At 34.8% G+C, this 67,638-nt stretch overlaps 1 protein-coding gene and 1 long non-coding RNA gene across 8 annotated transcripts; one reads left to right on the top strand and one right to left on the bottom strand.

Moving 5' to 3' along the window:
- Positions 1 to 14,521: 14,521 nt before the first annotated feature.
- On the bottom strand, positions 14,522 to 16,771 carry LOC109183134. Of its 7 annotated transcripts, none has more exons than XR_002054493.1 (6): positions 16,743 to 16,771; positions 16,523 to 16,667; positions 16,007 to 16,127; positions 15,466 to 15,912; positions 15,283 to 15,379; positions 14,522 to 14,934 (listed from the first exon to the last, which is right to left on the bottom strand). XR_002054493.1 is itself a non-coding variant. In XM_019333321.1 (4 exons), the coding sequence occupies exons 1-4, from the start codon at positions 16,766 to 16,768 to the stop codon at positions 15,881 to 15,883; spliced, it is 324 nt and encodes a 107-aa protein (XP_019188866.1). In that variant the 5' UTR covers positions 16,769 to 16,771; the 3' UTR covers positions 15,386 to 15,880. The 7 variants fall into 7 exon arrangements, 1 of the variants encoding a protein (XP_019188866.1); XR_002054498.1 differs by lacking the exon at positions 16,743 to 16,771 and adding an exon at positions 15,018 to 15,121 and having other exon boundaries at positions 16,523 to 16,711; XR_002054497.1 differs by lacking the exon at positions 16,743 to 16,771 and having other exon boundaries at positions 14,522 to 15,121; positions 15,466 to 15,572; positions 15,690 to 15,912; positions 16,523 to 16,710.
- Positions 16,772 to 50,340: 33,569 nt separating this feature from the next.
- LOC109183163 lies at positions 50,341 to 65,082 on the top strand. Its single transcript, XR_002054502.1, has 4 exons — positions 50,341 to 50,543; positions 56,035 to 56,039; positions 64,950 to 64,954; positions 65,071 to 65,082. It is a non-coding gene; the product is annotated as an uncharacterized LOC109183163 (long non-coding RNA).
- The last annotated feature ends 2,556 nt before the right edge of the window (positions 65,083 to 67,638 follow it).

Raw genomic sequence — 67,638 nt, 5'->3', positions numbered from 1 at the left:
GAAGAAGGAAGGCAATGGTAGTGAACGAAACTTCTGACACAGTCGCAACCGAAAGTAGCTCCTCAAGCTCTAGTTCAGAAGACGAAAGCACTGATGAGGAGAAAGGACTGCTGTGCCTATTCAGTCAAGAGTCAGACGAACTATGTCTCATGGCAGATGAAGACGAGGTAAATAGTCATTCATCCTCTTGTTATTCAGCTGAGTCGAGTTCTGTGAGAAGTCTTACCTCCAATGAATCTGTCACCGAAATGATAAGGAGGTTCAATGTGATAAATAGCACTTACTCCAAACTCAAGGAGGAGAACTCTCGGCTCATGCTTAGCTATAATGAACTAAAGCAAGTTCGTATTGAGAACAATGTGCTAGTCATTGCTAAGGAGCAGCTTGAGAAAGATGTTCTCGCTCTAAAGGAGCTGTGCACAGCAAAAGAGAAGAGAGAGCAAGAACTGCTTGAAGTTTTGGATAAATTCAATAATTCATCCAACCTAATGGATAGAATGATGAATGAATCCAGACTGCCCGGGGAAAAACTGGAATTGTTTTAACCCAGCTCCTCTTCACAAGTCGAATTGAACAAATCCACGAATGCATATTCACACGAAAGCTTCGAGGCCGCATTTGTTCAAGGACCCACCCAGGTGTCTGAGCCTATGATGGTAGTTAACAATGTCGAAACACCACAATCAACAAGCCAACCGAAAGGTATGGCTGTACAACGAATTGTGGAATCTGGAAAGAAGAAATCTAGTAATGGCAATCCTAGACAAATCTATGTCAAAAGGAATGGACCAAATGGCAATAAACAGAATCTACGCCATAAAAAGGGTCAGCCTAACTGGAACACTCAATCCAACAAAAAGACGAATGGTAACCAGAGGCAATATCGTCCGAAATTCACACGAAAGAATCCTGCACAAGGAATCTCAAGAAGCGGACAAATCAGACAACCCGAAAGATCCTTCAAAAGATCTGGGTATGGCAATGGATGGACTGGGCCATCAGAAGAAGATTGGTTTGATTACCCAGAACCTCTCCCAAGAGCAGTATTTGAAATGATTCATCTGCGTAAACAAACCAATCATCTCAAGCATTATGAAAATCTTCCTCAGGAAGATCAACGTAAGAAATATAATGCTAAAGTCTTTGCCAGCATCCATTATGATTATCGCACATCAATGGATATAGAGGACCGAGGATGAGTCGTGGATACTCTAGGTTAATATGGGTTCCAAAGTTGACTGCTAACCCCAAGGACCCGAAACTAAATGGGTACCTAAAAACACATAATCTTTGATGCAGGAAAAACAGGTCATATGGTATATTGATAGTGGATGCTCAAGACATATGACTGGTGACAAAACAATGTTGAGCAACTTTAAGGAATTTGATGGACCCAAAGTTATCTTTGGAGGTGAAAATAGCGGCAAAACTCGTGGAAAAGGGGACATCATCAACAAGGGAATAACAATTCAAGATGTCTCTTATGTTGAAGGACTGAAGTTCAATCTTCTAAGCACAAGTCAATTTTGTGACAAAGGATACAAAGTAGAATTTCTCAAAGACGAATGCAAAATCGTGAACACGAAAGATAACAAGACAGCTTTAACGGGACAACGAAAGAAGAATATGTATGTATTATCTTTAAATTCTTCTAATGCTAACGTTTGCCTTGTAGCCAAAAGTAATGCAGATCTCAATCAAGAATGGCACAACAAACTAAGTCATCTGAACTTGAAGACGATAAACCAGCTCGCCAAGAGAAATTAGTAAGAGGGCTACCCGAAGCATCTTACACGAAAGACAAAATATGTGAGGCATGTCAAAAGGAAAACAATTCAAGTCATCCTTCAAGTCAAAAATTGTAGATGCAAAGTCTCGATCTCTAAGCCTTTCTACATATTGGACCTCTTTTGGACCAGTTGATCCAGCAAGTCTGAGTGGAAGAAAGTATACTCTTGTTATTAGTAGATGACTAACACAAGATATACATGGGTGCTTTTTCTTGAAAAAGAAGAATGAAACAGAAACAGCTCTTCCAAATCTTTTGAGACAACTTCAAACAGAAAAGGAGCTCAAAATAATACGAATAAGATCAGATCAAGGAACGGAATTTGTCAACAAAGTCATAAGGAATTTTTGTGCGCAAAAATGGAATTTTCCACCAACTTTCGGCAGCACGAACTCCTCAGCAAAACGGAGTAGCCGAAAGAAGAAACAGAACCTTGAAAGAAGCTGCACGAACGATGATCTCTTCACTTAGGATTACCTAAGAGATTTTGGGCTGAAGCCATAAACACGGCATGCTATATCACAAAATAGATCTTGATCAACAAATCTCACAACAAGACACCATATGAGTTATGGAAAGGTAAAACACCTAGTGTCGGTTATTTTCATGTCTTTGGTTGCAGGTGCTTCATACATAACAACGGAAAGAATCATCTAAGAGCGTTTGACGAAAGAGCTGATGAAGGATATTCATGGATACTCCTCTGTAAGCAAAGCATTCAGAGTTCTAAAACAAACGAACAATGGTAAATGAGGAATCCATTCATGTCAAGATTGATGAACAATCCGAGATGAACCCATCAGGATGTAAACTTCATCAAGTCAAATCAAAATCCTCAGCAACCTGTTGACGAAATACCTCAGACGATGAAGACATACTCTCGTCCTACACGAAATATCAACTAAAGGTTCATGAACCCGAACCTGTGTCTCAAGAAAAGGTTGGAATTCAACAGAATGATCCTTCACCTATCACAACATCTGAACCAATGATTTACATTGATCTACCTTATATTCCTGAAATGGACGCTCAAATTCAACAAGATGTTTTTGAACCAGACCTTCGATGGTTAAAAGATCATCCATCAGGTCAAGTTATTGGAAATATTAAAGAAGGTCTAAAAGAAGCTCTAAAAGACCCAGACTGGTAATAGCCATGCAAGAAGAGGTCCATCAATTTGAACGAAATAAGGTGTGGGAACTTGTCCCGAGACCATCTCATCAGAATGTCATTGGAACTAAATGGGTGTTTAGAAACAAAATGAGTGAAGATGGGCTCATTGTTAGGAACAAAGCTCGTCTTGTTGCTAAGGGTATTGCCAGGAAGAAGGTATTGATTTTGATGAAACCTTCGCCCCTTGTAGCTAGATTGGAAGCTATTCGCATATTTCTAGCTTTTGCAGCCTATAAGAACTTCAAAGTCTATCAAATGGATGTCAAGAGCGCTTTCCTAAATGGACTTCTTGAAGAAGAGGTGTATGTTGAACAACCACCTGGCTTTGCAATCAATAATGAGCTTGAAAAGGTGTATCATCTCAAAAAGGCTCTTTATGGCTTAAAGCAAGCTCCACTAGCCTGGTATGATACTCTCTCATACTTTCTTATCAATTGCGGCTTCACGAAAGGAGTGGTTGATAAAACACTCTTTCGTATAAAAGATAATGACCATATTCTTTTGGTACAAATCTACGTTGATGACATTATCTTCGGAAGTACGAATCCAATCTTGTGTGAAAAGTTCTCCAATCTTATGAAAGGCAAATTTGAGATGAGTATGATGGGTGAACTGAACTATTTTTTGGGTTTGCAAGTCAAACAATTCCCAGATGGAATATTCATAAATCAAGCCAAATATACCAAGGATTTAATCCGAAAATTTGGCATTGATGGAAAAAGTTCGGTTAAAATTCCAATGAGCACATCCCTCAGAATGGACATTGATAATGAAGGAAAGGATGTTGACCAAACAAACTTTCGAGTTTTTATTGGTTCTCTCCTATACCAAACAGCAAGCAGACCTGACATTTCGTTTGCTGTTGGAGTATGTGCACGATTTCAAGCTAAGCCGAAAGAGAGTCACCTAAGTGCAACTAAAAAGATATTAAGATATCTTAAGGGAACGCAGAGTGTCGGTCTCTGGTATCCAAAAGATGGATCATTTGATCTAGTTGGATACTCAGATGCTGATTTCACTGGATGCCGGATTGATCGAAAAAGTACCTCAGGAACCTGTCAGTTCCTAGGAGGACGAATTGTGTCGTGGTTCAGTAAAAAGCAAAACTCCATTGCCACAAGTACGGCTGAAGCCGAATACATAGCAGCTGGAAGCTGCTGTGCTCAAATCTTATGGATGAGACACCAATTGAGAGATTATGGCATAAATGCACGAGAAGTGAGCATAAAATGCGATAACACGAGTGCTATCGCCATTACAAATAATCCTGTGCTGCACTCTCGGACCAAGCATATTGACATCAAGTATCACTTCATTCGTGATCATGTCGAGAAAAAGGACATATCTCTTGAGTATGTTAATACTGATGATCAACTTGCAGATATACTCACGAAATCCTTAAGTGAAGCAAGATTCTCTTCTTTAAGGCATGAACTCGGAATGATTGAAATGACATAAAGCTAAGAGAATCAGATCTGCAAAGATTCTTGCTCTCGAAAATCAAAAGATTTGATTCATCCTCACACGCAAGGATCTTTATAAATTAAGTACTCTATGAGAATAAATTTCTCATCTAACGAAAATTCTAGTGTTTGTTTTTGCATGTGCAGGAATGAGTACGGGAGGCGAAAGAGCCATTACGGAGGCACGAGAAGGAAAGAGTGAAATTCACAGTGAGCCACTAGTGACTGAGCAACAGCTTAATCAGTTCCTTGAACACGCTCAACACATACGAAACCTTCTCCGTGACACGTCCGATAATGAGTCACGAGAATCCTTCCACTCTGTTGGCAACCCCATTGGATATATCAAAGAAAACAGTGTGCTGGAACTAAGCGATAGTTTTGACTACTCACCCTCAGGCACCCCCACCAAGATAGCATCTCCTCTCAAGTCCACCGCAAGTAGCAAGAAAAAGAAGGCTTGAATAACCTTGTTAGGCCACGGTGACAAATTGTGATGTTATCTTGTTCATGATCTTTTTAGTTTATGACTCCATCATGCTAATTTGTTCTCAGTATCTAAAAGATTTTGTTAAGATTCACACGTTATCTTTTGCCTATATATTATTCTTCTTTTTCATGAACTTTACTCATTCACAAATATCTTAGAGAAGGATAAAGATTGCAGGAATGGATAAGGGGAAGGAAAAGAGCGACGAAGTTGAAAAAAGGGCCAAACGTCTAAAACATCACATGCAAGAAGCCAACAAGCTTCCGAATGCTACCATCTTAAGACTTGAAGAAGATGGGGAGAGGGTCATCGTAACCTACTCCATGCCCAACACAGCACTAAAGGACAAGGAAACTCATGACAAATTGGTCAACAAGTCCAGGGTTAAGAAGGCATACTGCATAGAACAAGCCACTCGGCTTGCTAAAGAGAGAATTCTGATAATGAAAAGTTCTAATGAGCAAACATCTTATGAAGTTCCTCAACCTAGTGTACAATCTTCTGAAGATGTCACTATGGTTCACTCTCGGTCCTCAACTCAGTCACCCGAACCCACTCTCTCACTTGAGGAGTTGGATGAATATGCGAAAATGGCAAATCTGACTGAGGTGATCGAAGAGATGACACGTCTGGAACTTCACGTGCCTTATCGTTTTCTCTAAGCTTTTGTATTCTGTACTCCCGTGACCTGGAATCCTCGTGATCTAATGAAAATGCTATCCTTTCGTACTTAAAATGACTGCTTATCTTGTCTATACCTAACTTTATACGTTACTTGTTCAAATCACAGGAAAGCTCTTCACTCATACGGTTTCTGGTCAAAATGGCCATAATTTTATACGTTATTTTTTTTTAAAAGTTCATTGAAGTTGGAGTTTCATAAAGAAACAAGTTAACAGTCAAAGTCCTGCTTGGAACTGATAACTTCTTGACTACAGTTATGAGCATTAATTGTAACGTTGAAATTAATGTGAAACAGACACATGAGCTATGTGGATTTCTTGCTATAAAAGGAGGTGAATTCTTCTCATTATACTCATCCTTCTTCTCTTTACCATGGCTCCAAAGAAACCTTTCACAAGAGGTGATTCCCACAAGCTGAAAGAAGGTGCCAGACGTCTCAGGGAGGAACAGGGTGACCTCTACCCTGGTAACAGTCCACAAGCACCGGTGGAAATTCCTTCTAATTCCGACTCGTCTCTTAAGTATGATGATATGGCGGGTTTTATTGTTGAAAGTGAAGAGAAGACTTCGAAAGATCCTACCAAGATTCCAGACCCAGACTATATGGCTTTTCTGGCACAAGAGGACTTAATGGAGAAATATGATCAGGAAGAAGAACCTGAATCCTCTTCTGGCTCAAACTACCCACGAACCGGGAAATGGTTCAAGCAAATGCTGGGAGATTTGAAAAAGGGCAAAGGTGAACCATCTGAAGTCAAGAAAAACGAGAGGAAGAAAATTTGATCTTTTGTCTGTTGTATCTTATCCTATGTATTTTCTTCTCTCGGGTCTATGATGAATAAAACTTAACTGGCTCTGGTTTCCTTTGATCGAGACTTTATATGTCTTATCTATCACCTGTCTAATAATCTCGAACCAAGGACAAAATTCTTGAAAAAGAATATATTCCCTAAACAGTGTCTTGGTTAAGACAGTTGGACACACCTTTTGAGAGGTTCGATCTATCTATTTAATGGACTCTCTCAATCTTCTATGAACTCACTCATCTCTTTCTTCAACTCATGGATAAATGGAAAGAAAAGACACTTTCATCCAAGAGCTTATATGAGACTGAAAAAATGTCTCACCGTGATTTCGGGAATTCGGTCGAGAAAGGCTCATCATCTGAGAAAGAACCTGAAATTTCAGAGTTCTACTCTCTTGTTGAACTTACCCCTCTTCTAAAGCACGAAGAGAAATATCGTGCACTGTACTCTTTTGCTAAGGCCAAGGTAATGGCTGAACTAAATCACATAGAGAGACGAGGTCTCTCTAGAGAAACCTTGGTAGCAGATCATAAAACCCTCATTTCTGAAGTCTTTGCTCATGAGATCCGAAAGAAAGAATACCTTGAGTACGAACGAAAGAAGAAGGGTTGCAATGTGTAGAAGGGAAGTCTGCCTTCAAATGCACGAGAGATTGTAATTGTTTATGTTACGTACTGTTCTGTGTAATAATTCTCTCTCAAGAGGCATTTCTGTTGATGTAAAAACGACTTGTTCGACTTTTATCTGTCTTACAAGTCTGATGTTATGAAATCTCTTTCTTCTTTCGGGTTTGGAATCATAACTAAATATGCTTAATGCTTTAAGCTTTTATTTCCAACCGTTCAGATGAATCCTAGTGGGATCATGTGGCCGAGAAAAGTGGTCCACTCTCCCACTCTGTCTGATACATGATGTGACGTGCATTTAATGCACCCATAAGCACTCGAGTGTTTTTCTCTCACCTCATTAAATGAGGGAATGATCGTTTTTGATCTGCACACGATCTTATCACTCTCCCATGATGATCAGTTACCTTTTGGAGAAGAAAAACCGGGTGTGATTTGAATTTTAAACCTTTCATCTCTAAATGGATCACCCATACCCGGATACCCGGAGTTCTATAAAACCCCTCTTAAACCTTCTTAATCTTCTTGCCCTACCTTTCTCACACTTTTCTTCATAACCCTCTGTTTCTCTCTCGAATCCTCAACTATGGCAGAACATCCACCAGCATCACCATCTAATCCTGAACCAGAAACTCCTTCCAACTTGGAAGTCCCAAGCTTTCCAACTGAGAAACTGAGATTCATTGAATCCAGAGTACCCTTCATCATAGGGGGAAATATGTGGGACGCGCATGGATTCCTTGAGTATATCCTGGATAGAAAATTTGGTGAAAACATCATACATCTTCTCACAGAAACAGGATTATATAGCTTCATCACACACCTGTATACTGTTTGGCACCCGGTTGATGTAACCCAGTTTTATATGAATGCTTCAATATCTTCTGATTATCTGACTATCACTTCCAGAGTCAATAATCATCATGTGGTTCTCACCTCGGAGGACGTTCGATCAACATACGGGTTTCCACAAAGAGATGAGTCTTACAAGACAGATATTATCTATTATCATCTCGACCCAGAGGAGTTCTACGAATCCATCAAGAACAAACACGCACCATCCAAGGCAGAAATCACATGGCCGTTGAAGAAGAAATGGTTCCGGCTAGATTATGAGTTCACTGTTGATATCTTCAATAAACTCGTCGATCACAAGACCTCGGGCACTGATGATGTGACGAAGGAGAAGTTGAAAATGCTGCATGCCTTCTTGAATGGATTTAAAGTCGATTGGTCGAAGATCATATTCAACAATATTGTTCACACCATCACCTTTCATCGAAAAAGTCCAGGAGACATTGCGAAAAAGTTAGGATATGGTTTTGTGATAAGCCATCTTCTGGCAACGAAAGGAGTCGTTCTACGCCCAGGAATTCGGCCTGGACAGAAAGCATGTCACATGAAACAAAAACCGTCGGGGTATGACAAGCAGAAGGCGTTGGACTTGGGAATTCCTATTGAGCAAGTCAAAGCCAAGAGGAAATCAAGAACACCTAGGGTTTCAGAAGATGACCAACCCAAGCCGAAACGACAAAAACGAGAAAAGCACTCCTCTCGGAGCAAGGCGAAAAAGGCGGAAGAAACTTCAGATGTTCCAATCCCTTCAAAATCTCCACAAAAGAAGAACGATCTTATTCCATCCTCCCCTCTACCAGAAACAATCATTGTCAAAGACTCATCTGAAGACGAAGATAATTTGATTCTTTCCAGAATTATCAAAAAGAGTCACTTTCGGTCTCCCGTCAAGGCGAAATCTTTCCCGAAGGAATCTTCTACACCGAAAGAAGAAGACACGAAAGATGCATCCCCACAGGGGGAAATAATCACGAATGAAACACTTTCTGAGGGGGAAGCTCAACCGAAAGATGTTCTTCCTGAGAAAATTCCTGATGATCAAGAACCCAAGTCTGATCTCAGTTCTCCTCAAGACCACCATCCACAAGAACCTACTTTGGCAGATCAACTCCTTCGAGAGCTGACACAAGAACCTGCTAATGTAGACATGGAGGCCAGTCGCTTAAGTCTTCCACAAGAACCTGGGTCACCAGAAAAGACGAAAGAGGCGACTGATGCTCTGATATCTTTGCCTTGTTTGCCACAAGAACCTACCAATACAGAGCAGGTAATTGTGACACAAGAACCTGTGTTGGTAGACGAGGCTGCCATTGTGCAAGTAATTTCTCCAGATATACCAAAACCGTCAGTTCCAGCTCCTAAAGTAAAGGTGTCTCACCGTACACGAGATCAATTCCTTAGAGAATCCATTGAAAGGGATTACAAACGAGTTCTGCAGTGGCAAAAGTGGCGCACTGCTCCCCTACGGACTTTTCTTGAAACTTTTGAAGCAATGCAGGACGAAGAAGACTTTGCACTCGCATGGATTGGCACTGATGATGTTTCAAAAGCTCTTCGAATTGAAGAAATCAATCGCGTTTTCTCTTACAAGATGACAAATCGCACTCTCGGGAGAGATAAAGCTCCAATCTGCATCGAGCTCAACAAGCCACCCTTGGATCCAGTTTATGAAGAAGAAATGAAGCAACTTCGATATGCCATGTTGCTTTCAAAGATCAAGACCACTTTAGAGAAGGAACACCAAAATGATCCAAATTGTAATGTCAGTGGCACGAAAGATGAGCTTGGACGAGAGATTGAAGAAGGCGAGAGTGATGAAGATGAAGATGATAATAATGATGATGTTGACGATGCTGATGATGATGAGAATGATGATGATGATGACGATGATGATAATGATGATCAGTTGGGCAATGGAGGTGCTCAAGAAATCGACCCCGAAGACAGTCACACAATCTTGATCGGTCCTGACTATGACACCTACCCTCAAAGATCTCCCTTAAGAAGTCTACCATCTGACAGTGATGACTCGGAAGAAGTTTCAACTTCTCATCTCGAAGATCTATCTCGTGCCATTGTTCCACATATCCAACCCATAGACGAGACTCCAATCAAGCAAGGAAACGAAAGTATGCGTAAGGGCAAACTGGAAGCTTCACCAATTCTTCTTAGCTCAGCTAGTGGTGGAAAACGGGAAGCACCACCTCAAGAGGATCACATGGACACATCACCAACAAACATTGAGGAAGAATCCCCTGCAGAGTCCCCACGGACTATCATGAACATCATGAGAGGAACTGTTCATTCAGCCGAGACCATCCATAGGCAATATCTTGCTTTACGAGAAAAGGACACGAAAGTTGTGGATGATCTATGCAAGAAGGTCGATTTTCTGATAGCAGCACAATCTAAACCTCGATCTCCACCTCCAGCACAGCCTCAACCGCAGCAACAAAGCCAATCAGATCACAAGGTCCTGAGCGAATGACAAAGAAACTTTGTGATCTCGAAGCTTCTTTGAACAAAGTTGCGCGACAATAGCACGAAATCAAACACTCTCACTTTGGTCTCAAAGAGCGTGTGGATTTGGCCTGTACAAAGATTGACACATATCAAGACAATTCGTACCAACTGGGCGAATATGCACTTCAATTCTCGGGTATGCTCAGGATATCTTGCTTGCAATCAACAAGGTCTCCTCCATTCCTCCTACCACCTGTACTGATGATGCCAAAAAGGGGGAAAAGAGAAATGATGACAAAGATAAGGATGATGATCAGTCGAGAGATAGCACGAAAGATCAAGCTCGTGAAGCACGACACTCTCCCTCTCGGACACCAAGAGACCTTGACCAAAGGAACACGAATCATCCACCTTCCAAGTCTCGTGGTTACCACTCCTCGAAGCCAAGATATCATGGTCGATACCAATCCTCCAAACAAATTAAGCCTCGACAATCATTTGGTTCTGAAGCCAAATACATCTTCACTGGACTGCCAAAGAGAGAACAGACGAAATTAAGGCAGAAACTTATGAGAGACAACAAAGTAACTATGGATGGCATAGGAAACTTTGTGGACTTCGTCTCATATGAAGAGGGCAGTGGCAAATGATTCGAGGGTTGCAATAATCCCATTTGGTTGAAAACAAAAGACAATTATACAAGACAAAATCACATGAGCACTCAAAATGAGAGAATCAAAAGAGCAAACAAAGAACTGTGGAGGAAGCATGATGAAGAAAGAAAGAGAAGAGAAGATGAAGCAATGGAAAGAGAAAGGATCAGGAATCTCATTGAAGACCTTTCTAATGTAACCAAAGACTCCCCACAAAATGTCATGCACAATGCAGCTTTCAAAGTGCACAAGGAATCAGGAAAGAGCTACCAAGAAGGCATGAATTCGTTTGAACTGATCTCGTGGTGGAAGTATGGTATTGTTGAAGGAAGCAACATTCGGGAAGCCTACAACAATTACACTGGTCTGAACATCAAAGGAGAACATGAAGAGCTTGTGAGGACTAATCCTATTAAAGTCTTTAGAGCAAAAATCAATGAGAAAATTGACTTCAACAGGATGCTAAAGCAACAAAAGGAAAAGGATGACCAAGAACTCAAGGAAGCTGAACAACAGAAATCAAAGCTTTTAGAAATGTAAGTTAACTTTCGTTATGTTTCTCTTTATAAAGATTTTGTAATGATCACACCTTTATATATGAAACTCTCATTGTCACACATCTCGTGTCACTTATTTGAGTCACTTGTCCTTGTCTCGCTTTTTAACGCTTCAATCTAGAAAAAGACTTGTAAACCTTCAAATATGGCTGTTTTTATAATAAAAAAATCCTTATGGAACTTTTATCAGCCTTATAAGAAAAGTATAGGTTTTGGCATCATCAAAAAGGGGGAAATTGTTAGGAACATTGTATTAGGATTTTGATGATACCAATGTAATGTAGAAAAGTAGACCCCTAACCATTAGCTTTTTGTTTTGCTGCTTTCGTCCTAGACGAGAGTTGCCATAACTCCTCTGTAATTCGTGTTAAGCTAGACAAACACACGAAAATGAGTTATGACTAGATGTTAGGGTCTCCAAGGCGAAAGAAGACACGAGACATGAAGAACAACAACGAGAGTCAAGAAGGAGTTGTCAACAAGCACGAAAGGACAGTGTTTGTGAAAGACGATCGTTATCAAGCATTACTTCTCTTCAACAACGAGAAGAATATTTCACCTGTCTGATTTGACAACATCCTAGGACAATAAGGACTTCATCTTATGGGACACACTTTTCAAGAAGCATTAAATGAAGATGTACCGTCTCTTGGAGCTAAAGGGCAAAACCCTAATGCTTACCATACCTTCAACGGCTACATGGTACAACCTCATTAATGGAGCATTTAATGCATGAAGCTCCCCGGTCCTTGTCCAATGGTTAAAAGGTTCGAAAATTTCATCTCCCTCCAACGGATGGATTTTCATCACCTATATAAACTCACCTTCATCAACTAAGAAGGTGTTGGTTCATTATCACTCGACTTATCCACTTACAAAAGCTCTTGAAAAGTTTACTACTTACTAAAAGCTTTTGTGAACCAGTTTTGAGGTGCTAAGTTACTTGGAGAATCATTTGTCTTACACCTCAAGAAAGTCTTGACATCTGTTTGAAGCAATCATATCTTAGAGTCAAGACCTCATCGTTGGAGAATTCAAGAAATCATTTTCTACCAACCTCAACTCAGGAGAAGAAGTTGATAGAGGCGGAGTAAACTCGAGGAGTTGAAAAACCTACGAAGACTGTCCGGCTTAGTGATCAAGGAAGTCTTTGTGTATTTGTACTAAGAGTGTTAGTGCAATCCTTCCAACAGTTGTGGAAGAAGAGTGGAGTAGGCAACATTGGCTGAACCTGTTGGTCCCGAAAGGGTGGCGAGAAGTCTAGAGGGGGGGGGGGGTGGTGAATAGACTTCTCTAACTTTTTCAAACTTTCTTCGAAAACACACAAGGCAAATAACACTTTGGTAATTTCAACTCTAAGTAACAAGCATTAACAAGATAAGCAACTTAGAGTGTGCAGTGGAATAAGTAGCGGTAAAGTGTTATGCTTAATTAGTGCGGTGCTCAAAGAGATATTCTAAACATGCAACACGTTAGAAACACTTGATGTGGTTCAAAGATGATGTATGTAAAGTTTGGCTTGCATGCAAACGTGGGAACTATCAAACCTAGACAGATAAAGATATGCGATAAATCGTAATCGGGTTAGTTCGCAGTTAGAATAAGCATGCATGAAATGTATGAGCAGTAAGTAAACAGAGAGAGAGAGATTTATAGTGGTTCAGAGGTGGTGTAATCCTCCTAGTCCACTCTTCTCCTTTCACTTCAAGGAGGAAATTCACTATTCTTCGATCACCCAGATACAATAGTGAATAAGTGTCCACTGACACTTCTCCGAGTGCTTCGCACAAAGCTACACTCCTCCAAGGTTTTTCGCAAGCTCCTCTTGTTACTCCGCCTTCCCGAGTACTTCGCACCAAGCTGTACTCCTACACCACGAGAACTACGCACAAAGCTACGTCCTCTAAGGGTTTTCACAAGCTCCTCTTGTTACTCTGCCCTTCACCACGAGTGCTACGCACAAAGCTACACTCCACCAGGGTTTTTCACTCTCTCTAGTTACTCCGCCCTCTTTCTACACTCAGTAGAGAATATTACAAAGAAATAAAATTTCTCTCTCACTCAGACTTGAATTTTTTTCTATGAAGCTCTGTTTCCCCCTTTTTCGGCTAATAAAAAATATAGCTTGTATCTTTTGCTTGTATGTTTTAGCCGTTGTTCAAGTTGTTGAACTGTTCAATCTCTTGGGGTTTTTCTTGCTTAACTGCTCTCTTCTCATCTATGTCCGTCTGTCTTCAAGTCTGCTTGGACAATTTATAGCTAGTAAAAGCTATTTGCCCGTTGATCAACTTTCGATCTTGATCGTCCATTTTGAATTGTAGTTGATCAAAAGATATTGTCAACTTGATCTGAAATATTAGGTAGATGTCTTTTCTCCTTTTTTCAGATGATTTGAATAATTTGCCCGTTGCCGTTTCTTGAATTTTGTAGCCTCCAGAATTTGAATAAATTCGGCGCGGCAATCTTTGACATTTCTGGTCCTTCATAAATCACTACACCAAATTAGAGATTTAGCGGCGGTTTTTTTTTATGTTTAGCGGCAGTTGCAAACCGCCACTATTATGTTTCCCGGCGGTTACTGAACCGTGGCTAAATAGAGTGTCGCGATCGATTTAGCGGCGGTTTTCAACAACCGCGGGAATTAATGGTAAACTCATTTCGCGGCGGTTTTTAATGTATTTAGCGGCGGTTTCAAAACCGCCGCGAATAATTAGTTATTTTTATTTAATGTTTATCGACACTTACATAACCGCCGCCAAATATTTTTTTATTTTTACATTAAATTTTAGCGGCGGTTTTAAAACCGCCGCTAAATTATGCTTTATTTTTTAAATTATTTTTTATTTAATTGTAATGCCATTTTTGAACTGCAATTAAAACTTTTCATTAAATTTTACTTTTTATTTGTATAATCCTCATTAAATTGTGTTTTTTCTTGTAAATCTCTAAATTCAAATTTGCATTGCAACCACAAACAAACTCTATATACACATTCAATTGAAAAGAAAATCAATTGTAACAAATATTTGTCAAATAATATCAAAAAATATTCATGTACAATTGTCTACATATTAATTGAAATGTGCATACATAACTGAAAAGTATTTTGACATGAAAAATATAAAGCAACATAATAGTTTATTCAATATGACTGTTTCATGCAAAAGGAAATTGCCCATTTACATCATTACTAGACGATGAATATCATTTTTCACCCTAGATGAGAATTGATAGTCATGAATTTTCCTTGTAGTATTTTGAATCTTCGAAGACTCAACAACTCAGGAACTTGGAGAGCATGGCACGGGTGGTATAACATCCTGAATTGCTTTCCTCTGAATGGCTCATATAACATCCTGTTTTACAACCTATAGCCTGTATAACCAACAAACAATATCATCAACCCAGTTTTTTCAAATGATTACAGAAAACAAGCTTTCTTAAGACAGATAAAATACCTCAACATATGAATCTGATCACGGAAAGCTTTCTTAAGACAAATTAAATTAATTAATTTAAAAACCCCAAAAGCTCAATTCCAGCTTCCGAATACCTATATTTCCTGTTTAAGTAGAAGAAAATGTCAATAACACAATGGATTTTGAAGAATCAGTAAAAGCATTTTTTTCCCACAACATTGTTATAGCTCAAAGATATGCAAACTGCTAAGAAGTCAACCATAAGGAATATGGTACAACAATAAGATGTTCACAAAAGACGTACCAGCTTTATCAGAAGATGATAGACACATGATGATCATGCTGAATCTTGGGACCTTAGGCAGATTTCCAAGTACCTAACAGCCAAATCTTCATCTTTCCTGCTCATTAGAAGAAAATGTATCTTGGAACTAAGTTTGTGGTAATGGTAACCTGAAATGGTGAAATCACCCTTCTACATACTTACATGAAAAATGTGGCAATACACCGAGCAATGTCCATAAAGCATAAGCATAGGTGCAGATAATGTATTCTTAAATATCTGAGGTAATGCTGTGGGTGAAGTTACCTGAACTGATTATAATATAAAAGGTGAGCAGTAGAAAGGCATAAAACCAATGCAGTCTAAATGGTATAAACAGAGTGAAGCTGAAAACTGAAAGAAGCAAAGAAGAGTGCATTAGAGGAGACCTTCAGTATTGAACTTGTAGATTATAGTCACCGGAAAGTCCACGCCAAGAAACATCGAATTGATATGCTGAATTTGGTGGTGCAATATTTTTTGCAGCTACAGCTTTGGCATAACTAGCTGCTCGGGCAGCAAGCTCTTGCACAGACTCCTTCAGCTCTTGTTTATCACTTTTTCAATTTCTCTGTGGAAATTACAGGACGGTTGAGGCCACAAAACTCCTTTCTGTATTGAAAACACATAAGAGAATATTGAAATCTAAAAGAGCTTGTATAGTATTATTTCATTATCATTATTATACAAGGCTTGAAAACCAAACCTATGCAGTAGCCAAAGAAGAATTTGGATTTTGGATTAGCATCTGACTCTTTTGTGTCAAGTTCCATAGGGCTAGCTTCAATGTTTATGGAAGGCTTTGCAGGAAGAATTCTCTTACTTCCCTGCCAAAGAGTTGACATTTCAGCTAGCTTAAGAAAACTGAGAAAATGAATCCATTTATTATATGTTCACTGCTATTTCTAAAGGGAATTTTGAATTTTCTCTTGCTAATTATACATTGTAGAGACACTAGTCCAAACAAATGAATTAGATGTGCCTTGTGGCATATTATCCTTATTGTAGCACCTCAAGGTAGTAAAACATAGAACTAAATCCCCTAGACAAGAAATTTTCATACTAGAATAGTATACCAAAAGGTGCAAACAACTAAAAATAAATCCAAACATCTAGTGTTTTCCCATGAACCAAATCCAGGATTAAATTTAATGCAGCATTCATCCATTTAAAATCCAAAAGACCAATACTTATTCAGAATAACAACCTAAGTAAAAGTTACCAGAATTTTTGTTACCCGCTGAGAACTGCTCGAGACAGATTGAACAGTGGCCTCAGATTTCTTCATCTCCTCTTCTGGTTTTGCAGATTTTTGTGTCCTTTGAACAAATTTTTTTGGTTGATCCAGATACTTTCTTAAGAATTTCCTGTTCAGATTGATTGAACTGAGTCAAATAATTATAAATAAAAAATCAAATATGAATAATATTACATTTAATTACCTTGGACTTGCGAACAATGTCGACATATCGGAGCTAAGGGCACAACCGCGACCTTTGACAATGACGACGACGGAGGCCGTAGCGGTGACAACGGCGACGACTGTGAACTGCTGTACGAAGACCGGCGACGAATCCGACGAATCTGGCGATTGAGCTGAGTGCGAAGAAATTGCCGGCGAACTCTGCTACAATCGTTGTCACAGACGGCGAAGAGAAGGAGGGGGAGAGGGAATAAGGAGAGATTTTAGGGATTCGAATAGAGGGAAGAATGAGAGACTAACACTTATTTAACAATTTAGCAGGATATATACATCATACAATAAGTTAGCCACTTATTTTTAGTGGCGGTTTATATAACCGCCGCTAAACAATTATTTAGCGGCGGTTATAACAAACCGCCACTAATATTTTGTTGCTAAATGATTGGTTTTTTGTAGTGAATACTCTGACATGTCAAGTTGATCAAATAATTTATCTGTTGATTCTTGCTTGAGTATAAAATAATTTCTCCGCGAATCAGCCTCCTTTGAGCGTTTCCGGTTCCACCGTAAAAACTTGATGTTCAGATGAAAATATATCAGATATTTTCTCCTTCATGATCCTTGTAAAATAATATACTGGAACCTCTGTAAAAACTTCACTGTTGTTCATGGTGAGATGCTCTGTTTCGAATTTCTAGCTTGGTTCACCATACTTGGTGTGTTTCTCCATATGGTGGAGTCTCCAATTAGCTAATCTCCATTTTAGCTAGTCTCCAATACACTCAGGCTAGTCTCTCATACGGTTTGGTATACTTTGAGTTAGTCTCCCATACGGTATACGGTCCAATATACTTGACCTTGAGCTAGTCTCCCATACTGTCAAAGCTAGTCTCCCAAGCTTAAAAATGCTTCACTTGAGATTCAACGAACTTAGGATCATTTGGCATAGCTCACACGCATTTCTTCCAACTCCTCTAGCATGGTTCTTGGTGACTTATCCGCATCATAATTGTGTTAAGCTATAATCCCGCTTAACATCTAAAATCAACATGTGATTTTCCAGACTTGTACATGGGTTGCATGATATGGGTGCACCATACTCCGTAGACTCAAACTGACTCAAATAGAATAAAAATGGGGACTACTTGATTTTTCAAAAATACATTCGGCTCATCAAAATTTACAATATATTCCTAACAGAACCACTATAAAATCTCGTGTCCTCTCTATCTCCTTACTTACGCTTTTCCTTTTTGCTTTCATATCATTCCTTTATTATTGTTACCGTAAGTTTGTCTAAATACTGAAACTCGTGCAAAGTATCTAAAACAAATCTATCTTATCCGCTGCGCCAAGACACCGAAAGGTGACGTTTAGGGCTTCTAACGAAAAGAGTCTATTCACCCCCCCCCCCCCCTCTAGACTCTCATCTCATTCTATCGGGACCAACAATTACAATTAAGTTAATTATTTCTCCTTTTTTTCCATATTATTTTAGTAATATTAAAATTACATAAATCATATTACATATTGATTTTTTAAGATACTTGCAAAAAAATGTGTCATATATTATCCAATTAATTGAATATTACTTTGCACTAATCTTATAATCAAATAAAAATACATTTTTTTCAAAAAAATAAAAAATAAAAATAAAGGTACACTTTCAAATATTAGAATTGTTTATAATTTCATCTTTAATTTAATATCTATATATATATATATATATATATATATATATATATATATATAATATATATATATATATATATATTATATATATATATATATATATATATATATATATATATATATATATATATATATATATATTATATATATATATATATATATATATATATATATATATATATATATAAGTATCTGTGCATTCCACGGGTTATTGGACAATTATTTGCTCGAATTCAAGGAAAACATTAGTAAACATAAACGATCAAACATATTTCATCAATTGCACTATATAATATTCGTTGTTATAATTTATATAATTGTATATCGATCCAAATATTCTTAAAATATTATAACAAATACATTTCGTGCAATGCACATGTGAAAATATTAGTTAAGACTAATCTATATTTTAAAAACATAGTTATCAAGTATAAAAATAATGACTTTACACCAAAAGTGAATCAGACATCTAAACTCTAAAAAGGTGCAATTAAACCCTCAAACATGTCAAATTGAGGCAATGAGGCCCAAGAACGGGTTAATGACCTGTCATTACAAATCATTTCAGTTCAGGTGAAAATTCGGCGAAAATCGGTGACAGTTCTGCGAAGTGAGACCAACTGGTCGCCTTCTCCATGGAACGCGACCAGAGGCCGCCTTCTATGGAAATGGCGACCAGGTGTGACACCCCCGAATTTATTCCCGAAAAACCAAATTGATTTCCCCAAATAATTTCTAAGGATGGATTTAATCCTCATACTTATCCTTTTAACCTTTTATAACTTTTGCCTTAAATCTAGTTAATGGATTTATTTTGGCACAATCCTTTATCCTTTAAATGTGATCATTTGGTTGGACACTTATTTAATATGTTTTGGACCTTAGTACAAACTTAAAAATGTATATCTAATTTATGGCCCAAGTCTTATCCTACAACCTAATACACTCAGCCATGAACTCCTACCACTTAGCTAGAATCACTCTCAAACATCTTTGTGATGAAATCGGTGTTGAATAAATTATTTTGAGCCAATTTTAAGTAAATTCAACACCAGGATTTATTGTAAATCCAAAATCCTAAATTTTCGGGTACTTCGCGTACCAAGTTTTAAACTGAGAAACCAATCTGAGTGAGACCGGGAGAAAACCGAACCAAGTGTTTGTTTAGAAATCACCTTTGAAAAAATCTATTTTGAGCCCAAACTATTTACTAAAAACTTTTGATCTATAAAGTGTTGATTGCTGTAATTTGGGGCAAACAAATAATACCCGGAGTATTCGGGTTGTCGAACCACAGAGAGGTGGGGTACTAATCACTAGCTACTAGGTTACTCATATGAAACTAGTCCGAACAAAACTTGAAGGTTGATTGATTGCATAAAATAACAAGCAGAATAAAATAAGTAGCAAGGTTTTGTAGACAATAGAGCAAAATAAGATTCATGGAATTCAAGTATTTAATCACCTAGTGCCAATTATCGTTTGTAATATTTAGTTTGGAATTAAGATTTGTATGGGAATGCAAAGTGGAATCGAATTACTCCCGTAATCTCTATTCCTAGTGAATTTCCACTCCCATGGCTTAAACACCCAATAAGATCAAAGATCAGCATTCAATTATTCCTAATTACTACCATCTCCCGATGAGCAATAATCTAGAATAAACTTCCCCTAATAAGTTCCCCTTTCCCAAGGACCAACCATTAGGTGCAATCGTGTGTGCCCTAATTTATGCCCCAACTCCCATTGGTGACACAAACATGACTGTGAAGCTAGTAATTTAGGCCTTTAACTACCAACAACAACAGATTAAAACAAGATTGCAACACAAATCATAAAACCAAACATAAATATATTAAGAAATTAACGAACGAGGCACATAGGTTCATAAACAAATTCACCCAAAAATCCTTAAAGAATTTAGCCGAGCATGGCTAAATTATACATAGCAAATATGAATAAAGGATTACAAATCATCAAAAGAGTACAAGAATTAACCAAGCGATTCTCCCAAATCTCCTTGGCTTCCTCCTTGCTTCCAAAGACAACTTGAGCCTCTTGATTTCTCTCTTTCTTGTCTACAAAGAACTCTAAAAATCTCTCGGTCTCCTGGATTAGGGTTGAGGAAGGGGAGATTTTATAGTGGGTACAAAGTTGAGATGAAATAGGAATCTTGTACAAAATTGGACTCAAATTATAATTCCTATATTTAAATAAAGAAATTGCCGTATTTAATTTAAAATTGAAGTTGGAATTCGAATTTGGAATTGAAGTTGAGGATGCTGAAGCCAACGCCCTTTTGTATTAAGTTGGCGACTTCGTGCGTCGAGACCAGCAGGTCTCGATCACAAAACATTCTGGAAATTTTCGACACGTCGAGTCCTCTGGGCCCCGAACTTGTCCAAAATTGCTCCAAACTCATCCTTGAACTTCCCTTGCTCATAGAATTGACCTACAATGGTTCAAAAACACTCACAAACACCGTAAAACATTCAAAACAAGTGTGAACCATAATTAAATGATAATAGCAAGGAAAATATGTATTAAATAAGCAAAATTAAAGAACTTAAATACTGAGATGATTCAAAATAACTATAAAAACAAGCAAAGATGTGATAACATCAAGTGTATAACCCCTTGGACCGTGAGTTGCTTTTGTGCAGTGGCCGGGCCCTTGTGGCTCAGCTACGTGTTGTTTCGGGCCAGGTGTTACGAGCCCTTGTGGCTCGGTACCTCGGGGCCGTCTCGACACACGTGATGGTTTTGATTTCGTTGATTCTGGATTAGAAATGAGTATGATATGATAGAAATTGTATTGAAAGTGTCTATAGAAATGTGCAAGTGAGTTGTATTAAATTTATACTGCCTATTTGATCTTCCTGATGCTATTTGAGTGTTAAATGGAAAAGCATGATCACTTTGAAAATATGATTTATTATGAAAGCATGACTAGAATGTGATATTTGATCAATGAGATTTGAAGAATATTTTGTTGATAGAAATGTATAGAATTTGCTATGTTGCAAACCGAACATGATATTATATATTCTTGAGTATTTCATTGTTTTTATACATGGTTTAGAAGCATGTTATAGAGTATTTTGCATCTCACATATGTCATATTTCAAAAATGCATAAAGGGCCAACGTGAACCCAAGTATTACTTTCAAAAATTCATAAGCATGTGGTACATCATTATTTGATGCATTGAGAAGTTGAGAAGTTGTTGCATGCATGAGAGATATATCTATGTATTATCTATTGGTGAGGTTTTGGATGATACCGTTTGGACTATGTCCTCCCGGGAGATATTTATGGACATTGCGGTCCCAGTACATGTAACACGGCGAATTCCCATGTTACGAGGTTGGAAACTGCCCGCCAGGCTTGGAATCCTGGTCAGGGGGTATGCACACTGATAGTTCGATACCCGATTCCACAGCGCGCGAACCACGAGATTGGTTCCGTAGACGGTAGGAGATATTGGGTTGGATTTACGCCGCTCCCGATGGGGCAATTCACACTACGGTGAAACCATGAGATGAGAATATGAAAGCATGAGAATACCTGTTATATGGTTTATTAGCATGATCATATCTGTAAGCATGAATTGCTTGATAAGTTATTTGAGAAATTATATGTTGATGAAACTAAGTGATCAGTCTTATATATATATATGAGCATGCCAGATGATATTATAAGGTGCAAGCATCTAGAAAGTATGTGATAGATTTAAAGATGATTTGAGTTGAGTTATTGTTGATAAAGAAATCAAATTTTTTCAAAGTATATCTATAGTACTTTACAGGGTTGAGTGTGGTTATACTTAGCTTTGTGCTAACGGGTGTTTTCCTATTTGTCTATGTGTTGCTTGCAAAACCCCTTTCAGGTGGGCCCAACTGTGAGAAGTGGTCGAGTTAGATTAGTCTCGTAGTTTGAGATGTCTAAACTCTTATGATTATGTTGAAGACTTTGTTATTCATGTTTTAGACTTATGATGAATTTAGACGATGATGATGTAGACTTTTGGGGTGACCTTTTTCCCCCTTATGATTTTCAGTATTTATTATGGATGTTAGATATTTATTTTATTTCTAGTTCTACCCCTTAGTCTGTGCAATCACCACGGAGTGGTGGTTGTGACGGTGACATTCCCACTAGTTATCTTTTTAGTTATTAATTCCGCTGCTTAGTTTATGATAATTGTGGTTTATATTGGTGTTTAAGAGTTAGAAAAGTGGGGTGTTACACCCTACATACCTCTTCATACGCCATTTTCCACTTCTCCACTCTATCAAGAGTGTTTTTCATTTCTCAACCAAGAAGACTAGGAAAGATTCCATATTTCACTCTCACCGAGCATAGGAAGGGTAAGTAATAGGTGTTTATAGTCTTTATTCATGGTTTTCCATTTACATCATCTAAGTCTTTTCCTTTGTGTGTTGGGTTTGGGGTTTATGATGAAGATCACATTGAGGAGGACTTGCAAGAGTGATCTTGGAGGGTTTGGAAGGTTTGCTAAGCTAAGAAGGTAACCCTATGTCCAACAAAAGCTATTTTCCTTATACAAATGTGTATTCATGATGATCATGTGTTATATGAGCATATTCTTGTGTTTATGCTATTGTTAGAGCTTGTATCTAGGTTGTATGATGTTATTTGATTTGTCATTCCTTCTTATCTATTCAAGTCATATTTGTTGTTGATGTGAGTATTGATGAGTTTGGACTTGGATTTCACATTCTTGGCATTTTTCCCAAAATCCATATTTCCTCTACGTACAGTTCATGTGCCCAGCGGGTACTTCGGGCGGGTAGCAAAGCACCCGCCAGTGCTTCGTTTCAGCAGGGGGGTTCGGCGGGTGGTTTGGGTCCCACCGGAACCGCACACTGGTACAATCATTCTTGGCTTCCGTTTTGTTGTTTCCCCGTGTATTTGCGTGTATTTATTGATGTTTCATAAGTCTAGATCGGTGTATTATGAACCCTGTGGTTAGGTTAATTGTGAGCCTTGAATCGTGGTTGTAATCCAATTTTGATGCTCGTTGGATTTTGATGAAGTCTATGATGTTCGTATGAACCCTTATGATTACCTTGTTGGCTTGCATGCTAGTAACGTTGTTTCTTGGTCAGTGTTGCAAAAATCGCGCCTAGGCGCTAGGCTCCCGGCCGCCGCCGCGAGGAAGGCCAGAATCGGCCTCCTCCGTGGCCGGCCGCCTAGACTACCTAGCCGGCTGAACCTGCGTTGAATTTTAATTTTTTAATTTTTAATTTTATTATTATTTTTTAAAAAATTTTTTTTTTGCTTTGTAAAGTGGGAAAAGTTTGAGAAGGCATAACTTTTGACTCGGTTGTCCGTTTTGGACAATTTTTTTTTTCAAATCGCGTATTTTTTCGAGAACTCTATGTAACCTATCAACTCTATATATCTCTTCTAAATCAATTTGAATAACATAGTTTGATATGTTTTTTGTCCCCAAAGTAGTGGTCTCAGAGATAGAAGATCAATAGACCGCTCTAGAGAATTAAACTTAAAACTTTGTGGTTATCAAGCTAACAACCCAACAAACTTGATTGGGGTTGCTCCAAATAAAAATATACACGTTGCATAATTTTAAAACTTGACAATATATTTACAAAAATTTCAAGAGAAAACGGTTAAAAAATTTTGAGCAATAAAGATAATTATAATAGATTTCCCTACGTACCAGTATCAACCCCGCACTCTCAAATTAAAGTCCCTCTCTCTCACCCTTCATCTTCATGCAGGTGCTCTGATCCTCTATCTGTTATAAGGTCAAATTTTCTATTTCCCTCCCAAAACACTTCTCTTTAATTCAATCCCTATTTTTTTGTTTTTTTTTGTTTTTTTAAAACTCTGCGTCTCTCTCCCTCGTATTGTATACGTTTCTATATATAAACACCCACACAGATCAGAAAAGGAAAGCAGCGGTAGGGGCAATGGAGCCTTTCAACCCAAAAAGCCTGTTTCAGCGTCACAGGAATCCGAGTCACCTGTGCAGGTGACTCGGAAAGTATTTTACAGGTGACTCGGATGCAATTTTTTGTACTAGTGTCATCCTCCCACACCGAAGAGTATGCCTATAATGAGGCTGACTGAGCTAACGAATGAGCTAAAACATTTAAAGAATGAGGAATGTAAATAACAGAACAATAAACTAATAGATTCATCAAGTCCGACATGCTGAAACAGCTAAACCATCATAAGTGCAAAACTCCGTCGCTGAATTAGCAAGAGCGTGACACAAGTTCGAACAATCTGACCGAAGCACCACTTCCATGACCCCACGATCTCTAAGCCAAGAATGGGCCTCCTTACATGCGTAAGCCTCCGCCATAAAGGGTCCTTGACATAACGGTAAAGGGCCGTTTTTAGCTGCAATAAAACTCCCATCCGCGTTTTGCAATACAACGCCATACGCCCCCCTCCTTGTTTCGGCCGAGAATGCCGCGTCGAAGGAACACCGCAGCAGTGCGGCAGACTGCCCAACAGCGGCACTCGGTGCGTCTGTCTGCTGCTGCCTCCCCGTGCGAACCGTAGCCGCGCGCCATGCATGAAGAGACGCCAACGCTCTCTCATACACATGCCGTGGCCTACCCACCTTATGCTCCCAAACTGCCGAGTTCCGTTGCAACCAAATATGGTACATAATGGCCACCATAGCAATAAATTGATCCTCATCAACATTTTACAATAACAATTCAAGCCATACACCAAAATCATCACCTACCGTACTCTGCACAATAAAGCCCGAAATATTCCACACACATTTAGAATAGTCACATTGTACCGAAGAGTGTAAAATATTTTCATAACAAAGAGCACACAAAGGGCATGCTAATGGGACTTCTACCCTTCTACTATATAAATTCATAGTGGTGGGAAGCACTCCCCTCACCGCTCTCCACAAGAAAACCTTCCACTTAGGGGGTGCCTTCAGGTTCCAAATTTTATTCCAAGATGAAAAACCACTGGGGGTACACTAACGGTTCCCATTAAATCACGGTAAGCGGCTTTTACTGTATAAATTCCTTTTGGGTCCCCATGCCAATACCACATATCATCTTAGGCAGGGCTAATTGGTATTGCAGTAATACGCTCAACATCCACAGCAGAAAAAAGCTCATTAAGCAAAGGAATGTCCCAGGTAGAGGATGCTGGATCTATTAATCCAGAAACTTTAACTTCCCCTAAATGAGGAGGTTTCTCCGACATAACCCTCGGCTCCGAATCACCCAGTAACCACGGATCACCCCAAACCAAAGTAGTGTCACCATTTACAATCCTCCGCCTGATATTACGAGTAATAAGTCCCTGGGCAGCCATTATACTCCTCCAACAATAGCTAGGATTATTTCTAACCGAGGCACTCAAAAAATTAGTATTTGGGTAGTACCTGGCTTTATATACCTTTGCCACCAAAGATTGGGGGTTAGTCAGAAATCTCTAGCCCTGCTTGCCCAACATAGCTACATTGAAAGCTCTCAAATCTTTGAAACCCAACCCCCCATATTTCTTTGGTATACTCATTTTATCCCAGGCAAGCCAATGAATCCCTCCCCCATCCCTCCCATTGCGCCACCAAAATCTATTCATTACACGCTCCAGGTTCGTGCACAACGAGTCAGGCAATAGGAACACACTCATAGTAAATGTTTGCATTGCCCGCGCAACAGATTTCAGCAATATTTCTTTCCTTGCTCGAGACAAAAGCTTCTTATTCCAGGAACCAATCCTCTGTCTCACCTTATCCTCCACATATGCAAACACTGCACGCTTATTCCTCCCCACAAAAACCGGTAACCCTAAATATTTTCCAAAGTTTACCGCTTGGTGAACTCCAAAAACCGCAAACACCATGTCCCTTTCTGCTTGCTGAGTGTTCCTACTAAAGCAAATATTTGATTTATGATAGTTAATGGTCTGACCAGATAGCTCCTAATAAAATGAAAGACACCACTTAACTGCCTGTGTCACACCAACATTCGCCTTAAAAAACAAGAGACTGTCATCCGCAAAAAAGAGATGTGACAGAGCAGGAGCCCCTCTCGCCACTCTCAATCCATGCACGACACCTCTATCCTGAGCCTGCTGTAATAACAAAGATAACCCCTCTGCACAGATAATAAACAAAATTAGCTTGATAATCACAAAATTTTAAGTTTAATTTTCTTCGAGAGTGGTCTATTGATCTTCTATCTCTGAGACCACTACTTTGGGGACAAAAAACATATCAAAACTATGTCATCCGTTTCCGTTTATTGATTTAGAAGAGATATATAGAGTTGTGATAGGTTACATAGAGGTGAGGTAAGGTTAAAAATCAATTGTTATACTACGGACCACAAAATTCTAATTATGTATATGTAGTGTGAACATATTATGGAATACATACCTTCAATTAATAAATTATGTACTTTCAGTTCATAAATCATATATATAATACTATTTAATACATTATGTTCCTTCAGTTTATTGACATGTACATACTATGTTAACTGAATGTACATAATTCAAATTTCGTTTTAGACTAGGTACACATTATGCTGTGGAACCGTGCCCACCTTGCAAGGTGGTCACAATTGTAAATTCATAATTTCTATACTGTAGATTTATAATTTTTATACTGTAGATTCATAATTTCTAAACCGTAGATTCATAATTTAAATACAGTAAATTCATAATTTCTATACAGTAGATTTATAATTTCTATACTGCAGATTCATAATATATGTACTGTAGATTCGTAATTTATGTACGATAGATTCATAATTTCTAAACTATATATAGTTATCAAATTATGAACATATAGTTATGTGATTTGTGAATACAAAGTTCACCGATTGGATATATGAACATCGAAAATTATGAACATATATCTCTATAATTATGAAAATATATTTATAAAATTATGAACATATAGCTCTATAACATGTTCACAAACCTAATACTGTAAATTCATAATTTCTATACTGTAGATTTATAATTCATAACTGTGCGATTGCGAAGAGAGAAACGTCGTTAACAGCAAGTGAAAAACAATTTTTAAAAAAAAATTAAAACAGTTGAAAACGACGCCGTTGTGGAACTGTGGCCACCTGGCAAGGTGGGCACGTTTCCACACATAATTTGCCACATATTTATGTGGCAAATTATGCTGTGCATCTGTATGCACCATGCATGGTGCATACGGATGCAAAAACGACGTCGTTTTAATAAAACGCGCGTCTCCCCTTTAAAAAAAATCAGGTTCGATTCCTAGCAACAACATTATATTGTTCATTCATTCTGGAATCTTATGTTCAATGTGTTCTATGTGCCAATCAAGAGAGGACTCAAATGATCTTCTCAGTTCTCATACAAGACCTAAAGCACACTAGGACTTTTCCAATTCCAACTGGACCAGACTTTTCCAGAGAAGTGCAAAACCAAAATCTGTTGAAGTGGAAGCCCTCTTTTTTCATGAAATTTAGACAGTGGTGAACAATTAATCAAAATCCTAGCATAGCTATTCAGGAATCATATTACAGTACCAAACAGATCATTAGTACTACAGAGTATATGTTATGATTGATGCCAACACACTATGCTCCTGCACTTTATAGTTCTTGGGAAGGCAGATAAGCAGAGTTTACCACCTTTCATAGTACAGTTTGCCTTAGAAAATTAAGGAATGAGATGGAAAAAGGAGATGTTCTTGGTATGGCTAAGATGTACATATCAATATGCCATACAAAGTAACAAAGGCATAGGGTGAAAAACAGGAAGCAAAGGGAACAAGAAAAGAAAGAGCCACCACAAACTATAAGAGTGCATAAGATGTCAATGAGGAAACAAGGGTAAAGAGCCACCACAAGCTATGACAGCGCATACCAAGTTGATAAAAGTAAAAGAAATAAATGAAACACCAAAAGGCTAAAGAGTGAGACCTTGGCACTGCACCAACTTTTGCAGCCTGTTTCAAGTTTTGCAATCTATTTTTCTCTTGCTTATCAACTCCCTTCTTCTTTTCTTCCTTTCTCTTGGCAATGGAGGGAGGGAAGAAAAATAATAGTGTTATTGAGTTTATTGGAAAAATAAAACAAATATAAATATGTTATGAAACAAAAAGAAATGTGAATGTCCAAGTTGAGTTTTGAACCCTTGACCTTGTGTATAAAAGATGAAGTCTTCTCCACCCAGCTACTTTGACCATAAGTTATACCCGCTGCTAAGTCTTCTCTTTGTTACACTATATAGCGGTTCACAATTCTCCAAAAAGTTGATTGCAAGTTCCGAGAAGCAACTGCAGGGAATGGAGCTCAGGACCTCAAGCATGACAGAGCAATGCTACCTCCTCAGCTACCAACTAGACTAGCTTTGCTACCTGTCCATCTTATGCAAATTTAATATTTATTATCTCCTAAATCTCAACACTATAAATACCCCTTTCCACTATGATCTTGTACATGTAGAATATATGAAAAGCTAATCATATTCTCTCAACTCTCTCATCCGTACTGATGTTCCCCTTCTACTTCATAATATTAGTGTTGTTATTGTTATTATTCACAACACGTTATCAGCACGATAGTGCTCTTTTATAAATTGTCTTTCTCGGCCGCAAGGAACCAATAAGGCATGGAAATATAACCGAATCAGTTTATTGAAATATTATGGAGTTTTTGTCCATACTTCGGTAACCTCTAAGCAAGGGAGCATAACGGAAAATGACTATTGAGTTCATATCAGAGTTTGATCGTATTCTGATGAGGTTTGTTCTTTTTAATATTTTAATATGACATGTACGTATTTATGTGATAATGATTACTATGTGCAAATAGTTATTTTGTGCATTAATTATATATTTAGACATTAATTATATTCTCTTAAAAATTATCATTATTAGATATTTGAGTTTAGATAAATTATGCCCTATGTCCTTGCATACTATTGTGCTTACATTTAGAGAGCATTAGAAATCTAAAATATTGTGACAAGCACTTTAGAAATCACCATCTTATAAGATAAGTGCTATGAACATTATATGACGATTATTTGTGTCACAAATTGCTCTCGTATGCAATATGATCATGTGAATCATCATAATAAATATTTGCTATAGGTCATAAATGTTGAATATATTCCATATATTATAAATGAAAGTTATTTTGATATGCTTATCAAAATCATGGGATAAATATGTGTAATTATGTTTATGTTGGTATATGCTATTTTCAAATGTCATATGGATTGGATGTAAGTCATGATCTTTCATGTGATGCCTAAAGACTATATGCTTGAAAGAAGCAAATGAATACATCATCACTCTTGATTGAATTCAAGAAAAATGAGAAACATGTATGTGTTGTGGATAATGTGACCACACATACAATCGATGTGTAAATGCACATTGAAAAGAATGAGGAAATTGTTACTACAAAGTTTGGTAGTACAAAAATAATTGAGCTCCGATAGAGCTAATATATTATTGCCTGGAGGAACAAAATTTAAAATGCATTGAAAATTGAAATGCATTGTTCTCTCCGAAGTCCCAAAGAAATTTGTATTCGTAGTGACGAATATCATGTTGAGACTATAAAAGGAAAGGAATCAAAAATTCCTTCAAAGGCAATATCAGGAAAGAAATGTGTAATGGAAAATTTCTTATTTTTCTCATGTTTATGTTGCACAAAAATAAGTGCAATTGAAGCCAATCTTATAATAAACTAAAAAAAAAATTTACTGAATTGAATAATTTTAAGATTTGGCACAATCGATTAGATCATCCTGGTTATATGATCATAATGATGATGATGATTTCTCACAAATTGAGAAAATGAATTTTAGAAATCATGAAAGATCTCACAATTCATAATTTATTTGGCGTTTAATGTCCATATGATTATTTGAATATCATTATAATGCATATCAGAATATATATATGCATTACCAACTAAATTGTTTGGCTATGGTAATATGACCGGCAAATTATTAATCTTTGATGACCATAGAGTCACCTTAATTGCTTTAGTTGTTATTAAAGCTATTTTGGCAATTTATGAGTCAATGTAGAATTGTATATGCCTGAATTTTAATTCCACTTTGGTTTGCCAAATTTGTGCTCTTAAATTATGTATATGCTTTGTTAATTTGATCATATACATTATATGATTGCATATACATTTGAGCACTTGATATGTGACGATTGGTTCATTTTGGACCAAATATTGATAAGTCAGATTTGAAATGCTATTATTGAACATAGTATATATATGTCAAACGGTAGTCTCCCTTATGAAGCATGTGTAAATGAAAATTTCGAAATTATATATTGGGAGATCTAATTTGATATACTACTATTTTTATCAAAATATGACATACTGCATATCTTGAATATGACCTCCTTACATCTAGTACGTGGTAAAATTGAACATTTCACAAAATCTGTGTTTTATTAATATGCAATCTATTTATTATCACATCATTATTGCGTATCTCTATGGGCTATCAAATAAAATTAGGTGTATATGTTGATTATAAATTCCCGTCTATTGTATAAATACCTAGAGCCCATGATATGAGGATCATTTGATACGCTGATTGCATAATTTATGAAGATCATTTCACGGAATTAGGGGGAGATTTAAGCCCAAATTATTTTGAAAATTTGAATGCCGTGAAATTTCATGATATGAAAAGATCTTCAAAATTCACATACTAGATTGACTGAACTGAAGGTTCAGTAGATTTTTAATATCAAGCAAAGGCAATGATTTTACTGTGAGCAAATATAATCCTGCTATGCTCAAAATTAGCTCTCAGTTGTTGTTATTACTTATTACTGATGAGGATATGCTTGAAAATTTTCATGCCTTCTAGTGGCTGAACAAAATAATGATCTACTGTCGAAAAATCATGAGGCACGCCCTACTGGTTCAATCTCATTCCCTAAAGTGAATGAGGTATCATATTATAATGAGAAAGGGTTGTAGTTGTGGTCACGGTCATAAAAGATATCGTGGTAAAAATTCTGGTCGTGGTCAAAATTGTTATGGTGGTTATAACTTCAAAAGTAAAAGTTACCATCGAAAATACTAGTACACGACGAGGAAAAGCGTGAAAATTATCCCAAAACGAAAGTATATATGGCAAAATTGGCCATTGGGAACACGCTATCTGCCAAATATATATCGATTGATATATATGTTGATTAATTATGTCTTGAAGAGACATTCGTCTAAAAAGACGAAATACAGTGGTGCACCAAAGAATTATAATACTGGGATGCGGAATGACCAGATCTGAATATTTATGGGAAATGATCATAATCTGGTTAAATTGAAATTGCCATGAATTATTATGGATATGGCCATATGGGAGAAAATTATGAAAATGTTGTCGACAACACAAGTTGCCTATATAATGATATTGCTCAATCTGGATCCAGAGCTTGGCACAACATGTGCCTTGAAAATCTGATATATAAAAGAGCAATTAAGGCATAGCTCAGCTCGCTATTCTCTAAATTATGTGTACACACCATTGAATAGGTGTTAGTACGAAAGAGAATAATGATATGATGTGATAAAAGCGAGGCTTGGAGCTCATGGGTTTACACAGATACCCATAATTGACATGATGGATGGCAATAAATTCCGCTGATTATTATCATTAGCAATGAATAATATGCAGTGAAGAAAAATCATGACCAAATGGATCATTGGACAATATATTTGAAAAATGCAGTATGAATTTGAAAATTCTCAAAATGAGAAAATGCGAGAATCGCAATATGAAAAGTATTATGGTCTTTATATGACCTGAAATATTTGAAGATTGACTGAGTATGTTTTCCTCTTGAATAAGGAATATGCATATAGTAAGTGTAATCTTTAAAGAGTTATGAATGGAGTTATTATCCTCATGAAGAAGGAATAATATGTACCATTATGTGCTCAATAAAGGATTACTGATGAACTTATTGATTATCTCAGTCAATATTGATGGTATAAACATCAAATGAAATACATAAAGAGCTTAATGATGTTAGCTTATGTCTAAGGACGGGGTTATTGAAATGAAAAGCTTAGAAAAGCTAAGTGTTATCTCGACTTAAATGATCGAGTATTTCTTTAATGGAATTATTGTATACACCAGTTAGCCAATATATGATTTTGATTGGCTATTTAGACAAGTCAATATATAATGGGCTACTTGGGTATTGGTTAATATTATCCCAATGAATGCCAAAGTCCCAAAACTGGGTGTATTATATCTTTCCCCCATTATTCTATAAGGGGACAATAAAGATTGTGTTGCACCAATGAGAAATGGGTATTTATGAGAAATTTTGACTAGACATAAAGATGTCAATATTATACCCACGTGAGCTCTAAAAGAGTCACGGGATCATTATAAAATATATTCACCCCATTGATAGTTGAACATGTTTGTTCACAAAATCCCTCTTTATATTTTGGAAGTTTATAAGGGATTTGAAGAATGCTATCTTCAGGGGGAGTATAATGATCATGAATATTATGCCCTGAAGTTTATGTTGGGATTATGGTTGTACTCTTTTTCCCTTAGCTAAGTTTTTTCCCACTGGGTTTTCTTAGCCTAAGGTTTTTAATGAGGCAACCGGTGCAATACATAATTGAACATACATCATGTACTCTTTTTCCCTCGACTAGGTTTTTCCCACAGGGTTTTTCTAGCGAGGTTTTTAACGAGGCATGAGTATGAAGACAATACGATATGTATTGTCCAATTGGAGAAATGATACGTTATGAGAGATGGAATAGAAGTAAAGAAGATGGAACATAACACACTTCTTCAGTGTTATCATTATCAGGGGGAGTAGATTATTGTACTCTTTTCCTTTAACCAAAAGTTTTTTACCAAAAGTTTTTTCCCATTGGGTTTTTCTTTGTTAAAGGTTTTTAATGAGGCAATAAAATATTCATCCTTTGGACATCCAAGGGGGAGTGTTATGAAACAAAAAGAAATGTGAATGTCCAAGTTGAGTTTTGAACCCTTGACCTTGTGTATAAAAGATGAAGTCTTCTCCACCCAGCTACTTTGACCATAAGTTATACCCGCTGCTAAGTCTTCTCTTTGTTACACTATATAGCGGTTCACAATTCTCCAAAAAGTTGATTGCAAGTTCCGAGAAGCAACTGCAGGGAATGGAGCTCAGGTCCTCAAGCATGACAGAGCAATGCTACCTCCTCAGCTACCAACTAGACTAGCTTTGCTACCTGTCCATCTTATGCAAATTTAATATTTATTATCTCCTAAATCTCAACACTATAAATACCCCTTTCCACTATGATCTTGTACATGTAGAATATATGAAAAGCTAATCATATTCTCTCAACTCTCTCATCCGTACTGATGTTCCCCTTCTACTTCATAATATTAGTGTTGTTATTGTTATTATTCACAACAAAATAGTTAAGTACAATTGTTACCATTTTCATTTTTTATACGCAGAAAGTATAATTAACATCCCTACCCCCTCATAGATAAGCTTTACCTTATCCTTATTCAGCACAATCCAATGAACTCAATTACTTACCATCACAAGTACCACAAGGCACAAAATTACTTCCTTTTTTTGTATACTGAGAATGAAGAGTGCAAGTTTGAAATGGTGGAATATATAGAGTTCAGAGTGTTGTAAAATATATACTGGAATATATTTTATTTGTGTTGATCATTGATATTATGTCCGTATGGATAGATACAAGGCTATGATGCATTTCTTTTGGGTAGAAGTTTGCTATAGATTGTGCATAAACATGGCCGTTTGGTATTACTCACTTGGATGGTTTATTTCCATTCCAGGTAAATCAATCTAGGTCTGTGAAGATGGAGGCCTACGAAGTCAAAACTTGGGACTGCCACTGGAAGTCTGGACTCTCCATTGAAAGTCAAAACTTGTAATATACACTTGTAAAATGGTGGTATATACACACTTACCTGTGAAGATGGAGGCCTACGACTGCCACTGGGAGTCTGGACGCTTCATTGGACCGGCGACCGAAGAAGCTTGCGACTGCCGACTGAGACCAACTGCGACGAAGAACGGACGAAGCCTGCTGCGACTGCGAGTCTACGAGAAGAAGCGGTTGGAGGCCTGGAGCGTGATCGGCGATGGTGATGGAGGCGGCTGCCGGCTGGAGCGTGACCGGCGATGGAGGATTGGAGGGCGGAGACGCGGATACCCATTTATTATTTTAATAATTTAATATCCGCGGCAACCGTTTGCCATGGGTGCCGCAGATTCCCTTTTATTATTTTAATAATATCATTTCCGAGGCACCTTCATTGAGTAGGTGACTCGGAAAGTGGGCGTCCATTCCAATTTCTGTACTAGTGAAAATGATGTCAAATTTCTCAGGTTGCTTTTATGAGAAAATTCACCAATGGAATAACTTGAGATTTTTAGTACGTAAATTTTTTTCATATGTAGCAGTTTAGTCAATAATCGTTTTTAAAAGTTACAAAAGTTTAATTTTTATAACTAATCCTTAAGTTCCCCATTCATTGTTTTAAGAAGACAGATTATGTGATATACATACATACATACATACATACATACATACATACATACATACATATATATATATATATATATATATATATATATATATATATATATATATATATATATTGTCACGATATACAGTTCTGATCCTGATTATGTTATTGAAGAGCTTACGAAAGAATTTTACGTACTAAAAATTTCAATTAACTCCCTTGTTGAATTTGTCATAAAAATAACCTAAATTTTTTGATATTTCTTGTATTTCAAAAGTTATGGTTTGATATTAGTAATGGAATCATAAACTTTTAGGATAGTGTGTTTTATATTGTTGAAGACAATGATCTAAGTGTTCTCTTGTTTGTACTGAGTCACAGGTTCCTTATATATACGAGACTCAGGTTACTAACATGTCATACGAAGATTATTGAATTTCTTTTGGGATTGAAGAAACTTGAAATAGAATCCTAAGAAATTGAAAATAATGTTGCAAATTAAAATGATTTCAATATAAGAAAGTGAATAAAATACGGTCCTAACTCAATGGTCACTACCATTATAACTCAGGGACCAAAGTCGGCCATTTTCCCATCCTTTATATAATAAAGCTATATGGTTTGGGAAATAATTAATGTTACAATTAATGCCACAACATCCTTTATTATAAAAAAAAAAAAAAAAAAAAAAAAAAAAAAAAACCACAACATTTAAAAAATAAAATAGCTATATATTATATAATCATATAAAAAATATACTTTTGAAAAATAAAATAGCTATATATTATATAATCATATAAAAAGTGTGTTCAATTAGAGTTTAAATTTACACATACAAAATTTGAAATTTACTTTCCAAATGTAATTATCTTAGTTATTATTCGTATTGTGATAAAAAAAAAAAAAAAGAAAAAAGCACAACATTTAAAAAATAAAATAGCTATATATTATATAATCATATAAAAAATATACTTTTGAAAAATAAAATAGCTATATATTATATAATCATATAAAAAATATGTTCAATTAGAGTTTAAATTTACACATACAAAATTTGAAATTTGCTTTCCAAATGTAATTATCTTAGTTATTATTCGTATTGTGATAAAAAAAATAAAAAAAAAATAAAAAAAAAGCACAACATTTTAAAAATAAGATAGCTATATATTATATAATCATATAAAAAATATACTTTTGAAAAATAAAATAGTTATATATTATATAATCATATAAAAAATGTGTTCGATTAGATGAAATACAATTAACAATAAATCAATGTAATTATGTAAATTCTCTCTATAAGTTTATTTGAATATGCACATAATTAGAGATTATATTAACCATATAAAATTATAATTTTAATTTTAATTGTAATTTTGTATTCTATAAAAATAATAAATACTTGACGAATGGAAGCTCAAAAATATTATTATATTAAATAATTTAAAATATTTTAGTTTTTCTATTTTTTATTTATATTTATAATAACATAATTTTTTTCCGTGCATCGCGCGGGTGAATTACTAGTATATATATATATATATATATATATATATATATATATATATATATATATATATATATATATATATATATAGGGAAGGGATCAGGTGCATTTGTTGCTTCCCGTGCGGTTGTGCGGTGGATTAATGTGCGTGAGGTTTATACTTAATGTGCGTGAGTGTTGTGCTTAATGTGCCTGAGATTTATACTTAATGTGCGTGATGTTAATATGCGTGATTTTTGTACTTAATGTGCCTGAGTATTGTGTTTAATGTGCGTTAGATTTGTGCTTAATGTGCGTGAATATTTCAGAATTACGAGCTCAGAAGGAAGCATAACAGAAACTCACGCACATTAACGCCCAAGCTTCTTGTTACTTCTTCCTTCAATTTGGCCATGGATTCTGGATTATCAGCTACCTTCAGTGCAGTTGAATGTTTATATAGATGACGCACGCACAGTAAAATTTACACAGCAGCTAAGTGTGAATTTCTGTTGTATTATTCCCATAATCTTAACCACCATAGTCCGCCTCCGCATCATCATCATCAGGGAGGGGGCAATGGCTACTGGGAATGTGGAAGAAGTTGACATCCATATTTTCTGCTGCATTTTACACATCCACGCACATTAAGTACAAATCTCAGACACATTAATCACAACACTCACGCACATTGAGTACAAATCTCACGCACATTAATCCACCGCACATCCGCACGGGAACCTTTCACTATATATATATATATATATATATATATATATATATATATATATATATATATATATATATATATATATATATATATATATATATATATATATATATATATATATATATATATATATATATATATATGTTCCGGATCAAGTGAAGACCCTATCCTTAGGTGAGGACGTGAGGATTTATCCAGATCATCCATTTTGAGTGATCTAAAGGCTACGACAAAACAAAAGCGCGCTGCCCAAAAAAGTGGGATGGATGCACAACAATCACACTGTGAATGCACAACAAACTAGGGCAGAATGCACAACAAACTAGGGCAGAATGCACAACAAACTAACACAGAATGCACAACAAACTGAGAATGAATGCACAATAAACTGAGTACGATTGCACAACAAAATGAGTACGAAAAATTAAATTCATTGCATATAATTAAATCACAGCCGTTGGCTTAATTAAATGAAAGGATCAGATTAGTCGGATCAGATTAGTCCTCACGTCCTCACCTAAGGATAGGTCCTCACCTGATCCGGAATCTGTATGTATGTATATATATATATATATATATATATATATATATATATATATATATATATATAGGGAAGGGTTCAGGTACGGGTATAGCTTCCCGTGCGGTTGTGCGGTTAAATCTGAGCAATTGATCAAATTTAGATCAACGACTCAAATCAATGAAAATTAAAAAAAAAAACGCTTGCCAAAGCCCTATGTGCGAATACAAGGAAGGCGAGGAGGAGACTCATTGAACTCATCAACTCTATACTTTGAATTTGGATTTCTCCTTTTATCTTGCTTAGGAGTAGCGCAGCTTTGCTGGAGGGTTTTGCCAAAGCCCAGGGCAAGTCGGAGGCTTGGTGCACCTTTAGTGTTAGATCTTAATCACAAACTCACGCACTTTAAGTACAAAACCCACACACATTAAGCACAACCTCACGCACATTAAGTACAAAACCCACACACTTTAAATATTAACTCACTGACTTTAAGTTTCAACAACCAAGTACAAAACTCACGCACATTAAGTACAAAACCCACGCACATTAAGCACAAACATCACACACATTAAGCACAAAACTCACGCACTTTAAGTATTCACTCACAAACTTTAACTTTTAACAACTATTCACGTTAAGCACATCCCCACGCACATTAAGCACAAACTTCACGCACATTAAGCACAAAACACACGCACATTAAGCACAAAACTCACGCACATTAATCACAGATCTGCTCACCTTAATTTTGACCTAGATGCAAAAATTACAAAATTGCCACCACGTTTTTTTTTAAAACTTTGATAATCCTGAACGTTGATTAAAGCGAGATGGATGGCTCAAACTAAACCGCACAACCGCACCTGAAGCCCTCATTGCATTTTCCACACACTATTGCCTCGTCTTTCCCTTTTCTTATTTGCGGTGGCATTCCCCACTTTCTCTGAAATCCAAACCAAACATACATTAATATATACTCAAATTAAAACAAAATGCTAAGATTTCATCACTTATACAAGTTTAAATCCTAAACCTGAGGCCGAGCCCTATCATGGGGCTTATGAGAAGATTCAGGTAGGACATATATATATATATATATATATATATATATATATATATATATACCTTTAGCTAGTTGTCATCTTTGAGCAGTTGTTTTGGCCTGTGTTTTGGTGGTTCCACAGCTTTTCCTGACACAACTTCTAAAATGGTAGGGAGTTTATTTATCATATTGAAAAGACGACTCCTGTAACAGCAAAGCAATGAAAATTTATCAAATTAGTTCATTCAATTCTTTCCCTTTTCAATATATCAAAAACATACCTATCAGCTTTGTCATGGCCAACACTTGAACTAATATTGAATGCAACACGAAGTAGCCATATGTCACTGTGAATTGCAACCATAGTGAGCCACTCCCTTTTCTCCATTCTTTCTTGAGCAAAGTTAATGCCGCTAAGGGGTTGAGGAAGCACTCGATGCATTCCTCTTTCTGCAACATTATTCACTTGCCATTGTTCACCTGGATGTCCAATAAGGAAAAACTTCCCTTTCTTTGCTGCAATTACAAGCCCAGACTTAACACATTTCAATTATATTGTTTCCATGCATGCATTATATATATATATATATATATATATATATATATATGAGAATCTGAAGAGCCTAGCTAATTACTGAAAAATATAATCAAGAACGTGAATGTTTGTTCATCAAGAAAAGAAAAGATTATTTCAAAGAACATATATAGCCGGTATCTATATCTTGCACAAGAAGAGAAAAAGAAAGCTTTACCTGGGTCACACTGACTATAAACTTCATCAAAATCTGGAAAAATGCATGAAGAAAAGCCCCATTCAATTCCTTTATTAAGTGGTAGAAAGTATTGAAATGAAGTAAAAATATTTTAGAAACATGTTGTTGAAGTTTTCTGTCAAATCAAACTGTGTTTTTCTTGGAAATTTTCTATTCAGATCGAGAATATAGTTTGATTTTTGAAACCACTTTCACATGCATTTTTAAAATCTCTCTATGACATTTTACATTTACACACTTTACCTTTAATTTTGCCATATCTTATACTCCGTATTTACTAAAGTTTTTATGTATATTGAACATATTTATTTCAACTGTTCAACTTTACTTTTGTACAATAAATTTCCTAGTATTCATATATAACTATGTTATAAAAATATACTCTATATAAGGTTTATTCATATATAAAAATTTGTTATTTAATAATTATGTGTGAATTGCTATGATAAAATTATGAACATAAATATATTTACAATTAAAATAAGAATTGATATTTAAGGTGAGTGATTACTACAAATCTTAAACTATATTAAAAATTTAGTACATAGTATTTAATATTACAAATTTTTAAGAACTTAGTAAACTACAATAGTAATTGAATTACAATTTTTAGAGTCACCATGTATCAAGATTTTTAGACCTTTGAGATTTCTAACTCTAGATGTAACAACATACAATTGACCTTTAAAGACCAAACAATTATTTATAAATATAAATGACTATTAATCATCATCACCATTTTCTAAATAATAATATAGAAGATCCAAAAAATTAAGAAATACAATAATAATAAGGATAGGGATAATAATTGTAACAGTAATTGCTCACAAAAATAACCAAAATAATATTGTAATAATAATTGCTAACCAAATCATAGCCTTATTATAGTTAAGATTAGTAAACATACCCTTAAGGCTTAAGGGGAGAACTTAAATTTTTTAATTAAGTATTTGTCACCTTTAATCTGTTGAAAAAATATTTAAAAATCTATTCGTCCAGACTAGACTTTTACTCTTTTAAGTTATAACTGGGACCATCACCAGGTTGGACTCATGATAAGTCAATGAATCAGGATGGGCCAATGGTAGTTGAGCCAAGTTAGCCTAGCACATAAATATTTCAGCGCATAACTATAATACCCGGTAATTTATATCCTACACCACGGCAAACGTTGCACTGTGCGCTCAGATGCAAAACGACGTCGTTTTAATTTTTTTTTTTTTTTTTTTTGAAATTTCTCATCCCAGTGTATGGCAGTTAAGTTTTCTTTAAAAAAAAATCCTGTTCAGAAATGTACATAATGTTATACTAGAATACACATAATTGTATACATGAATGTACATAATTATATAACAAAATACACATACTCTTTTTAAAAGATAATACACATAATCTAATATAATACATAATAAACATAAACTTTTAACATAATACACATCAACTCTTAACATAATACACACAAATTTTCTGATTCGGATGTACATAATTGTATAAAAAGAATGTACATAATTGTATAAAAAATGTACATAATTGTATGAACAAATATACATAATTGTATGAACAAATATACATAATTGTGGTCATAATCACAGCAACTTCCTACCGCGCCTCCCAAAACGACCCCAAAATGACGTCGTTTTGGGAGGCGCGCGGCGCACAGTGCTACGCGCGCCGTGGTGTAGGGTATAACGATTGATAATACCCGGCAAATTTTACTATGGACAATGGTCCACATAGCTGTGTGGACCATGGTCCAAAACGGTGTTGTTTCTTTTAATGGAAAGAAACGGCACATGTTCCATGTAACTAGTTCTATGTGTATAACATATTGTGTTTCATTTTATGTACATTGTAGTTTCATTTCAGCACAACTAAATTTTCATTTTGGTTCAACTACAATTTCATTTGACATTATACATACAGGAGCTAGTCTTATTATAGTGAGAACTGTTATTGAATTTCATTTTATACACATTGTAGTCTTATTACAATATACTAAATTATAATTTAGTTCAGCTATGGTTACATTGGACAATATACTTTCAAATATGTGAAACTGTTATTCAATTTTATTTTATATACACCGCAGTTTCATTTCAACACAACTAAAGTATCATTTTGATATAACTACAATTTCATTTGACAATATACAATTAATATGTGAGACATGTTATTCAGTTTCTTTTTATACATATTGTAGTTTCATTTCCAGAAAACTAAAGTATCATTTCAATTCAACTTTTAGTTTTATTTGATAATATAAACAAAATATGCAAGACAAATTATTCAGTTTCATTTTAATAATTTCATTTTATTTTGAACACACCAAAAATAAGTGATTTGTTAAAATTTAACGGTGATTGTTTCTTTTACTTGTAATAGTCTGATTATCTAGTGGAAAGTTCATTCTATTTTACTTAAAGTTTACTTATGTTTACTCTATGAATTATCTAAGTGTTAAACTCAAATTATGCCCTAAAAATCAATGGAAAAGTTAAAATTGACAAAATGTATTTAAATCAAGGGTATAGGTTTTTGGCATCATAAAAAAAAAAAAAAAAAAAATTAATAGGAACATTGTATTTTAAATTTTGATAATACTTAGGAAAAGTTATAAGTACTTAGGAATGAACTATATTACCCTAAAAGTAGATATACTAGATAGTAGTTCAAGCCGCAAAGTAAACTCACAAAGTCAAAACCTCGAAAAGTCAAGAATCCAAAAGGTACAAGGCATTGGATAGTTTACAACTAAAAGGTTCAAGAGTTGAAGACCGAGAAGTTGAAGACTTGAAGAAATATAAGTTTATTGGACTGAAAGGTAAGATTAATTGAATGAAGATATAAATAGAGTGGAGTGGAACTACACAAACCTTCAAATCGCTATAAATTGCTTGTCTCACTTATTTTCAGTATTTACTTTATATACGCATATGTATCATTACTTAAATCCTTCTATTTTTAATACATCAATACATCTTTTTGATGTTATGACTTATGAATTATCATTATTTCATTTATTTGAATGTGTTATTTGATTGAATATTGAAAACAGCCTCATTAAAATTGTCAAACTGCAAGTCTGTAACTATTTTTTTGGCGCCCGCCTAGCACCGCCTAGGCGCTGCTTGGGCACCCGACTAGCGCCTAGCGCCTACTGCAACCATGCTTTTACCTTATCAAACTAAGACCAACAATTTATTTATTGTGATCAATGAAGTCCTATATATGGGATTAATAGGTTCAAAGTACCATGGTCCAAAACGGTGTCGTTTCTTTTAATGAAAAGAAACGGCACCCGTTATGTGTAACTAGTTCTGTTTGTATAACATATTCAGTTTCACTTTATATACATTTTAGTTTCATTTCAGCACAACTAAAGTTTCATTTTGTTTCAACTACAATTTCATTTGACATTATACATATAGTAGTCTTATTACAGTGGGATCTGTTATTAAATTTCATTTTATATACACATTGTAGTCTTATTACAACACCACTAAATTATAATTTAATTCAACTACGGTTTCATTGGACAATATACTTTCAAATATGTGAAACTGTTATTCAGTTTCATTTTATATACATTGCAGTTTCATTTCCACAAAACTAAAGTATCATTTTGATATAAATATAGTTTCTTTTGACAATATACACTTAATATGTGAGACATGTTATTCAGTTTCTTTTTATGCATACTGTAGTTTCATTTCCGGAAAACTAAAGTATAATTTCAATTCAACTACAATTTCATTTAATAACATAAACACAATATGTGAGACAAATTATTCAGTTTCGTTTTAGATACATTATAGTTTCATTTTGTTTTGTTTGATAAAAATTAAAAGTTTCTATTTCTTTACTTAAAGAAACAGCGCCGTTTTTGGACCATGGTCCACCGTATAACAACCGATAATACCCAATCCATTTTTCATAGCAAATTATATCATAGACCAGAGTCTACCCTACAGTGTAGATTATGGTCCAAAACGAAATTTAAATTATGTATATTCAATTAACATAGTATGTACATGTCAATAAACTGATGGTACATAATGTATTAATTATATTATATACATAATTTAAGAATACAACTAAAATATTTTAAATTATTTAATATAATAATATTTTTGAGCTTCCATTTGTCAAGTATTTATTATTTTTATAGAATACCAAATTACAATTAAAATTAAAATTATAATTTTGTATGATTAATATAATCTCTAATTATGTGCATATTCAAATAAACTTATAGAGAGAATTTACATAATTACATTGATTTATTCTTAATTGTATTTCATCTATATTATAATTTTCACAAATACGAATAATAACTAAGATAATTACATTTGGAAAGCAAATATCAAATTTTGTATGTGTAAATTTAAACTCTAATTGAACATATTTTTTTTATATGATTATATAATATATAGCTATTTTATTTTCCAAAAGTATATTTTTTATATGATTATATAATATATAGCTATTTTATTTTTTAAATGTTGTGTTTTTTTTTATAATAAAAGATGTTGTGGCATTAATTGTAACATTAATTATTTTTCAAACCATATAGCTTTATTATAGGGAAAATGGCACTTTTTCCCCCTGTGTTATATGCTTATAGCACTTTTTTCCCCTGAGTTATTCATGCATTCATATTTGTCCCCTCAATTATTATAGAAGTGGCGGTTTTTCCCCCTGATAATATTAAATGGACATTTCTACCCTTAAAACAAATATTTTATTTATTTCTCTTCTTCACCAAATTATTGCTTATACGTAGGGATGACCACGGTTCGGTTCGAACTGAACCAAACACTATAGCAATCAAATTAAAAATTTTCGGTTATGATTCATAACATAACCCAATATTTGGGTTTCCGTTTATTAAAATCATGAACTGGAAAAAATGGATCCTGAACCGTCGTGAACCGCAGGTTCAAATCGGAACAACTACTAGTAATAGCTTAAATTAGAATTATAATATTTGCAAATTAGCAAATAGTGTATGTTTTTTTTTTTTTTGCATTTATATTGACTCTCACATATAAGTATATATATAATCGCGATTTGAGTTTTATTTTGAACCGTCGGTTCACGATTTTGGATCCAATTTGAACGGTTGGTTCAAACTTTCTTTTAAAATTTTATTTTTTTTATTTTTAAAATATTCTAAATTTAACACTTAATGTATTTAATTTTTTCAAATCGTGGTTATAATTTGTTGGAGAAGAAAAATAAATGAAATATTTATTTTAAGGGTAAATATGTCCATTTAATATATCAGGGGGAAAAACTGCCACTTAAATAATTTAGGGGGAAAAAGTACTATAAGTATATAACAAAGGGGGAAAAAGTGCCATTTTCCCTTTATTATATAAAGGAGGATTTAAGAATTAAAGGTACATAATTTATTAATTGAAGATATGTACCCCATAATATATTAACTACATCTACATAATTTGAATTTTAATCTTACCTCAGCTCTATGTAACCTATCACAACTCTATGTGATCTTTTCTAAATAATAAACAGATGACATAGTTTTGATATGTTTTTTGTCCCCGAAGCAGTGGTCTCATAGATAAAAGATCAACAAATCACTCTCAGTGAGAATTAAACTTAAGATTTTGCGGTTACCAAATTAACAATCCGACAAATTTGATTAGAGTTGCTTTAAATCACTTGTTAATTATACAGTGGACCATGGTCCACATATCACTGTCTGGATCATGATCCTCGAATGAAACTATATATAGTAGAATTAAAATGATACTTTAGTGTTAGTATAATGAAACTAGCTTAGTGTGTGTAGAAAATGAAACTAAAAATAAAAAACGGAGCACAATATTGTAAAATAAAACTGTAGTTTAATTAAAATAAACTTTAGTATTACTATAATGAAACTTGTGCATGTGTGTGGAAAATAAAAATAAAATCCAAAGCCATACAATACATATATTGTCATATGAACTGAAGTTCAATTAAAATAATACTTCAATATTACTGTAATTAAACTAGGGTGTGTGGAAAATGAAAAAAAAAAATAGAGCTCAAACAATAATATATATTATCAAATAAAATTATAGTAGAATTAAAATTATACTTTACTATTGCTATAATGAAACTAGTGTGGGGGGAAAATGAAACTAAAAAACTTAGCAATATTGTCAAATGAAACTAAGTATAATTAAAATGATACATAGTTCATGATCCATGCTGCTACATAGACCATGGTCCATAGTAACAATTGTTATACCTTAGACTAGGGTTCATATTGCATTGTGACCCTGATACAAAAATTGTGTACTTTCAATTAACACATTTCGAATAGCTTCTGTGCATGTAAACAAATAACTTGATAATTGTTGACACAAAATATGATAGTTATAGGTACAGAAACTATCCACTGCAAGTACTGATGTGTCAACTATAGCTACAGAATCTGAATGTTATTTTTGCACATGTATAATTTGCCTAGAGCAAAATTTGTCGCTCCAAATCTAATAACATAATAAGTCTCAATCAAAGTTATATCAATCATTTATGTCAATGTTTGTAATGCTAATCATTTTGTACATTGTGCTTTTAGAGTTGTATTATATAATTTTTTGGACAAAAATATCCCCTACCGTTATAACTTTCGTTATCTTTTTCTATTATTGTTACCATGCACATGTATCCACCATATATTTTCTTATATTCTTTAATGGTAATAATATTTGTAGACATTATATATTGGATTATTATAATACATAAATTTTATTTCATATAAATTTTGATTAGTATGAATTTGTTAGTTATTTTAAATAGTGAGCATATGTTTTTGCGCATTGCGCATAGAAAACACTAATAAAGATATAAACCTTGCATAATTTAAAAACTTGATAATATATTTAAAAAATTTCAAGAAAAAACGTTTAAAAAATTTTGAGCAATAAAAATAATTATAATAGATTTCCCTACGTACAACTACCAAATTAAAGTCCCTCTCCGTCTCCCTCTCCCTCCATCTCCATGCAGGTCCTCTGATCCTCTATCTGTTATAAGGTTAAATTTTCTATTTCCCTTCCAAAACACTTCTCTTTAATTCAATCTCTTTTCTAAACTCTCTCTCTCTCTCGTATTTTATACGTTTCTGTATATAAACACCAAAATAGATCAGAATAAGAAAGCAGCGGTAAGGGATTTATAGGTATCCTTCTAGGAAACGATATTTGAGTTTTTCAATCATGTATACCATTTCTAGGCATGTTTCTAATATGAATTATGATAATATACTTTCATACTTTCTTCTTGGGAAGAAAATACATTTAGTCAATTTATTTACTATAAGAAAGATCATAGTTAATAACTTACTAACTTTTATACTTCTTATTTTGTGATTTTCGTTTATCACATTTTGAGAAAATTCATCGAGGTTTTCAATATAAGTAACTAGTTACCCATATAAATATGTGATGATTATGTCTATTAACTACATATCTAATTTATTTACTTCTAGTTTTATCGAATAGCGGAATATAATGCCATGAAAAACCTTCAACCCGCCTTTTATTACATTATTTCTTGTTTTTTTCATGACACATTCTAGTGTATATATTTCTTTAGCAAGTTTTATTTGTATGCCTTAATTGCTCTTTTAATTTCTATCAAAATAGTTAGCACGCTTCGGGCATTATACTACTGTTTTAATTTCTGGATCTAGATTTTAAGTTTTTATGAGCAATATAGGTAAAATATGTTGTCGACAACTATAACAACTTTGTAAATATTTTTTATACACATGGAAATTTTGTATCAACCAAATATATGGCATTTCCCAAAAGTATTTGAATTTGGTTGTTCCGCTTCCCCAGTATTTTAGCTATTTGGTGCACCTACAATTTTACTGGGGGTTTTCGCCTTCTAGACGAATATTTTTAGGATAAAATTTTTATATTTCAGGAGTGACGAAATTTCTACACTAGATCTAGTTTTTGCAAATTTTTAAACCGATAAATTTCATATGCTTCCGGCATTAAGAAAAACGGTAGAGACATTTAGTCCTAGTTGGGGATTTCAACTCCTAATATATATGAAATAATTTCTATGGACTTAGTCACTATTTGAGATTTCTAGCAGATTATTTATTTGTTCAATGTTTGAACTTCTGATTTTATAAGATTAGTACATGGGTTTGAAGATTTTTTATCTCATGAAATTTTCTAGGCATTTAATTAATTAGGAACTTCAATTCTCCCCCTAATGCCGAGAAAAAGATCTTATGATGCAACCATCATTGTTGTTGATTTCTCATGATGGGCTATAGGTAGAAGGGCTGCATACTAAAAAAAAAAAAAAGGTTGAACGCATATTGGGAAGTGTATCATGGTGTTGAATCATGTACTAGACGTTTATAATATGTAGTGGATAAGCATGGTTGTTTCTCAATTTTTGAGGTCCGATCCCCAAAATAGATATATTTACTCCATAATTGCTTAACAAAGCTCTTATAAAAATATGTCTACTTTAAATAAACATTGTGCATGTTTGGTTAATGGCGGATCCGCCAAAATTTTGACAGATTCAACATTTCGGCATTTTGACCAAGGTCAAAATGCCGAAAAAGTTGTTTGGTTAATGGCGATTTGAAGCAACAGATTGCTCCAAACCGCCAAGTTTGCAAATGCTGCATATAGTAGCATTTGAAAATAACGTTTTGGGGATCGGAATAATTTATTTCCCCAAAAGACCCTTACAATAATTTTATAATAATTTAATTTATTAAAAAAAAAAAACACTAATGAGCCTGCCCATCCGCTGCCAGCGGATGTACATAGCTATTCTAATCTAAAAAAATGGAGCCTTGAGGCTCCTTTTATAGGAGCCTCAAGGCTCCATCCCCCACTTATCTCACCGATGTGGGATAAGTGGGGGAGCAAATTTTACAAAAGGGGAGTCGCTGTCTTTATTATTTTTTAAAATTTTTTTTTTACATTATTATTATTATTATTATTATTATTATTATATAATTATATATATTATATATTATTATTATTATTATAATATAATTATATATATTATATATTATTATTATTAAATATTAAATATATGTATACCTTTTAGGTCATTTTACATGTTAACCGCTAATCTAAACAGCTGATTTTACCAAACATGTTTTTACAAACCGCTAATATAATCCGCTAGTCAAACCTGCTAACACAATCCGCTATTTGTTAACCGCTAACACAATCTGCTATTTGTTAACCGCTAACACAATCTGCTAACGCTAACCGCTAACCGTTGTTTGCCAAACAAGGCCATTATCTTTAAGGTAGCCTTGAACAATTTACTTCATTAGTTAAACAATTTATTTAAAACCTTTCGAATTCAAGCTTTTTTAAAAAGAAATTATAAAAGTGGGACCAACAATTTATTTATTGTGATCAATGAAGTCCTATTGGATTAATAAGTTCAAGTACCATTTCCTTCACTAGCTGATTTTCTAAATTATGTTTTGTATTTTTCTTACTTGTTTTTGTTTAATTGTGATCAATGAAGTCCTATTGATTAGTCTTTTTCTTTTAATTGTTTTATCATCATATATTTACAACTATATAATAAAATAGTTGTTAATACTAGTACTCATAGTGTCGTATCGTAGTCTCTGTCTGATGGTTGCTGGATCGTTATGCTGTGGAACCGTGTCCTCCTTGCAAGGTGGATACGATTCTATGTTTATGTGATTTTAAAGTTGTACTATATAATTTTTTGGACAAAAATACCCCTACCGTTATAACTTTCGTTATCTTTTTCTATTATTGTTACCATGCACATGTATCCACCATATATTTTCTTATATTCTTTAATGGTAATAATATTTGTAGACATTATATATTGAATTATTATAATAAATAAATTTGATTTCATATAGATTTTGATTAGTATGGATTTGTTAGTTATTTTAAATAGTGGGCATATGTTTTTGCGCATTGCGCATATATAGAAAACATTAATAAAAATATAAACCTTGCATAATTTAAAAACTTGATAATATATTTACGAAATTTCAAGAAAAAACGTTTAAAAAATTTTGAAAATAAAAATAATTATAATAGATTTCCCTACGTACAACTACCAAATTAAAGTCCCTCTCCCTCTCCCTCTCCCTCCATCTCCATGCAGGTCCTCTGATCCTCTATCTGTTATAAGGTTAAATTTTCTATTTCTCTTTAATTCAATCTCTTTTCTAAACTCTCTCTCTCTCTCTCTCTCTCTCTCTCTCTCTCTCGTATTTTATAGGTTTCTGTATATAAATACCCAAATAGATCAGAACAAGAAAGCAGCGGTAGGGGGCAATGGAGCATTTCAATCCTGCAAGAAGCGTGGAAGAGGCTTTCAAAGAATTCAAGGGTCGAAGGACTGCCTTACTCACAGCTCTCACTACAGGTACGTACTGCTCCATATTTAATTACTTTAATCAAAAGAAACCATTATTACTTAACAAAGGAATGGGGATTTTCTTTATGCGTTTTTCCAGATTTTGATGAAGTTTATAAGCAGTGTGACCCAGGTAAAGCTTTCTTTTTTCTCTTCTTGTGCAAGATATAGATACATGCTATATATGTTCTTTGAAATAATCTTTTCTTTTCTTGATGAACAAATATTCACGTTCTTGATTATAAATTTTAGTAATTAGGCTCGATCTTCAGATTTGCATATATATCATAATTCCTTGAAATGCATGCATGGAAAGAATTGAAATGTGATAAGTTTAATTTGGGGTTGTAATTGCAGCTGAGAGTTATGAGCTTTGCCTTATTGGACATCTGGGTGAAGAATGGGAAGTACTAGTGAATTTAGAAGAAGAAGAAGAAGAAGAAATGAATGCAGTGCTTCCTCAACCCCATTGGGGCATTAACTTTGCTCGAAATACAATGGAGAAAAAGGAGTGGCTCACTATGGTTGCACTTCACAGTGACACATGGCTATTTCGTGTTGCATTCTATTTTAGTTCAAGATTTGGCCATGACAAAGCTGATAGGTATGCATGCACCTTTAAGTTTAATTTGTGTTATACTCATCGAATTGAAAAGAGAATGAATAATTAATTTTAGTTTCACTGCTCTAATCTCATCTCATCTGCTGTCACAGGAGTCGACTTTTCGATATGATAAATAAACTCCCTACCATCTTAGAAGTTGTGTCAGGGAAAGCTGAGGAACCACCAAAAGTGCTCAATGATGACAACCCGCCAGAGGTATATATATATATTAGATTGAGTACAGTGAGTGTGGGTGCAGTGCCAACAAATACACGATCGAGTTCGAATTTTATTGCAAAAAAGTCACACATTTCGAGATTTAATTACCTGAATCTTCTAATAAGCCCCAGGCTCAAGTTTAGGATTTAATTTGAGTATATATTAATGTATGTTTGGTTTGGATTTCAGATAAAGTGGCCAGTGTGTGGAAGATGCAATGAGAGGTATATAGAAGGTGACTTGTGGAAACAGTGTTCGGAATGCCAAACCCCTTTCCATTTGATGAAATGCCTCAAACTCAACAAGGATAAGCATCGTCATCAGCCATTTGTATGTTCTTCTTGTGCACTCAAACTACGAGATTGAGCGTGTCCCCCCGTCTATTACAGGGACCTAGCTTTTATACTAGACATGATATTGGAATACGAATTTGATGACATGATATACTAGACACTTTATGCTTCATTAAGTGTACTTGGCCATCTATAAGTGTATATTGGAATACGAATTTGATGACATGAATATAATATGTTTCATCAGTTTACTTTGTTCTTCTGATCTGTGTTTTTTTTACCCTATATGTTTCCATGATTGTGCTATTCAATGTGTGGGCAGCTAAAATAAAATATTCAAGTTTAAAAATATTTTGGATGTTGAATTTCTTGTTTTAAATGTATTTTGCATTATTTAATTATTTATTAATGCAACATTTTAATTATGATAGTAGTAGAGAGATTTTTAATCAACTGAGAAACAATATTAACTTGCGAAATGGGAACTTGTGAAGGGTTGCACCGCAACTACTACATGATTGGACTGCTACGGCTCCCAGACATGCCTGGAGGACCTTGCGGTGCAATCGTATTCGAGTTCGGTGCAACCATGTACTAGGTGCAGTGTATGTAATCCTTCACAAATTCGCAATTCGCAGGTTAAGATTGTTTCTCATCACCTGATTATGGACCATAGTAGAGAATTAATACTTATAGATGTTTGAAAAAATATTTATAAATATATTACATATTTTAATGTTTACACTTAATTTCATTTCACATGATCATTTCCGCAATAAGAGTACGTGGCATATATAATACACATACTCCAGTTTTTAGTTCATTTCCTCCTCTCTATTTACATATTCATTCCAACAAAAGTGAACCACATGTTATATTAATTTACTTTTTTCTTTCCCCAATAAATCAAGGCTCTTATCATTTTTTTTCCATTATTAAATATTACTTTGTGCTTCATTAGATTGAGAAAATATGTTTGAACAGATACTACAATGTAATAGAGCCAGTAACATTCAAAAATATATAATTCAATCACCTCCAACTAGACCAACCCGGTACACCTTCACAAATTATATTGCATGCAGACTAAGATCCACCATAAGCATTGTAGATCGTAATTCAGACTATGTAACTGAAATTAACCTATTATGTATCAATTAATTGATTATGTATCTATATATAAACTAAAGATACATAATATATTAACTACAACAACATAATTTTATTGTAGGTACATAATCTGCCTCAAATTAAAAGTCAAATTCTCTCCGCCAACTAGAGTCTGACCAATTATATTGCGCAACTGGCGATTTATCTTTTACTTGTCATTTAATTAACTTTTCAGATTTGTATTGTCAATATTTTCCAATCAAGATTATCAATTTTCTTCCATATCTTTAAGCATTTCAGGCTTGAAGGATGAGATAATGCCTTGAGTCCTGCATGGAAACAATTAAGTTGTTTGCCCTTGAAATTGCAGAGAAGAAATTAAACACATTTGCCTTTACGGATTTCCCAGTACAGTGAAGAATGGCAAGTGAAGTTAGCAGTTGAGTATGAGTCTGCAGATCTTCCTTATCCCCTTTTGGATATTAACACTCTTAGAGATAAGATGCAAAAACTACTACTAATTAAATACAAAAAATAATCAAATTTGGTGAATGTATTCTATTAAAGCATTGTCATTATATTGTAGGTTATATGAAATGAAGCTACGCACATCATGAACAAATGATAACTTAAGCCGGAGGTTTTGGGAAAGTCTAAATAATGAGGTAAGATTTTCAATCTTCATAAATTTGTAATTTATTTGTAAATGAAATATGTAATATGATACGTAAATGAATAGGCAGACCAATAGAGGTTGTGCTTGCATGATTTGATCTTCCAATGTGTAAGAGGGCAAACAAAATTATTTTTGGATTACTAAAAAGATTGAACGAGTAACATGAAGAAAATATTAGGCCACACTTGTGTGAGACCGTCTCATTGAGACGGGTCGGATCGAGTCAATATGCGAATGTAATACTTATACTAACAAATGTAATACTAAATCGGGAATAAAATGTTTGTTACTTATAAAGGGAATTGAAATGTAATATTTTTACATTAAAATATAAAAGTATTACATTTTCTCATATAAGTACTAAACATTTTATTCTTGATTTAGTATTACATTTTATAAGTATTAAATGGCAAATATATAAAATTAAAATTACAAAATTACTATTCAAGATACAAAATATGCGTTACCGGAGTAATATCACTAGTACAAAAATGACCCCAATTTGTTGTAATTAACAATATGCATTTGTTGTACAATAGACAAGTAATATCATAGCTTGTATATGAGTGATTTTTTTTAATATATATACATAAACACACACAATACTAGTTGGTTTTTTACCAGGAATAAACACATATAGTATATTTTTTCTAAGAAATAAAAATTATATGCATTTGTTTCTGGTTAATTAGAAGCATATATGTATAGTAAAGATGTGATTGTGTGACTCCAGTTTTCCAAATAATTAATAGATGCTACATACAAATTAAAGTCAATGAAAATCCTTTAATTTTAGTACAAAATAATTACTGCAAGTCAATAATTAATCAACAAACGCATGCCAAAGTGTATTTATTTTGTGTAATAATATCACCACCACAAGAAACTCTTTCTGTGTAGCAGCATTATTGAGTTGTGCCTCATCTAAGGTTTGGCTTATACAGCAAATGGCATGCAACACCTTGTCTTGTCTTTGCTCCAACATTGCATTTGCATGTCACTTGCATTGCACATGAGCTCAAATGGTTAAATGATTAATGCTTCTCATAAAACTTGCTGTATCGGCCTTGTTCGTCCTGGTTTAATATAGTACAAGTGTAGAGAGAGAGAGGGGAATAGACTTTTACAATTTTTATTTTAAAGAGATTACAAAAATTTAGAATTTTTCACTTTTTTTTTCTTTTGAATAGTGTTGACCTCGATCTTAACTAAATAGTCAAGATTAGAAGATTGTTCAGTGGAAAATAAGTTTTTCAATAGGTTTTGTTAAATCAAATAAATATGGTAAAGTAAGGTGCTGATAAAATAAATGAGACAAAAGATTGTATAGTAATTTGAAGGTGATGTAATCCTTCTACTCCACCCTCTCTTATTGTCTAGGAGGAATTAGATGCTACATGTCCATTTCTGCCCCCACGCTCGAAGGATCTATTATATGTCTCTTCTTCCCGGCCACAGTTGTAGCAAGTCACTAGCCTCCCGTAACAATCATATCCCGGGTGACTCTTCCCACATCTCGCACAAGAGTGGGGTCTTCCCCTAACTTCATTACTTCTCCCCATTGGGCTACGAGCCGGTTGATACGATCGTCCATTATTGAAGTTTCCCATGAAGCATTCCTTGGCCTAAAGTTAAAGTTTCCACTACCCTCGCGTCTCCTCTTGCTTTGCTCTTGTACTCCACGCTGAATCTGTTGTACACGATAGAGGTCCGCAGCACTGATGTGGGCCTCGCTAAGAGTCCTAAACATGAGTATGGTCAAGGCTTTCCTACCCTTGAAGTTGATTCCTGCCACAAACTTCTCAATCTTAGTTGCTTCGGTAGGTACCAAAATACGGGCAAACCGAGATAGATCTAGGATTCTCTTATGGTACTCCAGTACAGAGGATGACCCTTGTTTGAGGTGGAGAAACTCCTCGTACATCGCAGCCCTTATGTGAGCGGGATAGAAACGCTCACGTAACTTGTCCTTTAAGCTATCCCACATGAACTCCGGTCCTTCTTGCATCCACCATAAATTGGCATCCTGCCTAAAGTAGAAAGCAGCTATCTCGACTCGGCGATCCTCCGGACAGTCCACCACCTCCAGGATCTTATCGAAAGTCCTCCAGGATCTTATCGAAAGTCTGAATGCACTGTACTCCTCTAGTATCACGGGGTCTTCTTCCCCAGCGAAGACTGGTGGGTGATGACTTAACACTTGACGTGCCACATCTCTGTTCCCGTTCTGATGGTTGTTGTTGTTGTTGAGAAGAGCATTACTCAACGCTTGAGTGATCTGAGTCAGTTGATGAAGGTTTTGAGCTAGCTGTTCGTTGGTAGGCGTTTCCGGTGTCCTTGCACGCTGCCTCGACGGTGCCATCTCAGATTCTACAGAAGCAACACCAATTACGGAGATAAACTTATCAACTTGCACCTTTACATGGTGCCTTAACTAAGAGGACTAAAGCTAAATGAAGAACAAAGCATAAAAAACACAACAGAAATCAATAAATAAACTCACAATCTCACCGCGTGTCTTATGGTTCCTATGACTTAAAGTACTTAAACACTTAGAATTATTACTTAATGTCTTAAAGTCTCATTCTTAGATCACTAACCTAGGTTCCAACCTAGGCTCTGATACCAAATGTAACACCCCCAAAACTAGATATAATTTTAAGCATTTAACTTAAGAAATCAAGATACAAGTCTAACCGATTTGATTAATACATTGCGGAAGCTAATCAAAATAGTATGAGGATGTCATGCCACATCTAGGCCACCAACCTAGATGCACATGCTAAAATCAAAACTGCATATCGAAAGTCATCATTATCCAATAGGCTCACAGGCCAAATCATCTAAATACTAAAAGGAAAATACTAAGACTAGAAGATGGGGTCCGACTAGCGTGCTCTCAGACTGACTAGACTGCACCTGAAAACATTATATAGTAACCGTTAGCGAAAATTACTAAGTAACCCAACTCCAACGCGTTGAAATACATATACATATACTTTATATTTAAAAACCATTTCGAGACTTGGGAATACATAAGTATATCTCTTAATCATCTCTATTAAATCGCAAGGACTAGAATCAACACTCAACCATTCAGGGTATGTACTCAACAAGACCACTCGGTATAACAAGGACATTAATAGAATCAACTCGACAAGACGATGATAACGAAGTAAGGATAATAATCAAGATAGGGTATTCACAATCATTACAAGGTAGTTCTCATCATGTTATGCATGCAAATCAATCATCATCAAGGTTCCAAGCCCTCAAAGGACATAGCTAAACCAAGACATACACCGCGGAGTCATCGCAACGACTCGTTACCATAGGGGATCAGTGTGGGTATCTCAAATAATCAACTCGGGGTCAAAGACCCGATTCATAGATTCCGCGGGGTCACAAAGACCCGATTGAGATGGGCGGGGTCACAAAGACCCGATTATGGTTTCTACGGGGTCACAAAGACCCAATTCATGGAGACAGTCCTAAATCCTTATATGTATACACCCCTATTGTGACCTCCAATCCCCAATAAGTAGAAGTAGTCCTGACAACCTGTATATGTTTCGACAGAATGTCCGTAAATACCATCATCTCGAATCTGTAAGAACTTCCACACTGTCCATTGTACCAGCTCAATCATCACAACAAGGTTCCACACAAGGAATCATAAGAGACAAATGCAAAGGAATAGATTCCACAAGAAGGTATTCAACATCGGATAAGCTCAAACAATAGCTCAATCAAAGAATTATCAAAGATAAGGTACAACGAAGTACAGGCTCACATTGATAGTTCGAGGTCAATGGATTTCAAGAAAGAGATACGAGGAAGATATTTCAAAGGCAATACTACGATATCAAAGGATTCCAACGAAGAGATCACAACGAATGAATAGGCTCAAGTTATCAATTCAATCAAGATTCAAGCAAAGGTTATCACAAGGAAATCACATACTAGTACCAAGAAACAACGTTACTAGCATGCAAACCAACAAGGTAATCATACGACTCATAGACTTCATCAAAATCCAACAAGCATCAATATTGGATTACAGCTGCGATTCAAGACTCACAATTAACCTAACCATAGGGTTCATAATACACCGATTTAGACTTACGAAACATCAATAAATACACACAAATACACGAGGATACAACACAACGGAAGCCAAGAATAATTGCACCAGTGGGCGGTTCCGACGGGACCCAAACCACCCGTCGAACCCCCTACTAAAACGAAGCACCGACGGGTGCTTTAGGAGGGTGCTTTGCTACCCACCCAAAGTACCCGCTTGGTACACGAACTGTAGAGGAAATATGGATTTCGGGAAAAATGCCAAGAATGTGAAATCCAAGTCCAAACTCATCAATACTCACATCAACAAAAAATATGACTTGAATAGAAGGAATGACACATCAAATAACATCATACAACCTAGATACAAGCTCTAACAATAGCATAAACACAAGAATATGCTCATACAACACATGATCATTACGAATACACATTTGTATATGGAAAATAGGTTTTGTTGGACATAGGGTTACCTTCTTAGTTTAGCAAACCTTCCAAACCCTCCAAGATCACTCTTGCAAGTCATCTTCAATGTGATCTTCATCATAAACCCCAAAACCAACACACAAAGGAAAAGACTTCGATGATGTAAATGGAAAACCATGAATAAAGACTATAAACACCTATTACTTACCCTTCCTATGCTTGGTGAGAGTGAAAGATGGAATCTTGCCTAGTCTTCTTGGTTGAGAAATGAAGAACACTCTTGATAGAGTGGAGAAGTGGAAAATGGCGTGTGAAGAGGTGTGTAGGGTGAGCTGAAATGTTTGAGAGTGATTCTAGCTAGCTAAGTGGTAGGAGTTCATGGGTGAGTGTACTAGGTTGTAGGATAAGGCTTGGGCCATAAATTAGATATACATTTTTAAGTTTGTACTAAGGTCCAAAGCATATTAAATAAGTGTCCAACCAAATGATCCCATTTAAAGGCTAAAGGATTGGGCCAAAATAAATCCCTTAACTAGATTTAAGGCAAAAGTTATAAAAGGTTAAAAGGATAAGTAGGAGGATCAAATCCATCCTTAGGAAATTTGGGGAAATCAATTTGGTTTTTCGGGAATAAATTCATGGGTGTCACACCTGGTCGCCATCTGCATAGAAGGGGGCCTCTGGTTGTGCTCCATGGAGAAGACGACCAGTTGGTCTCCCTTCGCAAAACCGTCACCGATTTTCGCCGAATTTTTGCCTGAACTGAAATGACTTGTAATAATAGGTCATTTACGCGTTCTTGGGCCTCATTGCCCCAATTTGACATGTTTGAGGGTTTAATTGCACATTTTTAGAGTTTAGGTGCCTGATTGACTTTTGGTGTAAAGTCGTTATTTTTATACTTGATAACTATGTTTTTAAAATAATCTAGATTAGTCTTAACTAATATTTTCATATGTGCATTGCACGAAATGTATTTGTTATAATATTTTAAGAATATTTAGATCGATATACAATTATATAAATTATAACAACGAATATTATATAGTGCAATTGATGAAATATGTTTGATCAATTATGTTTTCTAATGTTATCCTTGAATTCGAGCAAATAATTGTCCAATAACACGTGGAATGCACGAATAATTTATATATATATATATATATATATATATATATATATATATATATATATATATATATATATAGATATATATATATATATATATATATATATATATATATATATATATATATATATATATATATATATATATATATATATATATTAAAGATGAAATTATAAACAATTCTAATATTTGAAAGTGTACCTTTATTTTAATTTTTTTTGAAAAAAAGTGTATTTTTTTTATTATAAGATTAGTGCAAAGTAACATTCAATTAATTGAATAATATATGACACATTTGTCTGTAAGTTTCTTAAAAAAATCGATATGTAATATAATTTATGTAATTTTAATATTACTAAAATAACATGAAAAGGGAGAAATAATTTAATTGTAATTATTATAAAAATAAATCCAATGACCCATGTTTAGCTTAATTATCATAATAAGTATTAGGCAATTATACAAATATTTGTGTAATTATACTTTTATACCTTTAGTGTATATATATATATATATATATATATATATATATATATATATATATATATATATATATATATATATATATATATATATATATATATTGCGTGCATGTCAAAGCGTTAGTGTGTGCACTAATTATTCAACACTGTTTAAATTGCAGATACAAGCTAGTATTTGTTCCGTTTACAGGTGTGGCAACAACCAAACAGTCATTGAATCTATATTCGGTGCATTGGCACCTGTAGAGATACGCATTAAAGAACCCAAAGTTGCGAAGAACAAAGGTAGTGGGAAGAGACGCAAGAGCACTAAAGAAAAAAAAAAAGCGGCGAAGAAGAAAAAAAGGTAAAGACGTGCGCTAAATGTGACGGCGTAGGCCATGATACCCGCAATTGTCCAAACAAAATAGAAGCATTAGAAGACTATAATGTCATAGATTTAAGAAGAGAGAACGAAAAAATTTTTATAGTTGCTAGAAAGTTTAATAAACAAACATGGAAATGTTGGTTAATTGAAGTATTTGTTAATTTAATAAATTGAGAACTACAGTTGCAACTCTAATAATTATTGGAGACAGCGTCAGTAATAGTAATGGATTACAGTGCACACTAAGATGGGTATAGGTGGACACAAGGCCGAGATAGTCTACCTATTGGGCATGATGACATAAATTCGAAGGATACCATGCATCGAACTAGCGTGTGGGTATTCCACTTGGTCACCGACGACAACACACTAGTGTAAGAGAGTGTGCACAAACAATTTACTACATTACCGGGGGGTAAAACACGCGGTAACGAAATACATACACCCAGCGAGCATTTGTGCACACAAAGCATCACCGTGCACACTCGTGTGCGCGATCGCCTAAAAGCAGGTGCACCCCCAAGGAAATTGTCCGAATCGTCACCATAATTGGTCACCGAATTATACTGCGCGAAAGGTAAGGTACAAAGTCCACAAGTTTACAGACCAAAGGTTAGTAAAGTAAGGTTTGATGAAATCTGGCACTATGCACTTTATAGGCTAATGTTGTTGACATCATTTTCCATGTTATGTATTATCACTTTACTATATATGATTTAGAATATTGTTCTTTTGGGAAGGAAAATTGTGTTTTGAAAATCAGGTAATGTCTGGAACAGTAACATAACAGTAATACTGTATAGTACTCTAGTTTGCTTATTCACAGGAAAAAAAAAAACAAAAACTTGAATCCAAAGGTGGGCAAAGTTCATATTCAAGAAAGGAATTAGATCCAAAAGCTTGATTCTGAATTTCCTTTCACAAATCCCATACAAGAAGCTTGTAGTCATAATTATAAACGGGCAAACACAATTCTATAGCGTGAATTGTAGTCAACGAGAAGCTTAAATCGACAAAACGACATAGTGGGAAAAACATATCTAGGAAGAAGCGAGAGGATCACTGATATACTGGTACGCCCAACATAAATTTCGAGATTTATGTGTATTGAATTCAGAAACTACGAGTTCCATCATGCATTGAATCGGCGAACGAGTCTTGACCCTAGGAAATTTTGAAACCTCTTCCACCGTCAGCTCATTATTTGGGGCATCCTACACCGGATCTTATTGCAACCTTGCAAGAAAGGCCTTTGGCGGAGAAACAAAGTCCGAACCTTGGAACCTTATACTTCTTTCCTGGGAAAAACAACACAAAAATCCAACCATGCACACATCTAAACCACTAGACGAGCAACAGTGACCACATACAACGCCAACCAACAAAAAATTATGCAAATATACCATGCTACAAAACCCAACAGGAGAGCACACACACATACCAAAACATGCACACACTTACTCCAAATGCAACGAATTTAAAAATACGACAATAAATAAGCCAAAAAAGATTGTGCAACCTATACCAAACTACACAACCTACCAAAACTAAGTAAATCAACCCAATTTAGCAATACGAATTAACTGCACACACTATAACTGCACCACACACACAACAAATTCACAAACACAAATGTCGAATAGAACAAAATAAATGACCGCACTGTATATGGTTAAACTGTGCACATGGACAACTAAACAAATTTCACCGATTGATAATACCTATGTTAAATTCACATAACTGACTACTTAACTATATGCATGAGGATATAGTCAAATTTCAACCATGGATAATCAGTACATAAATTTGGCACAAGTGACATGCTCAATACCAGCCTATACCCTTAGTGCATAAATACATGTGTGCACACAACTACATTATGGTGTGCACTAGCCAACACAACTTTAAAAAGTTGTTATCACCATTAGCTTATACAATTAGTAGAATAGATATGTGCACTTTGGGGTCAAACTGTGTGCAAACACAGAATATATAAATTTAATTAGGTTATACACGTAGCAAAGAAATAGATGTGTGCATGTATGTGTTAAACTCTGTTCATGTGCAACTAAATAAATGACTATATGTTATCCCAAAGACTTATATTAACTCATTTCTCTAAATTAATTTCATAAATATTAATTTATTTCTCTTATATATGTTCAAATTTGCAGGTCTCCATGCGTAGTGTTATATTAATGAATTTCTCTTAATTAATTTCATAAATATTAATTAATTTCTCATATATATGTTCAACTTTGGAGGTCTCCATGCGTAGTAATGAATTGTTTATTGCTGCTGGGGAGGAAACTGTGGTTTATGTCAGTTCTTAATCCATTATTCCTAAGTTATCCTACTCACTTTCTTTTTCATCCCTAATCTCATCAATTTCTTGAAGTTATTAGAGTAGCCTATAGTGCAGAGAATGATGAATAAAAAATAAAATAAAAAAAACTAATTGAACTAAATTCCCCCCAATCCTGTCGTCGAGTAAATACACCACCGTCCCCCGCAACCCCTCCCTCCCCAGACACACAAACATAGAAAAATAGCTCCCCCAACAGATGACACCGACCGAACAAAAAAAAAACAAGAGAGGATACAAATAGCAAAAACCTCCAAAAACGGCAAAAGGGTACAAAAGAAATACCTCGATCTACACTCTGATTTGGTGGTCCCCGTCGCTTGGCTCCACTTCGGCCCCCATCGACGACCATCGTCCACCGTTGATGAAGAATCTGGATCTAATGGCGTGGGACGCATGTCTTCGACAACCATACAGCGAATAGAGAGAGGGAGAGATTTGTGTAAAATAAACTTCTAGTGTTGATTGAATCCCAATAATTTAATGCAATTAAAACAATAGTCAAAACCCAAAACTACCCCCACTAACCTAAAAACAGGCACTTGGTAAATTGAAATATGCAAAACTAATTAAATAAATTCTATCCATCCAATTCCAAGATCTTACGATCCTAATTAATCCACGCGTTTGTATTTTAAGACCTGTTTGTATTTGAATATATATATATATATATATATATATATATATATATATATATATATATATATATATATATATATATATATATATATATATATATATATATATATATCACATCACTTGTCTTCTTGAAACCAGAGTAATGAATGGGGAACTTAAGGCTCAGTTATAAAAATTTTAAAAACTTTTGTAACTTTTAAAAATGATTATTGACTAAACTACTATATATGAAAAAAATGTACATACTAAACATCACAAGTTATTCCGTTGGTGAATTTTCTCATAAAAGCAATTTGACATCATTTTGTATCTCAAAAGTTCTGGTTTGATTACCTTTGTTGCTAAGACAATGATCAAGTGTTTCTTTGTTTGTGCTAAATCTTAAGTTTGTATACGAGAGCCAGATTCCTAATAAGTTATACTAAAGTTATTGAAATGTCTTTAGAATTGAACAATCTTGAAATAAGAGGATAATAAGAAGTGAAAAATAATGTTTGAAATTGATTTTGATATAAGGAGAATAAAATGTGAATTTCCTACTTACCCTTCAAATTTTAAATATTTTTAAATTTTTCCCTCAATTAACTGAGGGACTAAAAATGAATACGGTCATAACTCAGGGGTCATAACTCAGGGACTGAGTCGGAACTTGGCATAACTCAGGGACCAAATCCACACCGATGGCATGGAAAGTACCGTACACATTTCATCCAGTGTTTATATATATATATATATATATATATGTGTGTGTGTGTGTGTGTGTGTGTGTGTGTGTGTGTGTGTGTGTATTGCATGCATGGAAACAATTAAAATGTGTTAAGTTTGGGTTTGTAATTGCAGCTCAGAATTGGAAGCTTTGCGTTATTGGACATCCAGGTGAACGATGGGAAGTGAATATTGCAGAAGAAGTGCATGTAGTGCTTCCTCAACCCCTTAGGGGCATTAACTTTGGTCGAGATAGAATGGAGAAAAGGGAGTGGCTCACTATGCTTGCACTTCACACTGACACATGGCTACTTCGTGTTGCATTCAATTTTAGTTCAAGATTTCTCCATGACAAGGCTAATAGCTATGTTTATTTTTTTGATATATATATATATATATATATATATATATATATATATATATATATATATATATATATATATATATATATATATATATATTGAAAGGTTTCCGTGCGGATGAATGCTTTCCGTGTGGATGTGCGATGGATTAATGTGCGTGAGATTTGTACTCAATGTGCGTAAGTGTTGTGATTAATGTGCCTGAGATTTGTACTTAATGTGCGTGAATGTGTAAAATGCAGCAGAAAATATTGATGTCAGCTTCTTCCCCATCCCAGTAGCCATTGCCACCCTCCCTGATGATGATGATGATGCGGAGGCGAGCTATGGTGGTTAAGAATTATGGAAATAATACAACAGAAATCCACATTTAGCTGCTGTGCAAATTTTACTGTGCGTGTGTCATCTATATAAACATTCAACTGCACTAAAGGGAATCCATGGCCAAATTGAAGGAAGAAGTAACAAGAAGCTTGGGCGTTAATGTGCGTGAGTTTATGTTCTACTTCCTTCTGAGCTCGTAATTCTGAAATACTCACGCACATTAAGCACAAATCTCACGCACATTAAACACAATACCCAGACACATTAAGTACAAAACTCACGCATATTAACATGACGCACATTAAGTAAAAATCTCAGGCACATTGACTACAAATCTCACGCACATTAAGTATAAACCTCACGCACATTAATCCACCACACATCCGCACCGAAAGCCACAATTTTCACTGCCCTGATGCTGCAGGGGTCGGCTTTTTGATATGATAAATGAACTCCCTACCATTTTAGAAGTTGTGTTAGGGAAAGCCGTGGAACCAAGACAAAAGCCAAAAGTGCGCAATGATGACAGTAAGCCAATGGTATATATTATGGCATTCTTAATAGTGAGGTATTTTGGATTGGTTTTTGAAGTGCCAAATAGGAGGGAGGAGAAAGGAAATTATGAGAAAAAGAAAAAGGAAAAAAACAAGCATTGAAAAAAATTGTATTTAGGTGCCTAGCCTGGCGCGTGACGTGCACTGCCTTTGTGCGCCTCACGCGGGTTGGCGGCAGCCCCTCTCTCTTTTGGTGCAACTCACAAATCTGAAATAATTTGGGTCTCAAGAACCCACTACCTTTCTCTCCTCTCTTTCTCTCTCTTTTTTCCATGTGGCAAAAATGTTTGAAAAAATAAAGAAAAAATCACCTATGGTGATGCTCTTTTTTCCATTGAATTTCAATGGAAAAGGATCTCTTCTTGGGAAAGAAGCAAAGTCTAAGAAATTTCAAGATTTATCTCTTGTCATAATATAGGGGGTGACGGGTACTTAGGTTTAGGATTTAAATTTATATTAGTGATGAAATGTTTTTGTTTTAATTTGAGTATATATGTATGTATGTTTGGTTTGGATTTCAGAGAAAGTGGCCAACACCACCGAAAATGCCTTTCGAGTTTCCAGTTTGATTGGATGCTCAAGTTCGATTTTGAAAATTATACTTCAGTGTAACGTGAATCAGATTACTCAGTTAATATGTTAAAACGTACTTTACTATATATGGAACTGGAGTATGTGTATCATGACAGTGATCATGTAATGACCTAGAATGCAGACACAAGGGCTCATTTAGATTCATCGGTTGAACTTTTTTTATGCTTTAATTTGATGTGGTGTTTTGTTTTTTCACTAGTCTTCTTTGATAGATTCAACTATATATCTTCTGCACCTCCAAACATACATTGTTGTCCCTTATATACTACTAAACCCTAATATGTACAATCTTTCCATATGAACAAGCAAGATACCAAAACCAAGATGGGAAAGATGGAGCATTCTAAACAAGGTCATTTTTCATAAACATGCAAGGCAGTAAGAATATTTTGACAAAGAATTGGCAACAAATTAAAGATCATTAGAGGCTTTCAGGAGTGTGATGAGTTGCTGAAGTATCTAATCTTTGATTACCAATCACTACATAATCTCGATGCCACTCATTTTTATGTTAATGTTGAGATTACAAATGAAGCCACATTTCTATAATTCTATGTTCAGTCTTTTTTTTTTTTTTTCTAGACTTTTCTCCTCGCTATAACATAGGAAAAGTTATACTTAGGAATGAACTATATTACCCTAAAAGTAGATATACTAGATAATAGTTCAAACCCCAAGGTAAACCCATGAAGTCAAAACTCCGAAAAGTACTCAAGAATCCAGAAGATACAAGGCACCTAATAGTTTACAGACAAAAGGTTCAACAGTTGAAGATCAAGAAGTTGAAGACTTGAAGATCTAGAAGTTTATTGGACCGAAAGGTAAGATTAATTGAATAGAGATAGAAGTAGAGTGGAATAGCCGTACTACACAAACCTTCAAACCACTATCAATTGATTGTCTCACTTATTTTTAGTATTTACTTTGCACATATGTATCATTACTTAAATCCTTATATTTTTAATACATCTTTTTAAAAATTATACATTTTCCGCTGCACAAATATTAACTCTATTTTAGACTTAACTAATTAATTTAAGAAATGTGTCAGAATTTGTAGTTTTTGTCCGTTGGCCTTTAGCTCCTTGTATCCATAATATAAAGATAAATGCAAATGTAGAACAAGAGGTCAGATAGGGAAGAAAAGGAAAGTAAATGTTACATTTCACTAGCTACCTTTTTACTTTACAAATGGGGTACACACACATATATATAGAATCATAATAACATTCATAAGGAGACATTAATATGTCTGTTACAATCGTTACAGAATAATGGCCACCATAAATATTTACAACACTCTCATTCGACATTATTTGTCCATGATCTTGCCTCGTTAAAAATTTGATAGGAAACCCTTGTTAGAAAAACCTAGACAAGAAATGAGTACAAGGTATATGGATAGTAGATTTAAATACATTCATGTCTCGTTAAAAACTTTACTGTGAAAACCACGTGGGAAAAACCTAGTTGAAGAAAAGAGTACATGATATTTGTAAACTCATATTTTGTACTGGTTGCCTCATTAAAAACCTTAACTTCAGAAAATCCTGTGGGAAAAACTTAGTTAAGGGAAAAAGAGTACAACCATAAGCCTTCAAGGCATAATCTTCATGATTTTGGGGTTTGTCTATTTAAGTATTTATTTGCAACTATCCCCCATTGACATTATTATATCATACTCATGCCTCGATAAAAACTACACTAGAAAAAAACGCAATGGGAAAAAACTTAGTGAGGAAAAGAGTACATGGTATGTATATGTTGCAAAAAGTACAACTATTAGTCTTTTAAGACCCAATCTACATGATTGATTCGAGTTAATGTACTTCCCGTCCCCCCGCCCCCCTGAAGATAACAATTTTCAAGTTCTACATGGCTTAAAGTAAAGTCATTGTTTCAAAATGTGTAGAGTAGGGATATGGTACAATTTTTAGGATTGTCATTAGAATTTATCATTTTATACTATTATCTCGTGACTCTTCTGAAATATATGTGGGTTAAACTTGTCCACTATCCTTCAAACATATCCACTTATAATTTCTATAAGACAAACTTTATTATCCTCATATAGGATAGTGAAGGTAAAGCAAAATATAACCAGTTGGGATTTGGCATTATGAGGGTGAAAATAAAGAGCTAATACCCAAGTGGCCTAAGAAAACACACATTGCTTTATTGGATGAATTTCGCCCACTTTATAATTTTGTATATACATTCAGTTCAGGTTAATGAAATTCTTTTGCATGTTAGATACTTCAAATATTTTATTTTGAGTGTGTACACTTCATTTCAATTTTGTCTCATTAAGAAAATACTTCAGTGGACTTGAAATGAACATATGGTTTATTTCATTAAGTTTTATTACTAAGTACTCGAAGACAATTTGCATTTGATCATAATGGATACTACTCGCGCTAATGAGGACATATCATTATGGTTGGTGTAATATAATCTTGTTCTTGGGGTTTCATGTTTTCACCAAGTGGGAGAATGTAACGTTACTCTTTATATTATAATTATTAGGATTATTATTATAATAATATTATTAAGTATTATTTATGTGGTGCAAATTATTTAGGCTGGTTAAGTATTAGTATTTGGTCGGCATTAGGTAATTACCTACATTGATGAGTGAGTATATAGAGTCCAAAATCCTCTCACTACTCAGTTTATGACTCATATATCATTTAGAGTACTGAGAGAAGTGAGAGAAACACTTCCTTATTCACTGTGATTTCGCTTTAGCCCAGACAAAACACTCAAG

This window comes from Ipomoea nil, unplaced genomic scaffold (genome assembly GCF_001879475.1).
Source record: "Ipomoea nil cultivar Tokyo-kokei standard unplaced genomic scaffold, Asagao_1.1 scaffold1101, whole genome shotgun sequence".
NCBI classification, from domain to species: domain Eukaryota; kingdom Viridiplantae; phylum Streptophyta; class Magnoliopsida; order Solanales; family Convolvulaceae; genus Ipomoea; species Ipomoea nil.
This window is presented reverse-complemented; position numbering and strand designations above follow the sequence as displayed.

Excerpts from the sequence above, each read along its gene's own strand:
- LOC109183134 (XM_019333321.1), bottom strand. The coding sequence starts at position 16,768 with ATGTCGACATTGTTCGCAAGTCCAAG. Across the intron at positions 16,668-16,742 it reads ACATTGTTCGCAAGTCCAAG|GAAATTCTTAAGAAAGTATC; the intron begins GTAATTAAATGT and ends CAATCTGAACAG. Across the intron at positions 16,128-16,522 it reads AGCGGGTAACAAAAATTCTG|GGAAGTAAGAGAATTCTTCC; the intron begins GTAACTTTTACT and ends ACTCTTTGGCAG.